The sequence below is a fragment of the Carex rostrata genome, chromosome 1 (genome assembly GCF_964058835.1).
Source record: "Carex rostrata chromosome 1, lpCarRost1.2, whole genome shotgun sequence".
Lineage (NCBI taxonomy): Eukaryota > Viridiplantae > Streptophyta > Magnoliopsida > Poales > Cyperaceae > Carex > Carex rostrata.
The window spans coordinates 1,782,416-1,848,055 of NC_135918.1; the positions used below are offsets into that span (position 1 = coordinate 1,782,416).

General features: G+C 34.1%; 4 protein-coding genes and 1 long non-coding RNA gene across 6 annotated transcripts; 4 read left to right on the forward strand and 1 right to left on the reverse strand.

Moving 5' to 3' along the window:
• The first annotated feature begins 3,066 nt into the window (after positions 1–3,066).
• LOC144551343 (uncharacterized) lies at positions 3,067–12,931 on the forward strand. Of its 2 annotated transcripts, none has more exons than XM_078299289.1 (16): positions 3,067–3,500; positions 4,354–4,734; positions 5,098–5,362; positions 5,663–5,979; positions 6,252–6,428; positions 7,083–7,838; positions 7,933–8,027; positions 8,118–8,180; positions 8,449–8,534; positions 8,828–8,893; positions 9,273–9,713; positions 9,958–10,029; positions 10,322–10,392; positions 10,499–10,556; positions 11,219–11,414; positions 12,058–12,931. In XM_078299289.1, exons 2-16 carry the CDS (start codon positions 4,388–4,390, stop codon positions 12,621–12,623), a joined length of 3,576 nt encoding a protein of 1,191 aa, XP_078155415.1. In that variant the 5' UTR covers positions 3,067–3,500; positions 4,354–4,387; the 3' UTR covers positions 12,624–12,931. The 2 variants fall into 2 exon arrangements, with proteins under 2 accessions (XP_078155415.1, XP_078155422.1); XM_078299296.1 differs by having other exon boundaries at positions 7,936–8,027.
• A 14,450-nt stretch (positions 12,932–27,381) lies between these two features.
• Positions 27,382–27,853, forward strand: LOC144564307 (uncharacterized). The gene is made up of 2 exons (XM_078313909.1): positions 27,382–27,387; positions 27,455–27,853. Exons 1-2 carry the CDS (start codon positions 27,382–27,384, stop codon positions 27,851–27,853), a joined length of 405 nt encoding a protein of 134 aa, XP_078170035.1.
• Positions 27,854–29,004: 1,151 nt separating this feature from the next.
• On the forward strand, positions 29,005–34,408 carry LOC144551356 (ACT domain-containing protein ACR12-like). The gene is made up of 10 exons (XM_078299307.1): positions 29,005–29,271; positions 30,148–30,199; positions 30,607–30,714; positions 31,472–31,566; positions 31,831–31,909; positions 31,998–32,057; positions 32,508–32,563; positions 33,122–33,227; positions 33,467–33,535; positions 34,078–34,408. The coding sequence occupies exons 1-10, from the start codon at positions 29,084–29,086 to the stop codon at positions 34,138–34,140; spliced, it is 876 nt and encodes a 291-aa protein (XP_078155433.1). The 5' UTR covers positions 29,005–29,083; the 3' UTR covers positions 34,141–34,408.
• A 10,884-nt stretch (positions 34,409–45,292) lies between these two features.
• Positions 45,293–49,403, reverse strand: LOC144551366 (uncharacterized). The gene is made up of 4 exons (XM_078299314.1): positions 48,973–49,403; positions 47,855–48,066; positions 46,227–46,494; positions 45,293–45,755 (listed from the first exon to the last, which is right to left on the reverse strand). Exons 1-4 carry the CDS (start codon positions 49,222–49,224, stop codon positions 45,447–45,449), a joined length of 1,041 nt encoding a protein of 346 aa, XP_078155440.1. The 5' UTR covers positions 49,225–49,403; the 3' UTR covers positions 45,293–45,446.
• Positions 49,404–53,027: 3,624 nt separating this feature from the next.
• On the forward strand, positions 53,028–57,139 carry LOC144565017 (uncharacterized). The gene is made up of 3 exons (XR_013514816.1): positions 53,028–53,513; positions 55,331–55,440; positions 56,867–57,139. It is a non-coding gene; the product is annotated as an uncharacterized LOC144565017 (long non-coding RNA).
• The last annotated feature ends 8,501 nt before the right edge of the window (positions 57,140–65,640 follow it).

The window sequence follows — 65,640 nt, forward strand, 5'->3', positions numbered from 1 at the left end:
AGCATCCAATCGAACCAATTCGACCAATTCAATCAATTCAACTAATTACTAACATTTCACCCTAAACATCGAATCAAACAAAACCGAATCACATTACATCATTTAATCACATTTAACCGAAACCCTAAACCCTAATCGAATCGAAAAAAAGAAAACTCACTTGTTCGATCGAGAGAGAAGCGAATCGAGGCGCGAGGCAGTGACGAGCGTGGTGCGAGGCAGAGAGGGGTCGGCTCGGAATGGCTTCTTTCTTCTTCTTTCTTCTTCTTTCTTCTCTTTTTTTCTCTTTTTTTCCTCTTTTTTTCGGCAGAAACAATGGGGGAGAGAGAGGAGGGGCGGCTCACGGGTGGGGTTAGTAGCTGGGCAGTGGGGCGCCAGATGGGGGGGCGCCTCACTTGCCTTATGGGGCGCCAGATGGGGGGGCGCCTTACTGGTGTTGTGGGCCGCCATTTGGGCCGGCGCCTCACAGGCTTTTTTGGGCCGCCCGAAGCCCAGGCGGTCAGGGCATTTTTTTAAAAAAATTGGGAGCAGGGGCATTTTTAAAATTTTGATTTGTTTTAGGGATATTAATAAAAATCGCCGAATTTACTTGGTCAGAGGCATTGCAATTTATATCTGTCAGGGAAGCTCAATTAGCCAGGTAATACAGGTTATCTAATTAAGAAAAAGGTAGTCGGCGCATGTTAGTCATTTTGTACCAGTGCACTACAATTAATAAATTAAATTTTGTGGGTGCATAAGAAAAAGAAAAATTTATTGATTGATTCATACATTTGTTTACATGTTTGTTTTGAGTATTGTGAGTTTGTGACAGACAAATTTCGGGGTACACACAACTGGAATTCGAATCCTCTGAGATATCTCAAACTTTGCGACTTTATGGAAAATCCAAACCGTTTAGTTGCGTTATACACGAATCTCAAAGCACATATATACGGCCCCCTACATCACCCCCGAATAGGCACCGGACACGTGGGTCACGCAAAAGTTGAGATATCTCAGAGGATACACACTCCACACAACTGATAGCAAATATAAAGGCACAGATCAAATTGGCACGCTGCTCAACTTGATGTTTACTGTTTTCTTTTTGACCTTTTTGTTGTTGTGTAGGCTTTAACCCTTAACCAAATAAATTCAGATCTGATGGTCTATTTAACCTGCTTTTTCAATTCACCCTTAAAATACTGTTATTTGCCAGTTTTTGTGACAAATTTTTTTTTTTTTTTTAGTTGATTATAGTTTCGCTTAATTTTGAAAAAACCAAATATATAGTTGTAACTTGTACATGCATAGTATTATTTCAAAAAATCGAAAATAATGTCTGAATTATTTTAAAAATATAATAATTAGTGCTCAATTTCAATCGATTTATGCTCTAAATCCTTCATGTTTTGCATTTCCCTACAAATTATGAAAGTAACCATAATCTCGCTGAAATATCAATTTAAACTAAGATTTTTGGCCTTTAGCTAAAGGGGAGTGCTATACTGAGAGCATTTATTATGATTTTGAGAGCTAAGAGAATTTTTATTCTCTTAATATCTGTTTTGTCCTTCCACTTTTCTCTCTAATCAATTAATAAGATCAATTAATAAAAGAACTAATGAAGGAAAGAAGTAATAAAGGAAAGGAGAAAGAAGAGTTTCCTTTCCGTGAGAAAAATTGCACTAAAAAAATCCTTCACAAAAGATGTTATTAAGAGTCTATAGTGTTATTACCAAGAAGATATAATAATGGAAAATATGAGGTTAGTTTCCAGAATTTCACATGATGTTACTAATTTGTAGCATATGCAATTTATTACCATGAGTTCGTTTTAAAGGGTAATAGTCTAATAAAGGAACTGCCCAATATTAACTGGGCACATAAAGAAAAGAGAGAGAGTTACCAAAGTTGTAATCTTTCTATTTCTGTCAAAGTGACTTTATTTGTTATTTTTTTCATTATTGACTTTTGTATTAATTATAACAGAATTAATTGTGACAGATATGAGAGAGAGAACAAAATGACAAAATCGGTATTTAAAGAGAAAATTTTCTCTTAGCTCTCAAAATTTCAAATGGTGCCTTCAGTATAGCACTCCCCTTAGCTAAATCCTAGTCGTTTTTTGTACTATTTTTACAGTTATCAGTTCCTCCATGCATTAGCGGATTCATAATTTCAGTCAAAAAAAGACACAAATTACTGATAATAGAGCAACTTTTTTTTCTTGACGAATAATAGTAGAGTAGCAGATGAGAATTTTAAAAAGTCATGACGTGACTAGATACGTCACAGCACGGTACGTTTTCGTCATGTGTGCCGATCACGTATTGCGACTCCCATGTCTCGTGCTGTAACCATTCGTGTCATGTGAAAGATTTAATCGCAGCATGTCATGTGGTCACGTGAATCACGCGTAATTATGACCATTAAATCTTAATCAAATAGTGAATCTTGAATAAATTAACACAAATTATGAAAAAAGAGTTAAATATGACCAAACGTGACAAATCAGTCACGTGTGATCAAAGCGTAACTAACGTGCCGTGATCATTCTTCCAAATTTGATCACAGCACAGCATAACACGTAAAAATCTGACTTGATACAACATGTGATCCAGAAGTAGGCACAAGTCCATCCAGAGATATACACAAGTTTAATTTACCACTAAGTCTTACAAAATTTCAAATGCAGAGTTTCTATCTCTGAGTCTCTAGATCCACTGTTGCCTCCATAGTAATTAAGCGTGAAGTATATAGGAAGATGAAGAAAATTAAAGGGCATGGAACCTATATTTAAAATTAAAGGGTTTATTGGTTAATTTAGTTTTTAAAATAATTAAATAAAATGTTAAATAATTAATAAGATAATTTTATTATTATTTTGTGGAGATATTAGATATTATGGTTGTTTTTTTTTTGAAAAAAATGACTATTTCAAAGTTTATATGGACACATTATAATTTATATTTTTTGTAGTTGCTACGAATAAAAATGTCCTCAATTGGGGACGTGATAATACCATTTTCCAATTATTAGAAGGATGTATACGAAAAACCGCCTGTCTCTACATTCGGGCACAGTCAAGTCGAGCCTGAGCCCACCAATCCCAAAACAGCCGATCCATTGACACTTCCTCGCAAGCAAAAATAATAATTTTATTTTCTCCGACAAATATTATTTTTCTCCTGATTTTCTCAAATTTATTCCGAATTTCCGATTCAACAATTAGCTCCAAATTCTATTTTCTCTCTCCTATTTTTTGGAATTGCGCCTGCATTGGCCAAATTTCTTTGTGATCGTTCTCAATTGGGTAATGCAGTGGTTTGACTACTGGCGAAACCCTAGAATTTGGGGAAATTGGGTCTAAGGTGGTCGTCAGGGGTCGAAAGCCGTTGATCGAGCTAGGGTTTGATCTGGTTCGACTTCTTTAACGCTCGAGCTTGGAGTTCCGTAGCGGCACTGCAATTCGATGCTGTGCTCTTTCACGTAGTGGAATTTCAGTTGGAAATAAGGTCTGTTCAATTCAATAATTTGACCCGCTTTAATGCCTTTTATTTTAATAGTACTTCAGAATTTCGATTGTTTGTTTTATGATGCTTGTTTTGGCTACAGCTTTGAAATGCGGATACGTGTAGCTCTTATTGCTACTATTGTTGGTTCAATGGTGGTTGATGTTTTCTCGATTATTAGTGAAGCAATTTAAATTTCATAAACTGTTTTTTCTTTTTCTTTTTTCTTTTCTGTTCGTTTGTCTTCAAGTTTAATGGTAATATCGTGTTGTCCAGTAGCTCGCTAGAATGTTTTTGTAGGTTCCAATTCTAGTTCTTTCTACAGGTGCTAAATTTCCTGTCTGATTTGCGTTTTTTAGTTTACAGTGAATACCCATTGTCTACTTTTCAGATAAGGCACATTAGTTTTCAAATTTGAGTTGTGCCATTTTACAGTTCAATTGAAATGCTAGTATCTTTCTCTGTGATCCACTCCTTTGTTTAATTCTGTTGCATCAATTAGATTTGCATGTTCAATGGCAACATTTTGTCGGTGTTTTTGAATTTCAAATTTTCTATTCAATTTATCCTTTTTTGCTCTTAGTTCTAATGCATATTTATTTATTATTTTGTTTGTGAAGTAACATCACTTATTATTAATACAAATTTTTTGATATTGGTTATTCTAGGCTGACTATTTAGTAAAATAAAGTAACGTAAACAGCTAACTATTACAACCTTTTAACATAAAAAAGTGGGAATCTTAAATAAGTTACTATTTGATCCAATTATAAGGACACTTAGGGGAGCCAATTTCAGTTTACTGAAGTTACTTTGCTAAATCTATCCCTAACATTAATTTACAATTTTGTATCAGGTATCAATGTTACATACTTGAGATACGAAGAGGTATGGCACGGAATTCAAATAACCTAGAGGGTCCCTTGTTTTCTGCCCAATACACAAAAATGGAGAGGTCCAGTAGCTTTCGTGAGGGCCTCGAAGGCCGGGGGGCAGGTACATCGAGGAATATGCAGCACCCTACTGAGATCCCTCCCTTGACACAGTACCTAAATCTTGAACTACCTATGAGGGAACAGCAGCAGAAGTCTAGGTCAGCTGAATTGAGACGAATTCTTGGTCCTGGCTTAGATGACCATGGGTTTGGGTCGGTACAGTCCAAGGCTTCACCGGCAATTATTCCGGAAGAGCTAAAGAAATTTAAAGCTGGTCTTTTGGAGTCTTCATCAAGGGCTGGGTAACCTTTTGTTTCTTAACTTGTATATCGGTCAGTCTTGCATGATACACACTTGCCTTACTGTTCATCTCCTCAATTTTACTTTTTTTTTTTTTAGTTTAAAGAAGTGAGGTTGAAGTATAAACTTTTTTTTATAGCTTGACATAATAGTTAAATCTAGTGCACCTTTTGAGGAACCACGTAGTTGTATGCATCTCAATCCATCTACTATAAATGGTCTCTGCTAGAGTGCTAATTGAACTTTTTTTTTCCCCTTTTCTATTGCCAATACTATTCTAGATAGTAAGCTCTTTTTTATTAGTTTTCTTGCTGATCCTGATCCTGATCCTGATTATTATGCTAATATCATCTTTTGGTCAACAGGGATAATGCCAAGTTTTTTCAGGAAGAGGCGACAAAGGTAGACAAATACAAAAACATAGTGGCAAAGAGACGGCAGAGGAGCTCCTCTGACATCTCTGGGGACAAACCTGGGGGCTCTAGCTTTTCTAAAATTGGGGGATCTCATTCGAACAACCCAGCCCATCAGATCTCTCCAGGCGAGCATTTGGGCCAGAGGCAGGAGGATAGGCCCAAGAATCTGATTCCCAACAAGCGGGCCCGCTCGTCATTGGGTGGTGAACCACGGGTCTGTATCTATTTTTATCTTCTTTTTAGTTTTTGATATTTCATTCTTAGTCTTTGTTTTAGCTGTCAGGAAGTTCTTTGTATCGATTCTCTCTATATAGTGTGGCTCATCCAATGAAAATGCAAAAAAGGACATGCACATTAATGGCACCTGGTCCTGTTTGCAAATTGGCTCATGAATTACACCGTACACATGATCTTTAGAACTTGAACTAATTCTATACTACTTTTTATCGATTTCTTAATATGTTGATATATTTTAAGGTGTAGATTAGCTCATGATTTTATTTGTTTGATGCAGTCTGAAGGGCGCGGCCTAAGCTCTATGAGGCAAGCTCCAACCAATGCTGAGAAGGAAAAGGGCATTTTCGAAAAGGAAAAGAACAACACTAGTAGACTTTCTGGCAATGAGGGGTCCACACCTTCACAAGAAAAACCACGTGGGCTCACCCCTGGTGGCGATGGGTGGGAGAAAAGGATAAAAAGGAGGCGATCTATGGGGTCAATGGTAAACCGGGCCAACGATGGGGCTCATGCGGACTCGAAACAGTCAGCCCCACCAAGGCCAAATATTAACACTGAAAATAGACGGTCGAATGATAATGGTCTTAGTTTCAGGTTTAAATTTATTTTCTTATTTCTTTTATATTTGTATGTAACTATGTATACCTCTTCGAATTAATTCCTTTATATATGTATGCTGTATGTTTTGGTTTACCATATATACTAAATGTCATTCAGCTGTAATTTATATTCTTTTGTTTTTTCTTTTGAGAAACAATAGGAGTAAAAAATGTATATTCTGTAGGTATGCTTCCTGTTTTGTTGTCCTGTACTTCTTTGTGATGAAGTCTTAGATCTTTTTGCATGATCTTATATTGACTTTGCAGATCAGGACTCCCGAGTGGGACTGTAGCCGGTAACAAGACAGATGCAAGTTCCCAGCAGAGCAGTGGCAATGGAACCCGCAGTACAGTCAAAGCTGACAATGATAACAATCCTAATGAGAGAAGAGAGCAGCGCTCCTCTGGCTTAGAGAAGGATCGGAATATTCCAAAAGGAAACAAGTATACTTATATCCCTTCTCTTTCAACAGCTGTTCCTTTTATCATCTCCATAATATCTCTTTTGGAAGTTAATCCTTCTTGATGCTTTATCTGGATGTGAAATTTGGTTGGCTGGCTGAGCATGAAGCATGTGTACCTATTGTTGGATTTTACTAAACTTTTAATTTCCCTTTTGGGAGCCATTAAAATTCTCTGCTTCCTGTCTGTCAAATAAACAACTGAATAACACTTCTCTTTACTTCTCTCCTTCCTACTTCTCCATGGCTTGCTACTTCTTTATATCTCCTTCTTTCTTGTCCATTCTTGCCTCTCTTTCTGACCTCATGGCATTTTCCATTACGGTTGAAAGAGAGGATCCATGATGGTGATGGAGATGGGGCAGGGAAATAGGGAATTGGAATGAAGTGATCGTTCCATCCCCTTTGGTTGATATTGACGGAGTGACCTGATTGGTACAAAATTAAGCTCAGTGGTGATGGGATATAGTTTAGCGACCTTCGGTCATGAATGGAAAAGTTACTCAAATACAATATGCCAAGGACTTAGTCCAAGCATCAACTATTATTAATTAAGTATCATATTTGAAATGCTTTTGTGTCATGTTGTTGTGGGCTTAATATTCTATTATATTCTCTCTCTCTAAATTAATTTTAGGTTGGTTTCAAGGGAGGAATCTCAAGGAGGTGCCCTAAATCCAACGACCAAGGCAAAAGCTTCCAGGGCACCAAGGACCAACTCATTTGTGGTCATGAACTCATCTCCCAGCTTTCCGCGATTTCCGGGCTCGTCAACTGACGGATGGGATCCTCCTGCTACTTCTAATAAAATACAGAATGCTACTCCACTGGGGCCTACTGCCTCTAATGCACCTGCCACAACAAATCGCAAGCGCCCCCTGCCATCTGGCCCTCCGTCACCTTCCCCTCCAGTCACGCAGTGGGTTGGGACACGGCCACAGAAGATTCAGCGCACTAGGCGTGCCAATGTTGTTTCTCCTGTGTCTAATTTCGATGAAATGCAAGCCCCTAATGATGGATCGGTGCCTTCGCCTTCGGCAAGCAATCAGAACAATACAGGTAGTAGCACCATGTTGCAACAGAAGTGCAGAGGCGATGTTGCCACGTCATCTCCTGCTGGTTTATCAGAGAGTGAGGAGTCAAAGGGAAAAGGGGTTGAAAATGGAGAGATGGTGGATAACAAGGCTTCTATTTCAACCAATAAGAAAGCTAATAGGGTTTTGTTGAAAGAAGAATTGGGAGATGGAGTAAGGAGGCAAGGGCGTTCCGGAAGAGGCAGCGGGCCTGGTCAGGGAAGGTCCCTACTGCCATTGCCAAAAGAGAAGATTGATGGTAATGACAGTACCACGAAGCCGCCTAAGAGTGGACGGCCCGCATCTGATAGGAATGACAGGTGCTAGGGCCTCTTCTTTTTTGTACTTATGTTTATCTTGTTTGTTAAATATGAAATCTAGAATTTGATATTGTGTTTTTATTGTTTGATGCAGTAGGATAGGTAGGCCTCCATTGAAGAAGACAGTTGATCGCAAGTCTCAAGGTCGGCCAGGGCAAAATCCACATATTGTCCCCTCAGATATGATGGGTCTCTCCCTCTCTCCCTCCCTCCCTCCCTTCCTCCCCTTCCTTTTTATTTGGTCATATGATTGCTGATACCTAGAAGTTACTTCTGTAGGTGAAATGGACGATGACAAAGAAGAATTAATGGCAGCTATTAATGCTGCTCGCATTGCTTGCTGTGAGAAACTTTATATCCTTTTGAAAACTATGTTAACTAAGGAATTGCTTTTCACCTGTATGCCCATGAAAAATTGATAGGAGTAAATTTTGTCAGTTTTCAAATATTCTCCTTGAAAACCTTTGGGATTTTAGGACACGTTGTGCTAATGTTGGCACAGAATTCAAATGTACAAGGGTTAATAAGGGTCACATGAGAAATATGCAGTTCCTTTATTTACTCAATTTGTAATGTGTGTCATCTCTTTTAATTTCTTTGCTTGTGATAGTTGATGCATGCACTGGTCCTTTCTGGAAGAAGATGGAACCTTTGTTTTCTTCTGCATCCAATGACCTAACCTTTTTGAAAAATCAGGCAAGCTCCCTTTTTTTTTTTTAACTATAGCCTTCATTTATCCTTTCCCCTTATATTTTTACTAGCTATAGCAATGCAGTGGATACTATTAATTTATTGAAAAAGTTACCAATGTAATCAACAAAAATAACCAGTCACTGATAAGAAATCTTAGATGTTAGCAACCAAGAAAAAAAAAACAATAAATAATAATCAGATAATAGTTGAATTTTTAAAAGCATTTCTTTTTATTCATCGTAACATGTAAGGAACATATTTTTTCTTACAAACAACCATCTTTTATTTGTGGGCAGATTGCTTTTGGGGAAGCTCTTGATAGAAGTGCATCTGAAGTTCTTGTTGATGGTTATGACCATGAGGTAGCATCTCATTTTGTACTTCATAACCATCTGAAATTCTTTAAGTTAAACTATTTTTCCCAGGAGCACATTTTATATACCTACTTTTTACTCTTGTGGGGTTAAAAACTTCCAGTAGAGATGTATGTGTAAAGTTTGGTCCGAGTTGCAATTCTGGCCTTATTCCAAGTGCATCATTATTCTGGATTGCTTCAATGGCTCCACTGTGGACCTGTAACACCCAGCCCAGAACTAGAGTTCTAAACCTGGATTCTGGATTGCTTCAATGGCTCCACTATGGACCTGCAACACCTAGTCCAGCTATTCCAGATCAATGCATAAAATATATATCTATATTTTTTATCATGTTGTTAATCTTTGAAAAAACTTAAACCTCCAGGAAAAGGATCCTAGTCAGTTGCTACCCTCATCTCATAAATCAAGCATCGTCGGCCCCACATTTGTAGGTTCCTTGGGGAGAGCCAAAACTGATGATTGGTTTGAGCAAGCAGTTCCCTTATCTCAGATGCTGCTCTCAGCCTTCATTTCAATTGATGACTCTGAACTACTCCTAGACTCCAGCACTTGTACTGCAAATGGTAACGGCGATCACTACACCTTTGAAAAAGTTGGTAAGGGGCAGTGTAATGGGTTCTTGGATGCGAGTCTCCTCACTTCTCACTGTCAGAATGGACCCTACTCGCAGAGTATCTCACAGAACCATGATATGGTTTTGACTTCAGCCCGTCCTGCTCTTTACGAGTGCCAGTATGAGGATATGTCGCTTGATGATAGGATCTTGTTGGAATTGCATAGCATCGGCATTTACCCTGATGCTACGGTATGCGTAAAACTAACTTCCATTATTGCTTAATTTGTTAATTCTAGGGTCTATATGTGGGTGTTTCGGCAGAGTGATAATTTGGTAGTTTTTCTGGAGTTTGATCTTGTTGAGGTTTTGACAAATAGAGATGAACCAAAATGCATTTTGTGTGTGTGTGATATTTATACATGGTCAAAAAGGGTTGATTTTTCAGGTTATTTTTGATTAATTTCTGTTTGATGTTTGATATATTAACTTGTAGCCTGAGCTTGATGAGGGAGAGGGGGCGGATGATATGTCTGCATCTGAGTTACAGAAGGAGCTTGCAGAAAAGGTGTTTATTTTATGTATTCATTAATTTGTTGCTGTTATTATTTTTAGTTAGTATGGCTCTAATTATTGCTACTAATGTGGGTTCTTGATAGTACTAATGATATATTATTATATATTATTATTGGTGCTGCCTTCTCTATTACCATGACTGTCGTCCCTGCCACTATCATTATGGTCATTATCTTTATATTCAGTTTCTATGGTCATTGTTCTTGATGCTGTGCTATGTCTATGCATATTTGTTCACATAAATTCATGCATATACATTTTGATGTGTGTGAATTTTGACACAGGTTAAGGAGAGGAAAAGCACCATGCAAATATTGGAGACAGCCTTCAATGATGCCAAAAAAACTGAAGAGAGGTACTTTGTTATACATCTGGTGTATATCTGGTGCAATGAATTGTAGAATTCATGCTTTGTTAACTTCTGACAGTGGATTTGTATTGATTAAAAAATTGGTTTGCAGGCACATCGAGCAACTTGCCATGGATAAGCTACTTGAACGGGCATGCAAAAAGCTTTCGGTACTATCCCTTACCTTTGATCTTGAACTGTTAGGCTAACCTTACCCAACCTTTACCTTTGCAAAAAGTAGGTCAGACCTGCCATAAATTCTGGCTCCAATCGTTTTGACCTTGACTATGGTATTGGTAGTGTACTGTCTCGGCTGTTATATTAACTGAAACATTTTATGTTTGGGTAGGTTTTATTCTCTTTAGTGTCATGTAGAGCTAATTGAAAGCCCAATCAAACACCAAACTAACTAAACATTATATAACTGAACAAATAAATGAAATCTTGTCTGCTATGAGCTTTGTCATTACTGAACTTATCTTGCTTCATTACTTAAATTCTAGATGAATACATGGCCTCAATTCCACCTTTTTGGCAACTCATGTATATATAACATGGATAGATGGTTTGGTTGGGGCGTAATCTACTCCTGATAAGTTTGTAGGGCTATACCTATCAAACTTCATATTTTCAATGATAACCTGCAACGCTCATTAAACGTTGGAGATACAATAGTTTTTTTTAAAAAAAAATCCAAGTACCCCGGCCTTCCTCTTGATTATCTAATGATATGAAGAGTTAATCTTGCTCATCTTTTAGTTAAATGAAATTGCCTTTCTTGTATTCTTTTTCCAGATAATAAGTCCTAACAAATGATATTTCTGTTCAACAGAGTGGTAGGGGAGGATCAAGCCACAAGGGTGGAGTAAGCAAGTTGTCAAAGCAGCTGGCTCAAGCATTTGGAAAGCGTGCCCTTGACAGATATCACAAATTTAAAGAATCCGGTCGCAGCTGCTTCTCCTCTGACCCTGCATTGTGTGATACTCTTTTCGCACCACTTCAACACCCTGATTCCAAGCAACCTGATGGTACATCATTTTTTTTAATTTATATTATGCTGTCCAACTTCTAGTAGAATGGATTGCAAGCTCTGTTCAATTAATATTGGGTGTAGGCACTGGTTTCTTGGGACCAGTTTAAATTTATTTTAGATGTGTAGGTCATTGACATCATATCACCTATCCTGCAAAACAATCAATTTTGATGGTCAAGCTTTTTGGAAGCAATCACTCTATCTTAATTTAGTTCAGGGCTTAAAATTGCATTCCTAACTTTTGCTGAGTTGTGTAATCACAATTCGAATATGACTTAAATCCACTCTAAAGGTGGAACTATTGAAAAATACGAACCGAATTACACCAATCATTATCAATGATAAAATTGATTAGACGTGGCAGTTATGCTTTCCAGGAACAAGTGGAGTTTCGTTTTTGACGTTAGGTGATTATCCTCTGTTCCCTACTTTTACTTGTTATTCTCCCGGCTACACTTTATTATCCTCTTGTGAAGAAACCTGTTAATTCTTTTTCAAAGTACTATTGAGTGCCCATTTAAAAAAAAAATGAAAATGTCAAGTATGCCCATGGAAACAGAATATTCTACCTAAATTGCTCTTTTTTTCTTTGTTTCCCCTTCCAATATTGAAATTTTTGGTTCCTTTTATCCTTGTAGGTGTCAGCGAGCGCCGGAAGCTTGACAGAGGCCCATCAGATCTGTTTGAGCAGGCTCAAGTGAAAACTGATCAGATCTCAATCAGAGGGAAAAAGAGAGAGGTTCTACTTGACGAGGTGTCCCGGGGTACCACATCAGCATTTGGGCAAAAATGGAAGAAGGACCAGACCAAAGATGGTTTAAACAAGAATTCTAGTCCTAATACTAATGCTAAAGGAGGCAGAGGCGAGAGGAAAAACAAGACAAAACCCAAACAAAAGATGGGCCACCTGTCATCCTCTCAAAATGGTGTTGACAAGGTAACTGACTTGGGCCATTTGGATGCGGGTAGTGGATCAAGTAACAAGCCGGATCAACATAAGGCTGAGCTGCCGGGCCCTACAAACGACGCGAATGATGGATTGTTTGTGGGTTTGCCAATTCCCTTTGATGACCTCGATACAGTGACAGGGGATGCCAATGATTTGGGCTCGTGGCTGAATGTTGATGACGAGTCGTTACAAGATACCGATTTGGTAGGCCTGCAGATTCCCATGGATGACCTTGCAGACCTAACCTTCACCTGAAATTTGGGTGCAAATGTTTCATGGGGTGTGTTGTGTGTTAATGTGCATACCATTTATGAGCTTCTAGGTCCGGTGTCTGTTGTAGGTTTTAAGGTTTTACTGGATAGTCGGCCGTTTAGTTTATATCTAACTGGGTAGGATCTGGGGAGATTGGATCAGGCCATGTGCATTCTTTTGTACATACCTTTCATTTTATTTGTTTTGTCGTAGTTTTCATGTCTTTTAGGTTATTGACAGATCGAAATTGGCCTCTGTCATTAGGAAAATAATTTATTTCTTTTACTAAAATGTTAATTAAGCTTTGTTCTTCTTTTGTTTTATGAAAATGTTCGCATAATTCTTGTCCTTCGGGCAATCTCAACATTCAACAGCTTAGGAACTTTTACTCGTCACATAAAAAAAGACAGCTTAGGAATAATTTTAAAGAATGTACTATTATCAATTTTACCTTTTAAAATTGGTTGTGGTTTTTTTTTCCCGTTGGTTTACAAACAGTAGGTAGAAATTGTGACATTTTTGGCTGGAGGATAGGATAGGGACGCAACTTATTTTTAAGATAGTGGTAAAATTTTACTGTTATTTGTGGATCAACACCTTCAATTTCAAAGATCAACGTCTTCAATTTCAAAATTCCAATAGTTGACATGAACGGCGCAATATGATATTCATACAAAAATGTATTTGCAGACTAAATTAAAAAAAAAAATTAGAAACTTTTATTATTATTTGTCTAGATAGATAAAAGATCACTACATTTGAATGGTCTACAATTTTTAGATCAATTAATTTTTTATCTATCTAAAAAAATATTAAAATTCTAAAAAAATTAAAAATTGATCCACATGTATATTTCATATAGAGATCATATTAAACGATTCATATTTGACTCGTTACACTTTAAAAAAGAAAATATTAATTCATAGTATATACATATGTACTTATGCATAGTACCATAGACTTACTCTTGTTGAAATATAAACGAAAATAAATAAGTTATGAAGAATTGGCCACATAAAATCCATTGACCACATTCAAAAAATCAAAATGGAGTTCTATCCGCATATCACAGAGTGAAGAAAATCATTTACGTCATTACTAGTTTCATTATTAATATGGTACATCACATCATCTTAGGGGTGTAAACGGTCGGATACAGATCGGATAATGGTCTTAATGTATCCGTATCTGTTATAATTTTTCGAATACGAATATGAATACAGATAGTCTCGGATACAGATACGGATTAGATAATAAATATTACAGATATGGATTAGATATCAGACAGATACAGATATTTTCATAATTAGCTTGTTGATTACAAAACATATATTATATTATTAAAATATTAGTCACTACTTATGTCATAGTGTTATATTGTTCATCAAAATATATATTTATATGCAATTTAAAAAATTATTGGTACAATATGCAATTTAATAAATCAATATAAAAACATATAACACATTTGTTGTGGTTTAAAAGTGTAAATTGTCGGACACGAATAGTTAAAAGTCTTACCGTATCATTATCCGTTATAATTTTTCGGATACGGATGCAGATAAAGATAGTATCGGATACGGATACAGATCGGATAATTTAGATAATTTTCCGATTTCGGATCCGGACGAAATCGAATAATATCCGATCCGTTTACACCCCTACATCATTTTTTTTTTTTTTGAAGGTTCACCCCTACATCATTTTACGCATGTCATTTATGTGACGTGATTTACTTACGTGTTCATTTATTTGATGTGTCACTCTTCAATAAAAATGACACATTAGATCACGTCATGCAAACTAATTTGGTTACGTCACATAATTAGATTTTTTGAACACTATTTCTTTATTAATTCTGAGGTGGTGGATACAGGAACACAACAGCGGCGAGCAAACTGGTTGCCTCGAGAGATGGATAGCATTCCTCTGCAAGAATGGGATCTCAACAATAAAGAATAAGTGATGGCTCTCTGAGGAAGAGAATGGCGTGCAGTAGTTGGAAATGATATCCTCTGCGGAGTTTTTCCGTGCGGAGTTTTTAATCTGGTCCGTTCGTTTCGGATCGGACGGACTGGATTAAAAGTTCCGCAAATTTTGAGTTTTTTTAAAATTCAAACAAGATTTGATCTGGTTTGTCTAATTCGAAACGAACGGACCAGATTAAAAGCGCTGTGTGGCTGCTTACCTTATGATATAGTTTTTACCAGTACTAGACTATTGCAGTGTTTGTGCTTATTTTGCTGTTTTTGTGGATGGATTTTCGATTGTGAGTGTAACTTATCAGGTTTCTATATGAAACTGGCCTCCTATCTTTTTTTTTTTTTCAACGAACCAGTTTAAAATTCGAAAATATAGTTAAATTTACTAATTTTATGACATGATTATTTACGCAAAGTGACCGTCTTTTATTATTTAAAATTTTTAGTTATGTCGAGAAAAAAAAATTGTCATGCGAATAGGCTGCACACGTATTGTCTTTCCCAATGCATCACTTCAGGTTTGGGACTAAATTGCCCCTCATTAGCATCATGTCCCTCTATTATGTGAATTCGGATCTCTAAAGTAATCTTATTTTTTAGTTTGAATACGGACTTTTCAATCTGTTTTGACATAAATACTAAAAATGCCTTGTGCATTCAATCTCGAACCAATTCAGATCGGATGATTCAAATACGAACTCAAAATTTGAATTACAGGACAATAGCGTAGTCATAATTTTCATCAAGAGTAGAATTTTAAAAAAAATTGTTATTATTAATATTTGAGTGATGTTTCTATGGACATAAGGACCTATTTGTAAAATAAACACTCTTTTTATTTTCAAAGTTCAAACAGTCGATCCGAACCATTCATCTTGTTCTCCATATTAATATGTGCTTGGAGACCAAATTTTACATTTTTCTGAATTTTTTTTACTATTTATTAAGATGGGTATAAAAAATATCAAATTTGGACTAGATATACAATTTTTTTACTATTTATTAGAATCAGTATCATTCTAGATAACTGAGATGCAAGTGGTAAATTTGGACTATTCTTTTAACTTTGCACAAATCTCAAAACAGACCCTACAGTCACAATAGGTACCGGATTAAGTTTAATCCGGTTGAAACTAATTTGGACCGTCCATTTTTTGAAATTGTATATCAAGTAGCTGGGGAACACTGACTTGATTAATTACGTATACTCCTTGTTTTGATGTATTTAAAATGAAAAAAAAAAAAAATAAGGAAAAAGGGAATAAAAAGAAAAGACAAATCAGAAAACATGAAAAACAAATGAAATGAAGATGTTCAGAGTACTTAGCAATGGAGAAAACGGAAAAAAAATATGAGAAAAAAGTTTTGGAATTAGAGAGGAGAGCTCTCCTTATATTTCATTAAACATTACAAGTGATTCCATCTCTTTATACGTTTTTTTTTTTTTTTTTTTTTGTACAAGCATAGTTCACAAAGCTTCTTTTACATCTCTTTTTATGGAGAGCAGATCACCTGCCCCCTGGGGTGCAGGAAAATTCCGCCCCCTCTATTTCTGTAACTGGGACTGATCACTCTTAAAGGGGGCCGGTCACTGTTCATTTTTGAATTTAGGGTCCACTAACAGTGACTCTGGGGGCAGGAATTTTCTGCCCCCAGGAGGCAGAGGATTTGATCTCCTTTTTATGGTCTATATATGCCAGTCTTAAATACTCTTTTCTTTTTATCTAATATATCTTGGAAAACGACATAACATGAAAAGAAAAGCTAAAAGAAAAAAATGGCGAAAGAAAAGAAATCAAAATTTTCTAAAGATATCTCGATCCAAATTAGGAGTAGGCAGAGGCCAAGTCAGGAGTAGAAAAAATCTTGATCCAAATCAACTATATACACGTTAGTGATGTTTTTTCAAAATACGGTTGCCTATCTCTGCATGGTTGTGGCTCCGCCTCTGCTTCCAGAAGACCTAGACTTCTATAATCTTGTGCATGAGTATAATTAGTATATCATTTTGATAATATTTTGTTGACATCACTTGCATCCAATGTTTTAAATTGCGCGCAATAGCAACGTTATAGCGTTTTTAGATCTTAGACGCTAAGCTATGGAATAAAAGTGCGCTATTTCAGCTACGATCACTATAACGGTAATAGTTGTCCGTTATTTGCGCTACACACTATGCTCTATAGCCCACGCTATGCTACATAAGTTTTTATTTAAATGCCCAAACTGGTTATTTATTTTAAGGATCAATGTTTTTTAAGATCTAGATTGCTTTTGTTTTTAAATAGAAAAAAAAACAAATAGTTTATGCCATGATGCTTAGTTTTTTTTTTAAAATAGAAAATGATATATAGTTTCTGCTATGATGCTTAGGTTTTTTTTTATATAGAAAAAGATAGATAGTTAATGATATTATAGAGATATTTCGAATAACAATTCGGACTTTGTACTGGTTCAATATGAATATTCTAATTTCTTAATCAATTTTGTGTTACTTTTCACTCTACGAGACTTTAAATAATGTTGATATTTAGTAGACATATAAAATATAATTTTTTAACAAAAAAATACTATTTATGTACGATAGTTTTCGTTATAGTTATACTATTCGCGATAGTTTTTTTTTTAGGCTACGATGATGCGATAATCGCTATTTAGAACTTTGCTTGCATTCATTGCACCTTGCTACTGGATGCTGTTTTCTACAAACTTGTAAGCTCTATTTAAACTTTATAGATCCGCCACAGACGTTCTATCCCTCACCTGATAAAAGTTACGTTTGGATTGTGCAATAATTTAACTTTTCGGAATAAGTATATGAAAATGAAGAGAAAAATAATAAGTTTTAGGCTAGTGTGAAATATTAATAGAGAAAAGGTAATGTCTCCCGGGATACAGTCCTTCAAAAATCTCCGTGTATAAAAACCTTTCATTTTTAGCTTAGTTCTGACGCGTTTTTAACTGCCACAACTGCCATAATTTTAACTGCTATAATTTCAAATACAATATGTATGTTTACAGAATTATATGTGTATGTTTATAGGATAATATGTGTATGTTTACAGGATATTATGTGTATGTTCACAGAAGGTGGTTCCCAACAGCTGTCACGCGTTTTCAACAGCTGTCACGCGTTTTTAACAGTTTTCACGCGTTTTTAACAGCTTTCACGCGTTTTTAACAACTTTCACGCGTTTTTATGTTTACAGGATTTGTTGAATTAGTTTACATGATTTAGTATTGATGTTTACAGGATTTAGTATTGATGTTTACAGAATTAGTTGAAAATATCCGGGAATTTTTGGGGGACTGTTAGTTGCTTCCATATTAATATTATGTTATTCGGATTAGTATAAATATTATTTGAATCGTATATTTAGAATAGTAATTTTTTGCAACTCTTTTTATGAACAAGATTGTGAAGAGTTAAAGGAAGAAAAATAAAGATAAGTGAAGTCTCAAACGAATCGTTACGATGTGGAGCTGACACAAACAATATCAACTTAGTCAGATCAAAACTGTTTAGCGAGAATATGAGAAAGAAGAACCAATTTTGAGCTGTTCCTGATTTGAGCTATTATGCTATTCAATGTTTCATCTAGAATAGCAAATACAATACTATTCTTGAACTGTTTTAAATAGCAATTCGTTATTTGAATATTGTGCTCGTTCGGAAATAATAATGTTAATTTCGAAACAGTGCTATTCTTGCACGATCTAATTCGCATATTAAACGAATAAGTCACTAATTGCCAGATAAACCGTTAATTCATTTATCTAAAATGTAAACCGAATTATTCAAAATAAACTGAAAATGATAAAAAGCCAAGGATTAATTAATTCATCCAGTGGTCTGACGCTACAAAAATGAACTGCTAAAGCTTGTTGTATGATGGTACCGAAGAGGGACCGAAATTCGCTAACGAGGAACCATGAGTTCATAACCGGCTTTTATTAATTTTAATTTTAATTTTTTCTAAGAGAAAATGTAATGTCCCCCGGGCTACAGTCTCTCAAAAATCTTCGTGTATAAAAGTCTTTCATTTTTAGCTTAGTTTTGACGCGTTTTTAACTGCCACAACTGTCATAATTTCAACTGTTATAATTTCAAATACAATATGTATGTTTACAGAATTATATGTGTATGTTTATAGGATAATATGTGTATGTTTACAGGATAATATGTGTATGTTTACAGGATATTATGTGTATGTTCACAGAAGGTGGTCCCCAACAGCTGTCACGCGTTTTTAACAGTTTTCACGCGTTTTTATGTTTACAGGATTTAGTATTGATGTTTACATGATTTAGTATTGATGTTTACAGAATTAGTTGAAAATATCCGGAGATTTTTGAAAGACTGGAGTTGGGGAACTGTTAGCTGCTTCCTTTTTCTAAAGCCTATCAAATTCTAATCGCGATTCGTATTTCCCCTTGCCACCAGTCTCTTTTCTTTTCCTTTTCATGAAGTATGCAACTATATATATTAGGGGTGAAAACGGTCTAGATAATATCGGATCCGTATTTAATTCGTATTCGAAAATTTAGATATAGATATCTTATATTTGAATATCTGTGTGGATAAAAATACTAATATGGTTTCACGTTTCAATAATCCGTATCCGAATAGTACATATATACTATGAAAAAATTATGTTATTCACCATTATAATTGAATAAATATTACGAACTTTTATATTTTTTATATTATTTTAATAATTATTCAATCTGATCCGAAACCATATCCATATCTATTTAATATCTATTCTGTATTCATATCTGAAAAATTAAAAAAAAAATATGAATATAATTTTACCACTGTCCACTCCGTTTTCATCCCTAAGCTATTCACGCTTTTGCTTCTCATTATTCCTTTACTTTTCTGGCCTGGAATGTGGTTCACCATGAAGAATTCAAGCAAAAAATTGCTCACAAGTAGATTGGTATGTTCAATTGATTTACGAGCACAAAATGTTATATTTCGTGGTTTTTTTTGGTTAATTTGACGAACAAATTACATCGAATTAGAGAGAGCAATGAGAGAAATTAGAAAATAGTCGATTCATTTCATTATATTTAATTATTTATTATGCGCCTCATAAATTGAAAATCAATTTGCGATAGAGTTTCTTTTTCTGATTATACACATAGCATTATCAAGAGAAAATAAAAACAAATTTAGATATATACACATTGTAACTTTATCATTTCGATATTTAACGATAAAAAAATCAAAATTAATTAAATTCCCATATAAATTCTCTAATTTCATAATATCTTCATTTTTAGTTTAATCATTTCAAAATAAATAAAAATTTGTATTAATAAAGATATAGAACAATTTTTGCCCTTCAAAATAATGCCGAATTTTTTATAAATATAAAAAAAATAATTAAATTTCAAAAGCTAACCAGAGTTATGCAGGATTTCAAAATCTACCCAAACCGCAAATTTTTTTTATGGTAATTCAGTCTAAAACCGCAAATTTTTTTTGCGGTTTTACAATTTCAAAACCACATTAAAAAAAAAACAAAAATCGCAAATTTTTTTTTTCATTTTTCAGAGTTTTTTTATTTAAACAGAAATATTTATAATTTTTTTTTGTATTGAAATATTATAAATATTTAATATATTTCTTTGAAAATAGATGAAATACTATATAATTTGATTTATTAGAAAAACTACTACAAATAGCCTGGATCAACATTTTTCATGCCGAATTTTTTGCGGCTGTAAGAAAAATTAATATATTTCTTTATGAGTAATTGGAAAAAGGTAAAAATGCTTGGATTCTGAGTTATTGATCCCGGTTTAAAAATCACTTCAAGGTAATATATAAAATATTGTGATCATTCTAGTACATTTAATTTATAAAAAATTGTATCTATTTTGAGAATTCTTTTTAATAACAATCATTAAATAACTTAAATTTTTTGTTTTTTTTAAATAAATACAATTTTTTAGAAATTAAATGGGTAAATTTCACTGGAGGTCACTCAACTTTGTTATTTGTCTCGAATTGGTCACTCAAGTTTGATTTGTCAATTTTTAGTCACTCAACTTTGTTATTTGTTCCAATCAAGTCACTCTATAATTTTCCATCCAAAATCTTAATTGAATATTCCCATTCCATCCAAAATATTAACGGAATATACTCATTCCATCCAAAATATTAACATAATGAGCATATTCCATTCAAAATGCTAACGGAATAGACATATTCCGTTAGCATTTTGGATGAAAAAGTATAGAGAGACTTGATTGGGACAAATAACAAAGTTGAGTGACTAAAAATGAACAAATCAAACTTGAGTGACCAATTCGTGACAAATAACAAAATTTAGTGACTTATGGCAAAATTTACCCAAATTAAATGCACTAGAAGGATGACAATATAATATGTATTTACTTAGAAGTGACTTTTGAACCGGGATCAATAACTGATAATCCAAGCATTTTTATTTTTATTTTTCAATAACACATAAAAAAATATATTAATTTTTCTTACAGCTGCAAAATATCCGGCATGAAAATTTTTGATCTAGGTTATTTGTAGCAGCCTTTCTAATAAATCAAATTATATAGTATTGCATATATTTTCAAAGAAATATATTAAATATTTCTAATATTTCAATACAAAAAATAAATAAATTATAAATATTTTTATTTAAATAAAAAAATCTGAAAAATGAAAAAAAATTGAAACTGCAAAATTTTTTTGCGGCTTTTTTTTAAAAAAAAAAACGTTTTTTTTATTCTAAAACCGCAAATTTTTTTTACAGTTTGAGTAGATTTCGAAATTTTGCACAACTTTAATTAGTTTTTAAAATTAAATTATTTTTTTAGATATTTATAAAAAATTCGGAAATACTGTATGGGTGGGCCCTTTCTCTTTTGTTCTCGCGATGTCCTTTCTCTCCGGTCCTTCCTATGCTAAAAATATCTAAAGCTGATGGAGATGCTCTTAGACTATTGGGTCTTGACACTTCATTGAAATTAATTCTTGCCAAATACCTCTACTTTTCACGCGGGTTTCGCTGATTGAATTTTTCCTTTCCTAATCCTGACGAATCGTTTTTTATTGTATTTGATATTCACTTTCGATCACGAACACAACACAAATTCTTTTTCCATTTTTCTCATTTGAGAAATTGCGTCATCATTCCGATCAAAGCGTATTTGCCAAAAATTTACCCAAAGTTGAAGAAATTAAATCAAGTCCTTTTAGTTCGATATGCTATGAAGCCTTACAAGTTTCATCAACTAATGGGTTGGTTGAACCTTAAAAAAAAAAAAAAAAAACTGATGGGTTGGTTGTAGGGGTGTCAACGGGTACGGTAAGGGTCGGGTGGAAACATTTTCATATCCGTACCCGTCACAAATTATCCTTACCCGTACCCTACTCTTACCCGTTACAAATTGCCTTACCCGTACCCTACCCTTACCCGTTATAGTTGTCGGATAACGAAACGGTAGCGGGTAAATAACGGTTAATACTTGAAATATATTTAGAAGTAAACTGAAAACATCTTTGTATCATTTTTGTTCTATACCAATCGGTACCAAAGGAAAACCTTAAACAACCAATAAAATAAAAAAACAAAGAAACATCATAATTCATAAAGAGACAAAAACAACCAAACCAAAAACTCAAACAGAAGTTGAATAGTGCCCATAAAAACTAGGGCCTCTCGTACCAATGGTATGCTGCCCCTGATTTTTCTAAAAACTCCCCTGTAGTTTATTGAAATTATAACTTATCCCAAAAAAGTTCTAAATAATAAGGAATCTCATCACTTTCTCATCTTATCAATTTCACCATCATGAAAAATTGATTCTGACATTGATGAAAGCGCTCCATCAGCTTCTCCATAAGATGCGTCTGTTTAGAAGACAATTAAGTTAGAAATAATAAAATATATATAAATAGTAGTTGTTTAGAATTCTATTTCAATATATATAAATAGTAAATTTTTTTACTAGTTCAGAGCTAATTAATGAGTTTATGTAAGTCCGGTTTTATTTTTGTTTTTGTTTTCTTCCTAAAGCAGCAACAGTTGTATACTTTGTATTATCTCTTTAAAATAGAGTGAAGTGCCTACAGGCTTGTTTGCAACAAGAAAAAAAAAAGTAATTTAGAATTTTTGATATGTACCAGTAGCAATGGCTCTTAGCCAATCTTGAGTGCAAATCAAAGCTTCTACTACCACCGGATTTAGAGAAGTTCTATAATCATCAAGAATTCTTCCTGCTGTGCTAAATGTAGACTCCGATGCAACCGTAGAGATGGGAGTACCAAGAATATCCCGCACTAAAGCGGACAAAATGGGATACTTTGGAGCATTACACTTCCACCACGCTAAGATGTCGAAGCTATCATCATCTATGCCTGGAACATTACGTTCTTCTAGATACAAATCTAGCTCAGATTTTGCGGGTTCACTAATAAGCGATTCCTGGATATACATCACCAGACCATGACGATGATTGCTCACGAGCCCCTTTGAAGATTGATCAGCAGATGAACTAGCATTTTGTGCTTTGGATGAATTAGACCCATGTGGTCCATTTTGGTTTCTTGAACCTAGAACTAGATATTCAGTGAACAACTTGCGCAAGCAAGCCACCACATTTGTCAGATTACATTCTGCTTCACTGAGTGTAGTGTAAATTTGTCGAAAATAAAACTCAACTGACTTCAACTTGTATCTAGGATCTAAAATAGATGCAATAGCCAATAATACACAACTCTTACACCAATATTTCTGAAATTTCTCAAACATGCGACTCGCCATTTTAACAACAAAAGCATGGTCACTGGTGTGCCAACTTCGTAAGCTCAAGTAAACCTCACAGAATTCATTAAAGAAGAGGTTGATTGTGGGGTATTTGGTTCCGGAAATTTTCATGGTGGCATCATAAAAAATCTGCAAGCACTCGACTATGGCAGCCACATTATCCCAGTCTTTGTCTGATGGGGCATGCTTATAGTCACGGTCAAGTTCAGCAAAGCGAGAAAAAGCCTCGCGGAACTTTAGAGAATCTACAAGCATCAAAAAGGTTGAATTCTATCTAGTTGGTACATCATAAAATAACTTGGTTTGCGGAGCATGTACCTGTTTTGACACCTTCTCAAATATTTCTATTCTAGATTGGGAATGACGTACATATTTTACTGTCTCACGAATATTACGAATCACATCCCTCAAAGCCTCCAAACCTTCTTGTACAATGAGATTCAAGATATGGGCACCGCAACGCACATGAAACAGTTCACCACCAACAGGAAGTGCATTTTTGGGTTTCAAAATATACAACATCTCCCTAACTAAAGCATCATTAGTGGTACAATTATCCAAAACAATGCCAAAGATTTTTTTCTCAATATTCCAATCAAGTAGCTTTTCAATTATCACTTCACAGAGACGTTCGCTAGTGTGTGGAGATGGGACCCGAACAAAGTTTAGAATTCTCTTTTGAAGTCTCCAATTGTCATCAATATAATGACATGTTAAGCAAAGAAAACCTTGAACATTAGCCGAGGTCCACATATCTGTGGTAAGGCTAACTCTACAATTAATCTTATCAAGAGTATTGTACAAATTTGTCTTTTCTTCTTGATACAGTTGCATACAATCACTTCTAATTGTGTTTCTTTTGTTCAATTTAAATTGGGGTTGAAGGTTCTTGAGAAAAACACGAAAATAGTGGTGATTTTCCATGGTAAATGGGTACTCGTGAGCCACAACCATCCTTGCATAATCTTTTCGACTTCTTTCTTGTTTAAACTCGAAACATTCGACTTTTGTTGTACCATCTTCCTTAATTTCGTTCAATTTTAGAAGTTGCTGACCTACATCAGTTTTCTGACGCTTTGATCTTTTGAATTGATCACAACTATTGTCTAAATGATATCTCAAATGACTTGTACCTTTTTTACCACCGGCTGATAATACTGACTTGCAGTGCTGACACTTAGCAGTATATGATCCATCAGGTTTTTCTTGCTTTTCGAAATCATCCCACACTTTAGATCTCAGCTTCTTGGATGATCTGGTTTTTGCTGAATTGGAAACTCAATTTGTTGCATCAACGTTGTTTTGTATGTGTTCTACTTGCTCTCGTGACTCTCCATCCATTCCAAGAGGCATTCTATATTAAAGTAAAAATAATTTAATGACCAACAAGTAACTATGTATGAATTCTGATTATGCTAGGTACAAGTATTTTTTATTTTTATTTTGTAGCTCTCTAATCTTGCTACTGGTAAAATTTAAAAACAAATTCTAGAGTTTTACCCTTTTGCCCCTAGGCTGATACTGGTAAGTGGTAATCCAATTTTTCTTCTTTTATTTTTTGAGTCTATTCTTATACTGACGTTGCATACTTGCATTTTTTGCAAATACCAGTATCGTAGAAATACTAACAACTATATATATAAATGGAAATTTTCAAAAAAAGAAAAAAGAAATTGAAATATACAGAAGATTTTCATTCTTACTCGTCATCATGATCTATGCTATTGTATGACTCTGTATCTTGCTCGGCAATGTTAGAATCTTTTGTAGATGCCATCTTTCTAATAAACTTTAAGGGAGGTATTGTTTTGTGTTTGGAGAGATAATATCTTTCTTCTAAACTATTAAGAAATATTGGTGTAACAGTAAGCTTTTAAACTTATTAGAAATTTGGAATTACTGGAAAGCGTGGAATGCTTTAATGGTTAATTATGTCTAACTTTGTTTTCCAAGATAAAGAGTTGGCAGAATGGCAGTTGGACTGTTGGAGGATAATAAATCAATGCTAATTAAGAATTTAAGATATATAATATATATAATTACCCAATCGGGTAATGGGTACGGAATATGATTTACCCGTACCCTTATCCGTTTTGATAACGAAAAAAAATATTTATCTGTACCCGATAAGTTTACAAAAAAAAAATCTTACCCATACCCGTCTTATTGGATACGGTACGGGTCGGGTAAACGGATAAAAGGGTGCCATTGACACCCCTAGTTGGTTGGCCGCAAAAAAAATGAAAATAAAAGATACCGAGGCGCTCAACTGCTCAAGTGACTTGAAGATGAAGCGCGAATGAAAGTGACAATTAACATGATGATTTGTAGGAGTTAACACAAATCCAAGGAGACGGTTAGTTTGGTAAGACAAAACAAACAAGGGGCGTTCATCAGTGTTTTCAAAGAGGCCGGTATGTCATCTCGGGGGCAAGGCAGACGAAAATAATACGTGATCGGCGATCATCTCGGGTTCTCGTACAAAATTGAGTTGTTGGAGATGGGAAACATTGAAGAGAAATAAGCACACCGTAACAATATAAATATCATACTGAACACAAGTATGAGGTGAAAACAAGCAGTGCCAAAACTTATATTTATAGTATTAAAATGAATAAAAAGTTAAATTGATAGCGTTATCTTTTCAAATTTTTTTACAGTAACATGATTGTACTGAAAGAGGTGTGCTGCAATGATTTTATTTTTCAGATTTGTTTATATTTTCATGTTTCTCTTTATTTTTCAACGTCGTTGAACAAATAAACACATTTGAGATGCAATTATTCATTGAGGCCATGTTTGGTTGTGGAGTAAGAGGTGGAGTAAACCTCTTACTCCACGCTTAAGGAGCCAAACGAGAAGTAACATAAGCGGTTTAAGATGAAGTAAGATTTGAGTTAAACCGGAGTAACTTACACCACTTAGAGAGGTGGTTTAGTTTACTCCACCAAACATGATTAACTTACTCCGGTTTAGCTTGGAGTAAGAAATTTAATCCGGTTTAACTTTACTTCACAATCAAACATGACCTGAGAGTCTGCTCCACAAGGAGGTATGTGAGGGGAAGGGGGATCAAAATCTAAGCACCCTCCTATTCTTCTATCTAGATAGTTCAAAATCGATTATACGGCTTCAATTATATTTGATTTGTTTTAATAGATTATATTGATATAAAAGAAAAATGAGCAAAGGGAAACTGAGTTCTAATCGGACCTGTTCAGAGTCGTTTACTTGTTCCAGTTAATTTTGGAGATGAACGGATGGGAGAGAAGGAAAGAGGAGGTGAAATATGTATAAAACTTGAATAAAATTTTGAAGATTTTGTGAATTTCAATTTGAAATGTAGAGGAGATGAAATGACTACCTATTATCTTTCCCTTCCATCCTTTACTGCTAATTGTGATTCTTATTCCTTGTGATTCATAATAATTCTTTGCTGCTCACCTCAAAAGGCGCAATGATTTAATTTATTAATTTATAAAATTAAAAAAAATATTACCAATTTAGTTTATTATTTTTTTAGGCTACAAATAAAGAGTGAGATAATGGTACTATGCATAATGCGGATTGATCCGTGCTACGAATTAATATTTTTGTTTTTAAAGTTTGAAAAATCATTCGAAATTATTCAACATGATTATGAGTTTTGAATTCAGATGGAATAAATTATTTATCATAATAATAAAGATATTAAATGGTTGAGTGGTTTCTGACTTGACCTCTAATTTTACTCAAAAAAATAAAAAATAAATTCACAGTACAAACCAATCCGGTAGTCTCATTCCAAAGGCCTATTAAGCAGACTATTTCTTTGAATGAAATGCTCACACGATGGCCTATTATATTATCACATGCCATAGATGATATCCCTTCTTTAAGCGAATCAGGTGATGTGGATGTATTGACTTGGAGATGGAATGCATGTGGTCGGTACACATCTGCATCAGTCTACAAAATTCTCCTAACAAGAGGCCGTGAGCAATGAAGGTATGCACAAATATGGCGCGCTTATACCCCTTCAAAGGTGAAATTTTTTACTTGCCTCTTGTTACAGGATAGAATTCTTACTCATAAGGTTATGGTGAAAAGGTGTTTCAATTGTGATCCTGAGTGTGTTATGTGTCCTACAAATCTGATGGAAACGACATTCCATTTGTTCTTTCAATGCTCCTATGTTAGACAAGTGTGGCAATGCATGGGTCAACTGGTCCAATTAGATGTATCGGCAGAGAGGCTGTGGGAGGTCTCTTGGAGCCAGTATAAGATGTCGATTGGCGGGTCTAAACGGGTATGGTTGACCCGAATTATGGCTGTTCTCTGGGGAGTGTGGAAGCAACGAAATTCACGTATCTTTGGTCGTCCGTGGAAACCCGCTTGGTTGCTGGCACGAGATATTAAGGAAGAGACTGAAATGTGGTTGAAGTGTTGTCGAAGTTCAGTTGGAATTGGTTGAGAGAAGGGTTTGATGTTTTATTTTATTTTAGTTTTTTGAAGTGGTAAACACATTTATTTTTCTGTACCCTGGTAGTCGCTACCTGGTTATTAAAAAAAATAAAAAAGACGTCGAATATAGATTGCATGTGATACATGACTCCTTTTTACAGTGCATGTGATACATGACTCCTTTTAACATGTATGCCCTTTGGTAATCCTCAAAAATGATTGACCCACCGGCCACCGTAAATGTGACTATCAGCATTGGGTCCAATTTTATTTTTAAAGAATAGAATAGAATAGTGACTCTTGAGATCACTTAAATGACCCTTGAGATCGCTTAAAGAATAATGTTTTGTCATCAGCTGTCTATACATCTATATGTTATTTAATTTTATGATGTCTACCAATATATTATTATTACTATTGTCTGTTTCAGAGGCTGAATCAGAGTTTCAAAATATAGGAGTCAAACGTGATTAAATGAAGATAAATTCCCATATTCCCTTACTAAAACTGCATCTGTCTGTTTATTGCTTTTATATATACTTGTATATATCTTATATAACTTTAATCTTTATAATTATATATTTTCATTTTTTAAAGAACTATTATATATTTCGAGTAGAACTAGGGTGTTCTTAAATTTACCAACACTCTTTGTAAACTTAATTCTAGAACCTAGCTGATTGATTTCAAATGATGAATCCGAACCGTTAAAATCTGTCTACTTTATAAGTGATATATCTACATGTAAAAAATTTAAAATTTAAAATTAATTTTGTATAGAGTCAAGTAGTAAAAAATCATTCAATAAATGAATGCATTAAAATTAATTTATAAACTTTTTAATTTTGACCGCTTGATTTTATACTAAATTAATTTGAAAATTTAAATTTTTTTGTATGTAGACACATCACTCGTAAGATAGACATATTTCAATAGTTCGAACTTATTATTTAAAATCAATCCGATAAATTTTAGAATTGAGTAATAATTTGTTTTTTTTTTTTTTTTTTAACTTAGCAGGTAGCAATGTCCTAATTCTACTCATATATTTCACTATAAATTACTTGGGAGGACGGGACAGGTGGAATCGTACACGCGATCAAACTGGGGAGTGGAGACATGCCGTAGCTCTCTAAATCAGAGAGCTTTAAAATAGCCGTCCTGGTCGGACAGTCGGACCCATCATCTTTCTCCAAGTCCGCGTCAGAAAAACCAACCCCCTCTTCTCTTTCTGAACTGGATGTACTTACTAGTGACTATGGCTATGGCAAGCTTCTGCGTTTCCTGCCCCACTTACGCTTCTCCGACACATTCTTTGAGGGTTAATCGCCACTTGGCGTATCTCCGACCTCTATCGCTTCGGATCGACCTCACTTTGACCTCCCCTCTCTCCCCTCTCCGCCATGGATTCCCGAAAGATAGCATCAGGTTAGCTCAAATTTTTCTTTGCTTCTTCAATCGATTACTGTGGAATTGGATTAGAGCTATTCAGGGGTATGGATGGGGTGATCACATCTAATTCTGATTGACAGGTGGTTAATTTGATTTTTTTTTAAGGGTAGGCGAAGGGCCTAGTTGCATTTTATTAAATTATTTTTGCATCAACTGGGAATTAGTTGATTTTAATCTGAATTATCTTGACAAGTTACCATCAACTTGTGATCTCGATTTTAAGAGCATCTCTTGGGGAGATGAACTTGTTAACTGTATTGATGCTTCTTGGGTGAAAATTTTGTTCCTTTGGCAAGCATGAGCGATTTTTTTTATTGAGAGACTGTGCTCGGTTGACTATTTGCTCGAATTTTAGTTTCAAAGACTTTTTTTTTTATGAGAATTTTCAAAGACTTATAACAACAACAGGTGCTTCTTGGTTGAAATTTTTTCTTCCGTCAATCATTAGCAATTTTTTTTTTTAATTGAGAGACTGTAGTCCACTAACAATTTTCTCTGTTTACTTCCAAAAACATATAACAGCAACAGATTTTAGTTGATTATAGTTTGAGAATAGCATCTTTTATTCAGCCTTAGCAGCTTGAAGTTGCATGTGAATCTTCTGCTCTAATGACAAGCTTTTATTTTATTGATTTTCACTTCTGAATGAGATGGCCATGTAGCTATGCAGTATTGATTTTTTTTTATTCAATCGTGTTCATATCTTTGATTCCTCAGACTAGATATGAATTTGAATAGATATAAGAGAGGATCACACATTTATACTAAACTTCTGTTTCCTACTTCTACATAAGACAGCAACATGGAATTGCAGTCTATTTTTTCTTGATATTCTTATTAACTTTTTTGTAGGATTTATTCTAAACCCATTGATTCTGCTGACTTGCTAGCATCTGTTTCCACGGTAAATGATATGAATAACTTCCTATTTTTCTCTGTATTTATAAGTAGGTCATTGCTGATGATAACTTCAATGCATAAAAAAATTATATATAATGATGCTTATGTTTATAGTGGTAATTTTGGAATGCTTATGCTTGTGTTCCCAAATGTTCTGTTTAAAGTTAATTTCGTCCAATTTGGTTTTGATTAGGCTTCAAGTTTGCAACTGAGCTTCAAGTTATCCATTGTTTAACGAAGTTCAGTTTAGTCTGAAATCTGAGCCTTTATTTGCAGTTGAACTTTAGTCAAGGCACCAATAACAAAATGAGTTGCTAAACTGTACTTTGTACATGCTGGTTTATATCAATACTGAACCTGACCTGTCTGCTTTTAACGTCTAAATCATTACTCTTTGTAAATTTTTGGCAGGAGGATTCTGTACCGGAGCCAGTATTACTAATTGACCAAGATTCAGATCCAGATGCAACAATTGTTCAACTCAGTTTTGGGGACCGATTGGGTGCTCTACTTGACACGGTAAAATTTTATCCACTTGAAATCTTGCATACAGTCATATTTACAAATAGGTTGATATACATTCACTTTTCCAATAAATAGGAAGTATTTTCAGGTAATAATTTTGCAGGCATCACCTATTATTGTTTGGTATGTTGGAAGGGTTATGGTATATTAAATGTTGACAATTTGCCCCTCTTAACTTGTTGCAACTGTTAAAATATCTTGTTCTTTGCAAATGCCATATAAAAATATATTATAATGTCGAGTATTAATTTGATAGCATATAGAGTATTAGGTGGCATTGCAAGAAACAACCCGGTCCTCTTTTTCCTTGACTATTTGACACAAGTATAAGAGCAAAAAGAAAAGAAATTTTTTCCACAAATTTCATGGTAGTTCCATTAATTCAGATTCTGGGTGATCTTTTAGTGTCTTTTAAATGACGGAGCAACAAGTTTTTCTTCACAGGAAGCCAATACTCAGACAGTAATTTATGATTTTATTAAAGCATCAGCATTAGTTACGAACTCTACTCTTCATAAAATTTATGATTTTATTAAAGCATCAGCATTAGTTACGAACTCTACTCTTCAAATTTATGATGTAACAAAAAATTAATATATTTTCTACCCATTTTATAAATTAAAATTTGCTGTAAAGTTACAGCGTTTTGTTTGATCTTTACCTAAAAAGTGTAAATTATTGATTTGGGTTCATTTTACATGTGATGTACCTCCAAGGGTTATATTAAATCTTTGGTTTCTGCTACATGCAGATGAAGGCACTTAAAGACCTGGGACTTGATGTGACCAAAGGAAGTGTCACTACTGAGTCAGCTGTTATTAAAACCAAGTTCTACATCATGCGAATGTTAGTTCCTTCTTGCCTTTGTGGGAAGCACTCTTTTTGTTAACATTTATTATATAATAAACTTCATATTTTCATACATATAACGGAAAACTAATTGTAAAGTTATAAATGTGCCAAACTGTCAACTCATGTCAATCGACTGTGAAAATGTACAAAATGACTTATTCAGTTATAAAGCTAGATCTTCTGTATATGTTGTATCTTGTATTTAGTCACATCTCTGATATTCTTGCTGAATAATATTTTACTTGTGACCTTTCGTAGGGGGAGAAAGGTTGAGGATCCAGATATGCTAGAGAAAATTAGACTCACAATAATTAACAATCTTCTCGAGTACCATCCTGTACGTTCTCAGCTTCTCTAGTGGTCTATAAAGTTTTATATGAGCTACCCATTTCTGATGGTCTAACAAATCATATTTTGCCATATAGGAATCAAGTGAAAAGCTTGCAATGGGGGAGTTCTTTGGAATTAAACCTCCTGAGAAGAAAGTAAACCTTGTTCATGCTTCATTTGTGCCATTGGCACTTCTATGATGATGCAACATTCCAAATGCAATTACAAATTGTAAAATTTTGCCTCAGTTATGAGGCCTAAGACGAGTAACTCATTACTAAGTATAGTCTCAATTCCTATTATGCTACTAAACAAGTAGCAAGCGACTCAATTCAAGCAAAAGTAAGAAATCAAATAGAAGTTGGTAGCCAACTGTTACAGATATCTCATGTTGTATGTCTGATGATAGTGAAGTCAAAATAATACCAGAGACAAACCTGTGCTGGAATTATTTTATATCTAGACTCCTTAGTCGTTTGAAGCATCTTATTCCTGCAAAATATAGCTCATAGTGTATATTCTGAGCATCATGACCGTATTAGACTAATTATTGTAGTTTCTCAACCTTCATATTTTTTTTTTTATATTATTATTATCTTGGGCAGGTTGATGTGAATGTTGCAACCCATGTACATGTTGAAGCTGATGGACCTAAGAAAAGGTCTGTTGCCCTTCATGTAGCTTTTACCTGTACATTTGGTATATAGTCCATACTGCTGTTGGTCCTACCTGTGAAATATTATGATACTAAATTTAATAAACTTATGCAAAACCTATACATGGAGGAAATTTCTCTAAGGTTCCAGCTGGTGCTGCCCAAAATTTTGGTCAGTGCATGCTGGTTTCTGTATGGCCACTGTTCATACAGGCCTTACCAATCAATGCGACCTTGTATATTTTATTTCTTTGTAAGATGTCCTCATTGTCCTCTTTCTTAGTTTTATGTGCATAAAAGTTTGAAAAAGGAGGGGGAGTTTGAATATTTCTTGAAGAAATTATAAGTGGAAATATTATAGTTGATGCTTCCTATATCTATATTTTGGGATTTCCCTGTTCAGGGGAATCGTTAATTGAGGTTTTGTTGGGCAGTCCCCATGATATGTTCTTCGTTATTATTTCAACATCTAAGTTCCTCCGTGATATGTTCTCTTTGTTATTTCAACATCTACGTTCCTCAAACCAATACTCTCTCTCTATCTCTCTCTCTCTCTCTCTCCAGCTTGTTGTACATAGAGACAGCCGATCGACCTGGACTCCTACTGGAGATTTACAAGATTATCACTGACACCAACATTGATGTTGAATCTGCAGAGATAGATACAGAGGTATATTGAACACTATTTTACAGAGTGAGCATACTTGGCTATTTAGACCCAGCACTTTCGTGGTATACGTTAGGCAAATGTGAAAAATGTAGTGTAATGTTGTGTGTAAATTTGCAATTTTGAGGTAATGCTGAGTGCAAGATTCAAAACCTTTAATCTTTCAACTTCTGAAAAATGAGATGCATTTTCCTTTTTTAAAGGTTTCTTCGCTGTTCTTAATGTATTATGATATATCTTAGGGGTTGATAGCAAAAGATAAATTTCATGTGAGCTACGGAGGTGCTGCTCTAAACAGCTCATTATCCCAGGTGTGCTTATCCTCTTTTCTTTGTATAACATGATAGAATCTGATTGATCCATGGGTTTTGTTTCTTTTTGCGGGGTTGATAGGAAGTTGAGAGGTCTTTTGGTGTTTAATTGTACAAACTGAGGTAGGATGAGGTTTCATTTGGTCACAATGAATCAGAATTGCACAACTGAGGGTTGCTTGAGGCAAAGCTAGGTCTGTTTTGCAATACAAGTTTATTTTTTACTTGGGACTGTCTAGTTTTGAAACAGCATGACGTATTAAATCATTCATGCTAGTTCCAGTCTTACCTATTATTTTGCTTTGTTTATTATCTTCTATTCTGTTTAGTTGGAAGAATTTCTTAATTAAGGGTTTTGTCAAAGTTGGGTTCTTATTGAGGCATAGTTAGAGAGCTAAGTGTGGCCTAAAAATGGTGTCTGTTTACTTGGGAACTGTTATCATTTTTTTTAGTAATCTGGAGCATTAGCAGCATTTTTTTCTGTATTAAATAGGACAGTGTCATGATTTTTTTTTGAGGGGCTGTTCTGCATATTGTCACAGGTACTGGTTAACTCCCTGCGTTATTACTTGAGGCGTCCCGAAACAGAGGAAGACAGCTATTGATATTTAAACTCCAATTTAATAATATAAAAGGGGGCCAAAATTTATTTTTACTGGCTCCCATGAATGTGCATTGCATGTATTGGGTAACGGTTGTACTGATGCATTCTGCAATGCATGTGGATGATTACTGATTATATATTCTTGTATACCTTAGGTTGTATCATTGCATCCTTAAATTTGTACTGTGTGCAACTTTAGACCGGAATGCTGTGAAGGATCTTTAAGCAAACTTACATAACAGGATTGTATATTAGTTGGCTTTTCAAAAGGTATTAAGCTCCCGTCACAAGCAAATTGAGGCATGGTGGAATGGAATGATTATTTAAAAGCAGGATACCAAGTAACCTTTTGAGCAGTGTTCTAAATAGTGTGTTATAATGGTGCTATAACGTTTTTGGATATTGAATGCTAAACTATGAGATAAAAGTGCGTTATGTCAGTTACGACTGCTATAGCAATAATAGTGATCAGCTATTTGCGCTAAACGCTAAATACTATGTAGGATAGCGCACGCTATGTTACGTAGGCTTTTATATAAATGTCTAAATTGAAAATTAATTTTAAAGATCAATTTTTTCAAGGTTTAGATTGATTTTGCTTTTAAATAGAAAAAAAAAAGATAGTTTATTCTATGATGTTTAGGTTTTTTTTAATAGAAAAAAAAATATAGTTTTATATCATAATGTTTAAGTTATTTTGATTGAATGAAAAAATATAGATAGTTTATGATATTATTAGAGATATTTTGAATAATAATTTGGACTTTGTACTGGTTCAATATGAGCATTATAATTCTTTAATTAAATATTGTGTTACTTATTACTTTATGAGATTTTAGATAATGTTGATAATTAGTAGAAATATAAAATATATTTTTTTAAACAAAAAACGCACGGTAAGATAGCTTTCGCTACAGCTTTATTTGTGATTTTTTTTTTCAGCCTTTCAGCTGTGACATAGTAATCGAAATTTTTGAGAGATCAAACGAGCCTTATTTTTTCAGGTGTTTACATCGTCCCATTTCTGTTTTTGCATTGACAATTAAAAATAAAATTCCAAATGAAAAATAGGAACATTGGTTCTCTTTTAAAAAATATATATATTCATATAAAAATCATCGAAATTTTTATTTTTACCATATTCACAAAAAAAAAAAAAAAAAAAACACCCATTTTGATAAGAATTCAAAATTTATTCAGGCTGCCAAACTATTTAGCTGCACCAAAGATAGAGGGCCGACAATTGGCCTGCGGCTTCAATCTAGAGGCCTCCAAATGAAATGGTGGTCCTTTTTTTTTACATAAATTTTATTAACAAAACAATAAAAATGATTTGGTTGAGTTGAAGTCAGACCCGCTTGAGATGAGAACAAAAACTTATTAAACCTTCCTTGTTCTCTGTACCAAAAAGCAAAAAACAAAAAAAGGGGCCACAAAATGGTTTGGAGAGGCTGGAGCTGCATGGCCAATTGGTGGCCCCAAGTCTTTGAGGCCGCTAAATAGTTTGGCGGTTTGGATAAAATTCGAATTCCCTTCAAATGGGGATGTTTTGGTTTATTTTTCTTTTGGAAGAAACTAATTGTACCAAGTGAATTGTACATAGTTTTTACCCAAAAAACTGTCATTTGACTTGCGCGAATACTATAAAACTCCATATTCCATACTGTATACTTAAATAACGAATCATATATAATACGTAATTAAAAATTCTAACAACCAGCGACCCTTGCAAGTGGTCCATAGTTTGTTGCTAACAATTTGCAACTTGCACAACTTGCCAAACTGCCTGTACTTTCTAAGGGGCCACTTTCTGTACTTTCAGAGGGACATCTTCTAGAAGATTTTAAAACATGACCACTTTTCAAACTTGCAGTTATTTCCAAATAACACTTGAAAATTATGCAAAATAAATTTTTTTGCATCAGAATAATTTTTTTTATTTTTTTATTTTTAAAAAAATTAATTTTCTTTCATATTTTTTTCCCTTCAACTATTCATATTTATATACGCATATATATCAGGTAAAATAATGCTATATATACTGTAAAATAAATCTATGTATAATATAATCAGAAAATGGATATTGAAAAGTGAAATAAAACATGAATATTGTAAAATAGACACCTGAAACTATAAAACTTTAATACTGTAAAACTGACAGATGTAAACTATAAAACAAATCTATAGCTAGAAAATGGATATTGAAAATTAAAATAAAACATGAATACTGTAAAATTGACACCTGAAACTATAAAACTAATATAGCAAACTATAAAGCTTCAATACTATAAAACTGGCAGATGTAAACCATAAAACTAACATGAGGAGGGTTCTAATGCCTCGCGTCTTTTATACCTCATCATATATCATATTTTATATCTTCATTTTCAAAGTCTAAATTATCGATCCGAACCGTTCAACATGATATCCATACTAAAATATAGTTGGGATGAAATTTTATAATTTTTGGAATTACTATTTTTTAAGATGGGTAGAAATCACTATTTTTTTAATGGTAAAAAAACAGTGATTTTGTACATATCTTAAAAAATAGTAAATTTTTTTTCAAAAATTATAAAATTTCATCCCCAAGCATATTTTAGTATAAATATCATATTGAGTGGTTCGGATCACCAGTTTGGACTTGAAAACGAAGATGTAAAATATGAGGTATGAAAAAAATGAGGTATTGAATCCCTCAACTAACATATGTAAATTATAAAACATCAATACTAGAAAAACACATTGTTCAACAAAAATAATTATTCACAAGCATAAAATGTCACTATTCATAACCACATTGTTCAACAATAGAAAACACAAACAATAACATTCAACAAACAAATACATCTGTTCCACACAAACATACTATTCAATATACAAAGTTTTTTTTTTTTTTTTTTTGAAAAACTTGAATATACAAAGTTTGTTACTTCATGACTCTTTGGTGAACATTATTTGGATGAGTGAGAAGCCTCATCACCATAACAACACGTTCCTTTGAAATATCATCCTGCAAAATAAATAAAATAAACAAGGTTATATTCCAGTATAACAATATGTAATAAAACCATTGTAATTGTATAATTACATCCTGTAAAACATATGTATCTATCTTGTAAAATATTGTCTATATTATGTAAAATTGTTAAACATATCATGTAAAAAAAGAAAATGAAAACAATGCATAAATCATGTAAATGAAGGATTTCATGATGCGGCAAGGTGATAAATTCAAAATTTTGACCCTCTTACAAGCATCTACGGATCTACTTTTTTTTTTTTTTTGAAAAAAGTGGATTACCACCTGTTTCAGTAGAAACATATAGGTCCTTACATCAAAATAGACATAGTTCAGCATGAAAAGTAAAAAAAGAAGCAGCATAACAAAATGGCGTAGGCATAACTAGTACAACAAATGCCGGAAACTAGAGTAGAAAATTTAAGAGAAAAGCATAAAAACTAAGCAAGGTTAAGTGAGCTATCGATAGAAGACGATGAACTAGTAGTAGCTGCAGATTCAGAAGTAGAAGAGAGCTGTACCAAAACACCTTGGTTACCGATGGATTCAAAAGCGGTATCAATGTCATCCATTTCAGCTCGGGTCCTAAGGTAATCAGAAAGATCAGACCCTTCTAAACCACGACCAGGATCTGTGTTTTCTGAATTCAATGGGCTGTTCTGGGTACTTGAATCCGAGCTGATTATCATGAGACCTGCCTGGTTCAAGAATGAGACATCCATAGGTAAAATTAAAGTTAATTTAAAAAAAGTATCATCTAATTTAACTTTACACCAAAAAGATGTTAAGGCAATAATTTGAAGGCCTAATGAAGAACTAGATGGAACTACAGTGTGTTGGAAGCAAACTTTATTTCTAGCTAACCAAATTACCCAAATAGTTGCAGCTCTAATCATTTCAATGAGTAATATGTCTTTCAAGGGAATACATGCATCTAGTTGCCATAAATCAGAAACTGAAGAACAATTAAAGGAAAAGGAATTATGTGATGCAATCCATATCCAAAGAGAATTAGCTATAGGGCAGGTTACAAAAAGGTGATCAATGGTTTCAAATGCACCACAGAAAGGGCAAGAAATGTCACCCTGCCAGCCTTTATTAAGCAAATTTTCCTTAGTTAAAATTTTATCTTGCATAACCAACCACATAAACACCTTAATTTTGAGAGGAATATTGGAGTTCCAAAGTGTATCATAGATTTTATTAGGGATACCTCTATTCACTATCCACAAATATAGAGAGTGGACTGTAAATTTTCCACAAGGACCCCATCTCCAAGAGATATAGTCAGGTTTGGACAGATCAGAAAAAACTTTATCATAAGTAATGGTAGAATATAAAGACAGCCATTCATTAAGATAAACACCAGTTAATTACCTATTAAATGATAGGGTTAGAGTAGAGTTATGAAATGCATCAAAAACAGAGATAGAAGGATCAGAAACTATACTAAATAATTGAGGAAAAGAACAATACAGTGCACAATCACCAAACCATCTATCAAGCCAAAAATAAGTATCCTTACCAGTACCTATACTTCTACGGATCTACTTTATTATGCTAATTATATTAAAACAATTCAAATGTATGCAAATAGATATCTACTCATTCATTAATCACAAATCTATTTACTAAAAGTGATTTGAATATACCTCTACCAAATGTCAATTTGGTAAATAGAGAGAAGTCGAATTCTCTTCTAGATCTTTTGGATACCTTCGTTTGTCGAAACGGCCTCCTAGTGTTCACCTTGAACTAAACAAGGATTAGAAAGACCTTGCTAGAGATCTTAATCTAATCTAAGCTTAGAACCTAGTTAATAACCCTTCTTGTTCTTCTAATAATTTCTCATTAGAGAAACCAATAATATGAGAGGAATAGGGATGGCAACTAGGAGGGAGAGGAAGAGAAGGAAATAAATTTTTCAGAAAATTTCTTGCTTGCTTACTTATTGAATACCTTCTCTACCTCTCCTTATATACAAATATACTAGGGTTTCCATTGTGTAACCTTCCTAGTATAATTCTCTTTAATAAAAGAGACAACCTTAGCCGCTGCTACAGTGCGCGCTACAGTAACTGCTACAGTGCTCGCTACAGTACCAGCCTCAACTCATATTCATTTTGGATTTTAATAAACTTATGTTATAACAATGTTTTGCACATTATTAATTATGTGTCATGTATATTATACTATAAAATATGCACCATATTATACCAAATAATATACATGCACACTTCTCATAAATTTATCTTCGTTCTAAGCAGTCATGATATTTATTTATCACATATATATTATTTCATGTCATATGAAACAATATACATCATATAAATAAAATATCCTTCTTGTTTCTCGTTCAGTTGGTGTGACCTATATGGAGGATTTGTGTTATGTTGGCAATGGCATAAAATATTTTATTACCATAAACTATAAGCGGTATTCTAGCTATACATTATAGTTACCCAAATAACATAGATGTAAAGTATACCTTTTACAATACATGATCCTTTAAAGTAACGTTACAAATAACATTACTTGTGTCTATTCCTTGCCACATGATATTATGAATAATATACAAAGTCGGACCGTGTCATCTTTGTATTATATTCGTTTCTTGGTCTCTTAAGTAAATTATATAAATATATAACTGCACTTCAGTTATATTACATGCATTATAATTCTACTTTACCAAGGGGCAATGATACTATTGACATATAACTTTCTCCCGCACAAGTTATATACAAGGAACTAATATTTTTATCACCACTTATGATAAGCAGCTTTTAATACTAATTACATTATATATTTCTCATGTGAAAAAGAAATACATCTCATATCTTAGAATTCTGAGACATAATGAAAATATTAATGACACTAACATAACCCATATAATATTTTCATTCGTTAGGTCTGTTCAATATATGAAACCTTTCATATACTCATGTTATTAAACGATAAGCCTTTATCAACATTTATAGAACTACAATGTACTTTAATCAACATGACAAACTTATCATGGTATATTAGTGTTCCATGCTAATAACCAAGTCTGTGAACATTTTAGAGATTTATGTTTGTCATCATATAGAGTTCTATGGTTCAAGACCAAGAGCATCTTCTTGAACACTTCTATAGATAAACATAAATTTCATGGAACAAAATGCATGTAGCATCCAATTCATAAACATAACATGTAAAAGTGATCAACATAAGATAACTTTTAGAACACATATCTAACAGTAAACTGTTGCATATATCATGTAAAACAGTTAAATATATCATATAAAATACTCTACACAACCTTTAAACCTGATTAATATATCATGTAAAACACCGTATATATCCTGTAAACCTATTAAATAAATACGTGAATTTAAATTAGTAAAATGGTTAAATAGAACCTATAAAACACTGTATATATCATGTAAACCTATTAGATAAATACTAGAAATTTAAATTTGTAACATTGTTCAACAGATCCTGTAACTATTGCATATATGTTGTGAGATATTACATATATATACCAGAAAGCTGTTAAACACAGTAAAATAATGAAAAGAAGTAAAACACATAGATCATGTAAAATATTTGATATATGCTGTAAACTGTAAAATAAATCCTAAAAAATAGTATATGGAACCTTTTAACCTAACAGATAGAACCTGTAAAATAATGACTAAAACCTTTGAACCTATTAGATGAATCTTGTAAATTAAAATCCGTAAATAATTCATTGAATTTAGATTTCGCTACTAGCCTTCAATCTAAATCGAAAATGATGAATATCGTTAGTCCAAATTCAGTCGTGTTCTTCTTTCGAAAGTGAAATCGAATACTGTGTACTGTGCATAATTTGATATATTCGAAGGATATTATTATACAGTGGTTTTATTACAGGAAGCTTATGATAACAATTCTGAAGACAATTCAAACCAACGATATTAAGAAATGCTTATGATAACAATTCAGATACAGTGCATAATTTACCAAACAACAATTTCAGCCAACAAGTACCGACTTGTGATTTTTGCCAACAATTTCATCCAAATTCAGTCAGCGCGATTTCAGCAACAATGCAACGCCGCATCCACTCCCAGATGACTTCACCTTGGGTCTGATGGCCATTGGACCCAAAGTGGTTCTAATGGGTTCGTTCACCATCGGATCTGTTTTAGAATTTGTGCGCACGAATTTTAAAGCATATGCAAAAGTGCGGATGTGAATCCTAAAGCAGATCCGATGGTGAGTGAACCCATTGGACCCAAGCTGTTCTCCTCCCATATACGTCGCGGCCTCACAAAAAGCACACACCGCTTGAGCAGGCTCACGTGCGTGCCACGTGTCTCGCCATAGCCTCTGAGTCTCGATTTGAACATCGCAGATTTGAGACTAATAGAAGTGGCCCCACATTGGCATCATAGCCACCGGTCGATACATTAAATCGTACACCACGGAGATGTTCCTCGAGATCAGGATTGGATACGAGATGATGAGATCAAAATTTAAAAAAGAAGAAAAGGGTTGTGGTAATTATCCGGGAGAAAGATTGTTATTTGTTAAATAAGAAAGTTGGAGGCGGACCATTAAAAAGGAAGTTAATGACAATTTAAACCTGTTGAGTTTCAATAAGCTCTGATATCAATTATTGAGTACAAAATACTCTAATACAACTTGTTAGGTACACAAAATAGAAGTAAATAAACGAAGAATCACATAAGAAATCAAGACAACAAGTAAGCAAGTATAAGAAATTAGAGATGATATAAGATTTTACATGAAAATTTTTTTGAAAAAAAAATCAAGGAAGTACACGTCACAAATTCACTAAATGAAATAGTCTCAAGTACAAGGAAATTATAATTCTCAATAGCACTCTCTCACACATTCTCTTACAAATTTTAAGAAGAAGAGAACAAATTCTAGACAAGGCTAAGTGAAAAGACAACAAAAGCAGCTCTAACTCAACTCAATGATCCAACTCGTCTCTGGAAGTTACGGCTGACCCTTTTAATTAAAGCGAACCAAAACCAATCACCATCGGTTACATGAGTTGTCTGATATAAAATATATCAAACAGATGCTTTAATTAAACAAGCAAAATCATTGCCAACGGTTCGGCAGCAGCTTCAATTGGAGCTCAAATAAACAGGCACCATCGGTGCTGTATTTTATACCGATAGAAAAGGATCAAGCTTTGCCAACGCTTTGACTTTTCTTCCGATGGTAAAAACATCCAAGTCAACGGTTTGAGTTTTCTGCCGATACTGGACCCGTTAATTGTCTTCAAACCAACAAAACCTGATCCGATTAGTGCTGGGTAAAAAGCGGGAACAAAAGTGTAGGTACTGAAACCTTTTCTCATATAAAATATCTCAAGTACAAAAAAACCTTCGTTTCTGAATACATTTATAACTGCATGACTTGAAAAAGGTAGCAAATCATTTATTTAAAATTTAAATTCATAATGTTTGCTACACAAGGTATCAAGTTCGTTCCCGTACGCACTGGTATATTATTTTGCCAGAGTATCACATGTAGCGTCGCACAGAACAAAAATGTTTTGATAATGTTAACAACCTATTTGATCAGGTTTCGGAGTAGATCTGTCATGCCCTTAACCTGACTTTGCAAAAGTAAACAAAATTTGAACAAAGAATCGAAGGATTGAATCAATTTTCAAAGAAATCGAGAAACTGGATAATTAGAGAGTTCAAAGCATTTATAGCGAAAATCAAAACCCAAAGCCTAATCAACGAAATCAAACAGACAAATCAAGAAGCAATTTAAAAAAAATGAATTAGAAAGTAGAAATGCTGAAATAGAGAAAGAGAGAGAGTTCACCACCCAGTGAAGATTGTCCAATTGTAAATAGCTAGATAGATCCGCTTGAGAATTAATTGATTCTCCACATTCAATTTGATTTTTTAAGAATTCTTTACACGCAAAAACAAAGGTGAATTTGATTTCTCTTATAATCAGTAGCGAAGTTTTGATGAATAAAATAAAAAAATGAGAAAGGAGATATCCATCTGATAAACGAGAAGAGATCGATCGGAAAAATTGAGAAGAGAAAAGAGAATGAAGAGAGAAATTGGAAAAGCTATTAAATAAGACAGTTAAGATAGTTTGGAAACATTGTTAGTTGTTGGAAGACTGATTGAAACGACGTGGGTAAAAATTGAATACAAAAAGTTGGGTATGAAAACATTCTCTTTTCTTTTTATTATGATATAAATAAAATTTTTAGTAAAAATCATAAAAAATAAAGTTCATGTACTTTTCTTTTGTCTCGACTAATCCGTAATGTCAATGTATATCTGTTTGTTTGTGTTGATATATATGGGCATATTGTTTGGATGCATACTCGTCTATTTTAGTTAAGATATAATTGTTAACAATTATCACGTGTTTTTGATCGATTAAAATTAAAATACATTATGACAGTTACCAACAATTATTTTGATCTCTTAGGCTCATATTTTGGTGTTCTAACTTTTGTTGCTCTATAGCTCTCTTGACTCTTAATTTTTGTATTCCACGCTTGTTTCTCCATTTTATTTGCTCACTACTAAAGTACATTGATTGCAAGTATGAATATGTAGAGTATAATCGTATCAATAAATTTCTAATTGTACTAATTGTACCAATTTACTATTAACAACACAGACATCAAAACTCAAATTGTACACTTTTGACTCCTTGAAAACATTCCACATCTTCCAATGCTGCCCTTCTAACGACTGCCGTTGAAATTTTATATAAATTTGATGACACATCCACAAAACAACACAAAATATTAATGTCATTCTCGAATGATGTGCACTAGAAACCTTTTCTTGTGCCTTGAAAATACCGATTCGCTAAAACATGAATCCGTATTCTCTAGACAATTACCTACTGGGATGTAAGTAAGTTAACCGTTTATTTTCGTAATGAAAATGGGCTTGCAGCCTTTTTAATCAAAAAAAAAAAAAAATCCGTATTCTCTCATGTTATATCATTATCATATATGTGAAGGAAATACAGACGGTTCTTTTAAATCTAGCACAACTCTCAAAACAGATTATCTAAATCTGCAATAGGGACAAACTTTTTTTTTGAACCCACTAAAACTAAATGCAAACCCTTTTTTTCTAATTGTATTTTCAGATACCTAAGGGTATACGGATCCTTTAAACATACCACAATGTATTTTTCAAAAACATATAATCTCGGTGAACCAAAGACTCTACCTTTGTACAGTAGAAAGTTTCTAAAAGAACAAAATGATTATATTTTAATCTAAATTCATGCTATCTCCAATTTATGAAATTAAATTAAGATTCTTCATTTCAAATAAATGAATGGAGAAGAAGTTCACTTTCCATATAGTAAAAATCATAGATAAAATTAAACTCAACAATATAATTACATTACATGATACATGATGGAATATTAGAAGAAAGAATGTAACAAGTAATAAAATTAATACACATTCATCAAAACTTCTTCTCCATCCAAATTCAATTAAATTTAATATTTTACTCCACTGTCAATGACTGTGCTAGAGGTCCCTTTTCATTTTATGAAACAGACGAATCTCGATATAAGTTGTTTATATGCACAAATCTCAAAACAAATAAAAGGTTAAATTTGGAATAGCAAAATCCCTGCAATTCCTACGGATCACAGCAGATTTATTTCCATTTTTTAGAAGGTTGGTAAGCTATTTTTTTCGATGATACTGATGTAGCTCGTTTAAATGGTATTACAAAGTCGGCTGATGTGGTCCTCTAAATTTCTACTAATAATACAAACTGTAAAAGAGGAAAAGGACTGATCTCGGGTCCCTCGAGTACTTCATCTCACCTTGATCTTCTCCCTCTTACATCTCACCTTGACCTTCTCCCTCTTACATCTCTCGAGTCAGACCCTCATTTAGCATTTTGCTTCTTTTTCTGGGCCGAGCGGCAATCTTCATTCTACCGCTCGGCCCCAACATTCTTTGCTATTTTAATAATCCTCTTTGAATCTGGCCAGAATTACGCTGCCTCCTGGGTCATTAATCGAGCGCTTGATCTTGGTTTTCATGATTTAGTCGATATATCCATTGGCCAGAGTGAAGCAATTCAACCATATTATCAAATTTAAATTTGAAATATGAAGCTTTGTCACAAAATACATTGACAATTTTTATCAGCAAGACCTAAGGCAAAGAATAAGAATATTACTTTCCCTTGAATATATGTCCAATTTTCTCATACAAATTTTCCACTCAGACAATTAATAAATTTCATTTATAAAATTTACACATCAGAGATCTTGTCTCCTAACAAAAGCGACTTAACAATCCTATCTCCAAATCCATCAGCAAAAATAAACATGTGCCCCCCATCAGATACCTCATGGTATCTAATCCAGGGTAACTTCTCCGAGAGGAATCGTTGCAACTCGACCCGTACCAGTCTATCGTGGTATCCCTGCCAGAGATGTACTGACCCCTCGTTTTGAGGAAATGGATTGGTGATGTTCATTGGGTCGAACTCCCAGTTGCCAAACATTACAAGCAAATCTCTGTGGATTGATTCATAGATGCCTTGCTGCCTGGATTTGTTCTAAAATAGAGAATAAGAAAGATTTATGTATTAATTAATTTATTCTTTAATTTGCTACCAAAAAGAAAATTTTGTATAAATGTGGGATTCAGCCATCTAGTTGTAAATGATTAGATATAATCATTAGTAACTAAACTATTGAGCAGTATTTATGGTTATGTGCACTTCCAAATACACCATTTTGGATTATTTATTTATCCCCTATACATAAATTTGAAAATTTGACCACCAATTAAGTGATGACACCTTCCTACCCAGTACCCTCAGTTCAAAGCTGTGCTAGCATTGTACCAACATCTGATTGATCCATTATTATAAAGCCTCATGAGAACAAAATTTGAACTTAGCCTCAATCTATCATTAGCTAAGCCTCCATTGTGCAACATCAAGAAAAACAAAATGAATGAGAAACTGAGAGCCCAAAGCCCAAAACCAAAATCATACATCTAATTATTCAAATCCCTCTCATACCTCAGTGAATGAGTGGGAGGACAGGAGTTTTTGAAGCACCTCCAAATCTGATTTGCAGAAGATCCCTTGGTCACGGGATGCGGCTGCTGCAGAAGCGAACAATTTCTGAGTCATCCATGCATACAACAAAGAGGGAGCATAATGTGCCACCAAAAGCGTACGTTGCTCAGCAGGCACCACCTTTTTCATTGCTTCTTTTGATAACTCCCTTGGAAATGATGGCCACCAGTAGTTTATCACTGGCACCACCAGTGTGACCCCTGCCAACCTGTTTGTTTACAAAAAGGACATAATTTGCATCGGCAAATTAAAAATTGGGCAAAGAATCTCATAATTTATTTTTAAAAACACCTACGTCTTTGTCAAGAGATAAACAATGAGTGCTAATGTGACCATATTATGAAGCAAATGGGAAAGAGATACTGCTATGATTTTTCATTTCTAATGCTTCCTGTAATTTGTCGGGATCTGCATGAGTGATCCCTTTACAGGGTTATACAAACATCTTGGTAATTTAAAAAGGTTATACCAACATTTCGTTCTATTTCCATTTCCATTCATATAAACGTTAGACTCACCAGGAATATTCCTTATTACAGTTTTCTTATGGTGGTGCTTGGAAAGAGTGGAACTGTTAATAGGAATAGAGACCTTTTCCACTTTATTCTATACGTGTATGGCAAAGTGGAATAGGTCCAATTCTAAGGACGGTTAAATATCACTCGTTGTAACCCAATATTCCTATAGAATATAATTTTTCAACCCCCTCCCCTCCTTCCCATAGAATATCATATTCAATCCTGTTGGAATAGGGAGGGGTCTAATTGCAATATTTTTCCTCTACTCTACCTTAGCTATTCCACATAATTACACCCTATTCCACTCAATTCCAAACATGTTCAGCACCTATCCACCCCTTCCATTAAATTCCACTCTCTTCCATCCTTTTCCAACCCTGCCGGATATGCACTATTGGATTGTTCTTTGTCATCAATTCTCTACTCAAATTCTATTTGAAATTTGATATATGAAATAGAGACCTTTTCCACTTTATTCTATTTGAAGAAGGATGCCGTTATCGTCAATTCTCTACTCAAATTCACCCTAAATGATTTAGGTTTGTCAAAACCATACCCCCAAGCACAGTTTTCCTTAGAATTAAATGAAAATTTCAAGTTTTTACCAGGGAATCTCTAAAGTAACTTGAACCCTATTGGAAGAAGTACTACAAAACTTTTTTCCATTTTACAACTAGCACAGAACATATTTTGAAGTTCTTTTAAAAAAATAACTGCCGAACTTCAAATGAACCAAGCAAAAAAAGACTCCACTGCCCCCTTACATATTTAAATTCCAGTTCACTCTATTTGATGTAAATTTGTACCCCAGCTCTGGGTTTCCATATCTTAATTTTGCTCAGATTCCTCTTCAGGGACAGGAGCTCAGTGATGTTAGGGGCACAAATGTCAATGATATGTAGTATGCAACTTTTCAATTAATCAAATAATTTGTTAATAATTGAATATCTGAAAAAATTGCTGCTTGGTGGACTAGAAACACTACAAATACTGAGTCGTGACACAAAAAGAAACTGATAAAAGATAAAATAGACCCTTGGAGCAACTTACCTGTGAGGTATGTATTTGAGGCAGCCCCAAGCAGAGTAGCCCCCCATTGAGACCCCCATAACATAGAATTTTGGACCCAAATGTAAGTTGTCAGCCAGCTCCTCTATATCCAGAGCCTCACTTTTAACAGATCGATTTGGATTTGGGTCACTCTCTCCATACCCTGCCCGGTCATATGACAACATGTATATGCCTAGCTCCTCGACCAGCTCCTAAAAACTCAAAAGAAAGTGACAAAAGAGAAATATTATTGTAATTGAATTGCATACTTGTCTCATTAACTAAGAATGAGAATTTTGAATACCACTAGGGCTCCAAGCTGTGTTTCTTGGAAATGAAAGTGCATAATATCTTAATACAATACAGATACAGCAATATGACAATCTCATGTTCCATTCTTATTAAATATTGCAACCACTAGCAAATGGGAATTTCTGCAATTGTAAAAAAATATATATATCCTGCTTAGGAAAAATGCAACGTTCATCATCAAATATTGCATAGCACAGTATATTAGTATGTAAAAATGCTGTAAACTTAGCATTGCAGTATCAATCCTTATCAGTATTGAAATTTCTTAACATATCTATATTACTTTGTGGAGTACTTGTTAGATTATTTACTATACACAGGCTTAATATGCAGGTAAGCTAAATTCTAAATTCATCAATCAATGGCCAAAAAATTTGTCATTGTAAAAGCACCCTTGTTCCCCTTACCTAAATACTCCCCCCCCCCCCCCCCCCCCCACACACACACACACATGCAGTTATTTCCAAATTAATGGATCAGATATCCAGATGTACAGCCAGGGATTCAGATGTAGGTATAACAGTACATACTAAAAGTTTAGAACTACCAAGTTTCAATATCCTACAAATAAATTAATTGAAATAGGATCACTTGACAATGGAATAGTTTCACCACCTAAATAGTTCTAGGCTTCCCGTATTAATAAAAGGACCTAAGCAATTATTACTTACAATAATGGGACATTTCAGGGCCTTATATGAAAAAACCCTACAACGAAGAACAAAAAAGCAATATAGTACCTTTTAAAAATTCTTTTCATGTCAAGAAATAACAAATAACAAAAAAGATAAAGTGTACAAATTTACTTGAGAGACTGGTAACGGGATATCCTTTGTGGAATCAAAAGCGTGGCAAAGGATGAGCTTATATCTGGCATTTTCCTTTGGCACACCCCACTCTTTGTACGCGAGGAAACGGCCGTCTCTCAGCTGGCTCCTTGGAGATGTCACTGGGGGTCCGTTTGGGGAGCCGCATATATTTGGAGGGGGAGGCTGAATTGCTTTGTATAACCAGCCGAGGAGTGCGATGAGCACTACAATGGCTACCCTTGATATCATGCTCAATTCAACTGTCGATCGAGCTCTTTTCTAGATCTAATGACCTATGGGTCTTTGTATATTTTTGGCTCCCTTTGTTGGATCTTTTTAGATCTCGAATTCCTAATGGAAATGGTAGTATGAGAAAGATAGAGTGGAGAGAGAGGGGGGGAGAGACTTTCAAGCTAGTAATGGGTCCCATGTGGAGTTGAGCGTGCTTTGTTTTTTTCCATGTGTTTGTTGAATGTTGATGGTAGGCATGGTGATTAGAATCCGTATCCTCTCCGGTATTGCAGAGGATCACCCTCACTTTACGGTTTGAGATTAAATTTTAACCGGTTTGATATTTATAGGAAGTATTTTTGGGCTTTGAGATTAGTGCCAATTTAAAAAGAACGGTTCAGATCTAGTAATTGTAAAAGATTCCCTTATCAGGTATTGGAGAGGATGTGAATTCTGGTGGGGATTAGGTTGGTGATGAATAAATTTCGTGATTTTATATATATATTATTGATATAATTTAATTTTTTTTTTACTATAAAAATAATATATCAAAATGTCGATAATTTTTTAGTAAAATCTCACAAAAAAAAACAAATTTAAAACTTTGTTAAGGTTTAATTTACATAATAATATTACTGGTAAAAAGGTTTATTAATATTTTAGTTTTCTATTAATATATTCGAGAATGTAAACATGAGTAGTATGTACTTTCTACGATGTTTCATTCAAACAAAAAGAAACGTGAGTTTTACAAACTTACATCAAATACAATTAAAGAGAACTAAATAAAGTTTACAAGCAAGTTGTTACAAATGATGTGTGGGTGATCATATGAGATTAACGAGTATGTATGTAAAAGTTTGTATTATTTTCCAACAGACAAAACAGAACAGTGATTTCTGATTCAACACTGCACGAGGTTCGTAATCAGAAATCACTGAAATCATTCCGGGCTTAAATCACTGTTCTATTGTGTCCGGTTGGAAAATAATGTAAACTTTTACATACATACTCATTTAATCTCTTATGATCAGGGGTGTAAATTACATACATACTTATTTAATCTCTTATGAATTCATGGGTGTAAACGGAGCGGATTCAGAGTGAATAATGCTAATACCAAATCCGTATCCACCTTTTAATGAGCGGATACTGATACGGATAGTAAATGGATATTAAAATTTAAAATTATATCCGCCTTAAACGGATATTGATAGAAAGCGGATAAAATACGGAACACATAATTGTCGAATATTGAGTAATTACTCAATTTCATAATTGTAAGTTGCCTAATTTGAATTGACCGTAAATTTCCTTGAATTTCATAACTGTGCTTCCTATTGCTTCTGTCTCTACTAAGCAAGTATGGTTTTCCCTGTTTTCTTCTTATTCAATGCCAGCAAGATCTCAGGCAAAAAAAATAGCCTATATTTTTTTTTTCCAGTAACGGCTCCTACTCTAGTCAGCATATTAGCCTCGCCCCTTCAGTCAGACTAGCCCTTAAATTAGATACCAACAATAAATCAACAATAAAAAGCTATATCCAAACCAATAGACATAATTGTATTAAAAAAAATACTGGACTTAAAAAAGTTCTAGAACTATACAATAATATAAAAATTACAAACGAAACCTAACTATTAAACTATTTAATGCATTCTAGAACCAATACCTAGAAATTCATACCAGTATTGCTGAAAATAGATCGCTGGCTTTACTGGCAACCACAAATACAATCATTTCAAGTCCAGTACCTTTTACTACCCATTTCTCATGATACCAACTTATAATCAAATGTTAACCGAAACAAGAAAATGAACTATATTGTTTTGCATTAGAAAAACGAAATACTAAAGTTAATTCTCACATAATCAAATGACAATCAAACTAACCAATCAATTAATTAGCAAGTTAATAGACACAAATTATATTTATTAACATCAAATTTTGAAAAAAGAAAAACACTTGGGAAGCTCTGGGAATGGAGTTACGAAGTACTGGAGTATTGGACCCTTGATAAACAAAAAAAATAATGTCAAAGAAAATAGAAAAAAATAATAATCAAAACATACCTGATAAGTGCGAGTAGGGGTGTCAATGGGTACGGTACGGGTCGGGTGGAGACATTTTCATACCCATACCCATTAAAATTGACCTTACCCATACCCTACCCATACCCATTAAAAATTGATCTTACCCTACCCTACCCTTACCCGTTAATCTTATCGGGTAACGAAACGGTAGCGGGTGAATAACGGATAATACTAGTATAATAATTAGTTTTATTATATTTTACAAATTAAACATCAAAAACTCATTCATTTTAACACATATATAATTGCATTTCTAATAAAAAATAAAATAAATGTGCAATCAATTCCAACTAAATTATTTTTTATAAAGAATAAAAATTCAAAAACACGAATAAACATTTAAGTGGGTTAGAAATTGAATTAAATATACATTTAAGTGGGTTGGAAATTGAATTGAATACATATTTGAATTTTATAATTATCCTATAGGGTAACGGGTACGAAATAGTCATTATCCATACCCTTACCCATTTATTTAACGAAAAAAAATTCTTACCCATACCCATACCCAATAAGCTAACGAAAAGAAAACCTTACCCATACCCGCCTTATCGAATACGATACGGGTCGGGTAAACGGCTAAAAAGGTACCATTGACACCCCTAAGTGCGAGCGACAGGTAGAGTGTAAGTGCATTAATCTCTTCTTAGTTGGAGAGCGAGATAAGGAGGGTTTAGGGCATGAAAGGCGTAGCCCCGCTCAAGAGAGAGACATAGCATAGATGCTGTGGGCCGGTGGTAGTAGGCGGCAGGCGTGCGCAAAGTGAGAGAGAGAAGGGTGTGCGCGAAGTGGTAGGCGGCAGGTATTATGACAACTTAGCGTGAATAGAAACAGGGTGAGAAAACTAAGAAATGAGAATGGTCCGGACTGAGCTTGTTATATTCTAAATTTTAAAACGTGATTAAGATCATTAAAATGATATTTACACTAAATAAAAATTTCTAACTAAATTAATCATCGATCGCACGTCTGATTTAAAATTAAAACAAATATGAAATTTTAAAATATAAATGAATATAAAACTTGTGATAGATCCTAAAATAAATTTATAATTTTCCGCGAAAATTCGTTACCAGTCGTGAGATTTAGAAAAGAAAGATAAGACAAAATAAAATTTTATTATATGAATAAATAATTATAGTGAGCGTTAAATTGTAGAATACTTGTACCAAATTTTCATACAAACAAATTTTATGAGAGTTACAATTCTCGTTTAATTGAGAATTATAAGGATTTGATTTGATAATCATACATATATATATATATATATATATACACTCTAATCAATATTAAATTATTGAATTATGAAATCACATTATAAATACTTGAGAATTTTACGAAAAATTCGATTCACATCCTTATAATCGTAACAAAATTTTGAAACAATAAATTGAAACCAAGTTAGAACTGCTGGAATTGTCTATGCCATTGATCCTTAATATTACACGAATCTTGAAGATATCATGCCCTTTGATTTTTGAATGAATTAGAAATTGGGAATTAACCCAATTTGATGTGGGGTTCGGGTCCATCACCTCTTCCTCTCCAGTCTCTCTTTCTCTCTCGCTTACATGCAGACCCCCCCCCGCTCCCTCTTTTTCTTCTCTTTTCCGCCTCCTTCACCTCTCCCGTGAAAACCTAAACCCGGCTCTCCTCTCTCTCTCTGAACTACGGCCCCACCCGAGAACTCCTCTCCCTCCCTCTCTCGTTTCCTTCCTATAGAAGGAAACTAATTTCCCGCTCTCGTGCAGTCCCGTCGATTGTCAGAAAACCCCTCCCCCGTACTTGACTTGTGCGCAATTTCACCTGCCCAGTGCGACTTGTGCTGTACTCGTGCCTACCCTCTGACAAGGGGGCTTGGCCGTGCTTCCTGCTCCGTACCTGCTGCCTTGTGTGAACCCGGGTAATATATATACCCCCTCTATGTTTCTTGTGGGGTTTTGCCTCTCCTCTTTCTCTCATGTGTTGAGAAAAATCTGTTCCCTCTCTCTCGTTGCATTGTTTCCTGTTTTATTTGAGATTGTAAGAATCCGAAAACCCTAGACAGTTTAGAGGTTTTCTTTGCTTGCTTGTGAGTATTTTCGGCGTCTCTCGGTGCTAATTTGGTGCTTGGAGATGCTTAAATCTGGTGGTGGTGTTGATTTCTTTCCGACGGCTGTGAGGCGACGTGACCGGCCGTTTTTGCCATCTCCATCTTGTGCTAGCTCTAATCGGGTAAATTTCGATTTACCTTGTATATTTGATGTGTTGCTTTGTCGGATTTTGAGTAGATAATTTGTCTTGCCGGGTTGTTGATTTTCCCGGAAGCAATGAGGTTTCCTTGTTCCTTGTTGCGGCATGACCTCCCTGTTTTGACCATTGATACCGTGTGCTGTTCTGTTTCGAGTCAGTACCTAGGTGCTGCCTTGTTCTGATCTGAATTGAGTTATTCCTCTTATTTTTCTGGTGCCTTGTTGAGGTGTTGTATGATGCTAATTACTCAAAATTTGAGATTTGATTTTGGGGTTTGATGCCATGCTGACATGGTGCAAATTTCCTCTTTGATCTGCCGTGTTGTGGTTGTTTGATACTATATCGGGTCTGGTTTTGTATACTTACCAGAATATTGAACTGGCAGGGACCGTATTGCAAAAATTATTTCTTAGGGATCCGAATGTAAAATGCATGCCCTTGTGTGAAATTTTATTGATTAAGGGCCAATCTGAAAAATGTGAATTTATATAGTATAAAGGGGCCGTGACCTTACTGTTGTGCTATGCATAAATAAATTAAATGTTGATTGTTTTGGGCCTTAAGGAATTGGGCTTGTTTATGAATTTGATTAATAGATTGGGCCTTTGAATTGATTGGATTATGACATGATATGATATGTATATATGAATAAATGGGCCCAATCTTAGAATAGGAAAAAGGAATTGAAATTGGACATTGGTATTGGAAATGAAAATTTTGGAATTTGGAATATTCAAAATGCGTAATTGTCGGATAAAAGACGGCTTTTAACACTTAGGTTATAATTAAGAATCGAATAAAATTGGACGCTTAAGTAAACCTAAATAGCTCGGGAGATGATTATACCGTCCAGGGTCTTGATGCCTCGATGATAGCTCATAACATAATTTGAGCAGATACTATAATAACCCGATTGGACACCTGTATGATCCCGAAACAAACCTAATGAAAACACCCAACACATTAAACTAAAATAAAAGTTTTTAAAGTTAAAATAATTATTTTAAACATTTTTCGAACTTGTACAAAAATTCGTTGTTAATTATTAAAGGACCAATTTATTTAGCAACAGAAAGTATTTATTGGACATAGATTCGAAACGACTAATTAAACGTAGAAATTAATTTAGTTATAAAAATAACGAATTGCGCGACTTAGGAATAAATTAATTAGAAAACTCGTACAATAATTAAAGGTTCTGTTTTTAAAATTTTATAAAAGAATTATACATCTAGAATATAAAATAACTAAACTATATTAAAACGGATTATAAAATTTGCAATGACCATACAATCAATATATTTTTATTAAAATATTCGCATTAGAGATTTTTGATTATGAATTTACTTTCGAAACCGAATTTTGATCAATTAAAATTAATTGTAGTCCGTTTAAAATAAATCAAAGTAGATAGGCAATTAGAATATATTAGTTAAGTAAAACCCGTTAATTTACCATAGCTCTTGAACAATTATTTTATTTACGAATAATTCGACATTTGAATTTCTACAAGCAAATATCTTCAAATTAAATTATTAATTATATAAATTAATTTAGGATTAAATTAGATCAAAGTGAATGATCAATATCTGACAAACTTATAAAGAAATTAAGATTAACGCTAAGCTCGATGACATGAAATTAAATAATTAATATATGCCTAACCGGATCAGTCGGACTGACTGAATCGGTAATTTTATAAAATCGAACTAATCGAGAAATTGAATTGCACATTAACTGGGACGAGGGTTATAATAAATTATTATAGATTTTAATTAGTTTAAATTACGTGATCACAGATCAGTCGACTCCATACGAATCCGACCCGTGGGCTGATCCGACTGACCCGCAGATCGGAGCATACGTGGAGCACGCTGATTATTAGCGACTGAGACTCCAGCCCCCTCAGGTGTGGGATATCTGAATTATTCTTTTCGTGGGCGTACTCTTACCAGTCGATCCATCTGACCTGACATCCGCACTTTATTTTTAAGTAGTTGCATTAAAACTTTAGAGCATGATTATCCTTTTCTGCACTATAGGTAGAATTGCACAAGCCCCGAAAAACCTGAATTTACTGTATTGTAGGAGTAGAGTAATTAAATAATACTATGTTTATATTATTAGAATATTAGGATACTAGTTTGTCTTCTTCTCGTGGAGACAATATATTATTATTATATTACGTGCATACGCATGCATTGGTGAGAGCTGAGCAGAGCCGAGTGACTTCGTTCCGTCTTGGTGTCATTTGGCATGGGACGGCCCGACAGCCACTGAGCTGAGGGTCACTTGATCCTTGGATGGCTTTAGGATTTATATTATATGTATAAACTTGATTATGTATCATTTTCGATCATTTTACTATTTGACGTGAGCAGTTCCGGACTCGAGTTCTGTGGCACGGACGATTCGGGATGTTTCCCACGCCTACATTAGGAGCTACATGCCTAGAACGGGTTACCCCACCACGGTTCCTATCTCGAGTTCCGTGGTGGCATTTTTATTACTTGCGACTGCACAGTTCCGATCTCGAGTTCTGTGTAGGTCTGTTTTACGCTACCGCATGGTTCCGATCTCGAGTTCCATGGCGGATTTGGTGATTTGGTGTGGCGGGTGTTGGTGTGGCGGGTGAGGGCACAGTTCCGATCTCGAGTTCTGTGGCCCTGGTGATGATATTCTTACGACTTGCATTGTATGATTTCTCCTATTGGATATGTTTGGCTTATGAATCGTCTAGGCGAGATGACACACCGGATTTGATATAACCATCGGCTAGTGTGCAGTTCTTGTGGGCAATGCGCGATGTCATTAGGCAACGTGTATCATTGTTCCCTGATCACAGTCCTTGGATTATATTATTCAGATTCTTTTGGTAAAGGTATAACCATCGGCTAGTGTGCAGTTCTTGTGGAGCAATGCTCGATGTCACTAGGCAACGTGTATCATTGCACTCTGATCACAGTCCTTGGATTATATTATTCGATTCTTTTGATACTATTGGCACGGCACGGGGTGATTTGCTTTATCCATATTATGATTATGATTATTATTGTATTTGGACAGACAGTGCAATGAGTACTGGATTCCGATTTGATTTATATCCGATATTACACCTTGATTTTATTTTGGGTTTATTTCGCATGTTGGCATAATAGAATAATCGCATCATGACATCATTCAAAAGTATTATAAGTTTACACATGTGCATATTTTAATTGTATTCATTTTATAAAATAAAAGTGCTTTGACTGTAGAGGATCCCTGAGGGGATAATTCTGGGTCACATACTGGGCGATTCGTCGCTCACCCACAAGTTGTTTCGTGGGTTTTAGGTACAGGTTCTGGCGGTCCGCAGCAGGAGATGTCAGGAGCTGTCCCCGAGGGCCACACCACTTGACCTAGTTAGGATTAGGCTTTTGATTAGGTTTACGAGTCCCGTATTTTCTGTGTTATATATACGGGCTCGATAGATCATGTATCCCCTTCTATAGATGGTGTGATTTGGATCCGAGACGGATCGAATTATATGTTATGTATGTGTATGTTTATTTATTTGCTATGTGACTGATGCTTGATATTTATATTATTTTGCTTCCGCTGCTGTTTGATTTATTATTGATGATTAGCCTTGCGTGCTTAATGATTAATTAAGCACGAGGCGAGGTTGATCACACCTTAATCCAGAATTCCTGGTTTGGGGTATGACAGAGCTAAACATTAGTCCCACAAGAGGAAAAAAAATGAAAAAACTTTGTGTATGTATCAATTTCTTTTGGACTCGTCTACAAGAACTTATTTGTTGCACATACATGAGGATATCCACTTTGTTTACAGATAAGAGGGAAATTATCCGTTTTTGTTTACACACTCTATCACGGACATATCATTTGCCAATTTTTTTTATTAATATCCAACGTTAAATAGAAAATTACACAAATATCCACATATTTTGAAATTTTTTTTTTATAAATGTTCAAACCGTCGAGATTTTCAATGGTCTACTTTTTTTTTTCAGAACCGGGGTTTCTGACGGTTCAGAAAGAAAGTTGCCTCATTTGAAAACAAAAAAAAATTGCATATACTCGAGTTGGAACAAGAAACCTCTTATTATGAGGTAAAGGTTCCAACCACCTAAACACCAAGAATTACTTGTTTCATTTGGACATTTACAAAACAAATATAGCAAAGCTAGGGTGTGATGTGCAAACTTATTTTTTTCTTGATCTTAAACAGATTATTAAATATGATTACTCTTGTAATCATACCGCATGCAAATAACCTTATTCTATCAAGGGGCCCAGTGATATTATTACTCGTATAGTAATACGAGGGACAATAGTACTCTTGGTGAACATCTCTTCCTCCGCATAAGTCATGTATACTGAAATGTTACCGTTATAGCTACCTTTTACGGACAGTGTTAGACAACACTCACGAATATATACATTCCTACCTTACGATTATTTGGATATCATGTGACAAGGAATTGATACAACAACATTTTTAATGTTACAGGGATCGTGATTTTGCATTGTTCCACATTATTTGGGTAATCAATATACCGTGGCTAGTTGTATCATTGATTTATGGAATTAAAATGTTTAATTTCATTGCCATAATGATAGGATCCCAGGTCACACCATATGAAAGATTAAAAGAAAATATATTAATAAAGCATATGTGATATGTATATAATATGTGCTATGTTAATTATAAGAAGTTATAATTAATTTGTACAAATTATATGTTATTAATATATGAACAATTTTATGACATTGAGATGTTATAAAATAATCCTAGTAATATTTAAAGTATGTGTGACATATTTTAAATGATTTTTGACACATGAGAAATGCATATAAATTAACATAGAATATTAATTTATATGTTGGCCTTTTTAATGTATGGGATTGTGGACTTAATGAAATATTAATATGATTAGTATGTTTAAGCTCAAAGCCCAAATATATGTTATTTCAGCAGGGGAGAATTGATTAGTGATGGCATGATTTAAGGAATATTTAAATATATCATTAAACCTAATCAATTTCATTAATGATGAGAGAAATTTCTGGACAGTTTTAAGATAACTTTGAACTGGAATTTGAAAGGGCAAATATTAACCATTTTGGACGTATGACCTATGTAATATGTAGCCCTTGGAGTTTAAAATCCAAGGTGAAGGTTTGAAGTCGTTTGGAGTTATTTAGATAGAGATATAAGAGTTTTAGTACCGAAAGGTCAGAAATTCTGTGAATTATCTCCTCTAAGAATTTTTCAGAAATTAACAACAGATTTAAACTAGGATTAAAGTTCTACTTATTAATCTCTTACTAATCTTAGAGATACAAATATTTTCTTTAATCTTTCGGTGGATACCTAAGGAGGCTCGTCATTTGAAGGGCTAAAGCACAACCACCGTTGAGAGAGAAAGGGAATAGAAGTTGCTATGTCACCCTTCTTGATTTGATTTGGAGATCAAACCCAAGGTATTATGTTATTTTATTCTTGATTAGTCTAATTAAGATTGTTTCTTGTACTTACAATAACTAGATCATTTGTTTTGAGTCGAATAAATTTTTTGTTTTATTCCTTGCTATCTAAGCATCAAAACTTTCAGAATGAACCTCCATAAATGGAAGAGAATCCGGTTCAAGACAATGTTGATGCTGAAGAGGAACCTATACCACCTCAAGAACTTCAAGAAACAGTGCCTTTAAGGCGGTCCATCAGAGAGAGAAGTACAATATCTAAGGATTATGTTGCATTTCTTCAAGAACATGAATTCGACATTGGCATGATGGAGGATGACCCTCTTAGTCTCTGTCAGGATTTGGAAAGTGTCAATTCTCAGAAATAAAGTCAATATATGATAACAAAGTCTGGGATATCGTCCCATTACTTGAAGGTGTGAATCATGTTGGTTGCAAATGGATATTTAAGACCAAGAGGGATTCAGGAGGTAATGGGATGTTAAGACACATTTATCTATGAAAGATTCAGAATTATCATGGCTTTAGTGACACATTTTAATCTTAAGTTGCACCAGATAGATGTTAAGACTGCGTTTCTCAATGGCGACATTGATGAATCTATTTATATGGTGCAACCACTTAACTTTGAGTCAGATGACCCAAAGAAAATGGTTTGCAAATTAAAGAAATTCATCTATGGACTCAAGCAAGCGTCTCGATAGTGATATTTCAAATTTCATCAAGTAATTGTCTCATTTGGATTTGAGCCTAATTTGGTGGACGAATACATATATCACAAGTTCAGTAGGAGCAAGACTGTTCTTTAACTTTGCACGAATTTCAAAACACAAATAATACTGATCTCCTATGTCATTCCAAATAGGTCCTGTTTTTTAGTTAATCTGAAACCGAAAAGTAATGACCTACCACTAGGGGTGTCAACGAGCTGGCTCGGTCCAAGCTAGACCTTAGTTCAATTTGTTATTCTAGATCGAGCTACAGCTGAGCGAGCTGGACCTAGGGCATCCGGACTAAAACCTCAGCTTGAACTCGTGACAAGCCAGCTCGAGCTAGCTTGCGAGCTGACGAGCTAGCTCGCTGGGTCTGGATGGATCTTATTTTAAGAAGAAAATAAATTCTACAAACTTTTTGGATTGAGTGAACTGAGCTAGATAGTATAAAATGAACACAAATTCATACAAATTCACAAATTGATGCCTAACCAAGCTAGCTAGGTCCCAGTTTGAACTCGTTAATTCTAGACCGAGCTAGTGGCAAGCTGGCTCGTTAACAGCTCAATTCAGTAACGAACGAGCTGTTAGCGAACGAATCAGGTGCGAGTCACCAGCTACAAGCTTTCTTGCCACCCGTACCCACCACTGTCAATTGACGAGAGGATCGTTGTCCTGCATTAGAGTCCGTATGGATACTTAAAATTCTGAATTTGTCCGACTACATTTTCAAGCCCATCTGATATTTTATGATGGAAGAATAGAATGTCATTCCTGACCACCGAAAAAGCTCATTTTGCATTTTTGAGCCCATTTATGTCCAAAATCAAAGCTTAGCCCATTTATGTATAATAAATTATCAAACACAACGGGTGAATAGCAATTATTTGCTTTTGTATTAACTGTGGTTCGGGTGCGAATATTGAAAGCATAAATTAAGCTTGCCCCAGCCCACAGCGAACAAGTCGAATGACCCGCACATTTGAACATAGTTACCCTTGCTTCGAGGAAGTAAAGAAATCTTTAACATGGGGTTGAAATATATATAGGATAATAATATAAAAAAGGATAATAGACAATAGTGCGTATACCCACCGATTTCCAATAGAAATAAGCAGATGCAGAAGGTAGTGGAGTACAGAGGTGGTTGAGTAAACTCCATGATTTTCATAATTTGTTATTATATACTTAGAAATTTAATTATTTTTTAAATTTATATGTATTAGCCCCCTCTATTATAATCAGGGGCGGAACCAGGATTTGAATTTGGGAGGGCCGAGCCGCCGAAATACAAAATAACAACTGCATAGGGGTGCCAATCGGTATACATCTGTAAAAAATCATATGAAAATAACCACCCCAATAAGCAACTTCCGATAAATTGGCGGGTGCCTGGCCCCCCTTTGCTTGTACATAGTTCCGCCACTGATTATAACACAATAAATTTAAAGAGCTTATATATAAGATAACAAGCCTTTTGGATTTCTAACTTATCAGACTTGACAACGTAAAAAAAGTAAATAAAATCATCTTTGACTTGAAAAGTTGTTGAAATATAGAAATGTAAAAATGATAATAAGAAAATAATGAATTCTTATCCTCTGAGGTAACATAATATTTATGTTTGGATCACGGTCGTCCGATTGGAATCCAGACCAAATTGGTTTGAAGTAGAGCGCACGAAGCTGCTTTCATAGTCGTATAGATTATGATTGGAGATCCAGATCTAAACATAAATATTTGTTATCTTAGGTGATATGAATTCAAAAAGAATAGAAGTGAACTACGTACGGTTACTAAAAAAATAGAAGTTATTGAAATTTAGAAGGCATAGCCGTACGATTAGCTAGAATAGAAGTTACTAGAAAGCGAAAAAAGAAAAACGATTAAAAAGCAATAAACATTTTTCTAAAAATAGAAAATTTTAAAATTAGCGCTCTCATTGACAGTATTTTCATATATTTTGATGCATCTATCTTTGTTTCTTCACTAGAACTTAATTAATTAATCTTTTCTCAAAGTCAGAAGAGCCAATCTAACTTTTGTGATAAAGGTTAATTTTAATATTTTACTATCATATTAAATCGCTAATATGATATTATTTTTTGTATTTGCAGATGTCTGTTAAATTTTAGATTTTTTTCATAAAAATTTAAATTATGTCAAAAATTATTATTGTATGGAATAATAGAAAAGATTTTTTGTATAATTTGAACACAAATAAATTTATATATAAGAGAAAGATTACATATTTTTTTATATCGAGAAAAAAATAGCTAATAAGATTAGCTCAAATGAGATTATTGTAGAATTTGATCTTTTAGCAAATTATAGGTCTAAATTTTATGATAAAAGAAAAAAAATATGAATATAAATATGTTATTTTTTATTTTGATAAACATGATGTTAGTTATTTATTGTAATTTTTATAAAATTAAATAGTGAAGAATCATATTTTTGTATTCCATAGATTGTCTTTTATTAAAAAAAAAAAAATATATGATATTTAGTAGTTTAACCTCCTTATCCTCAAAACCGAGTTCCGCCCCTGAAAATAAGGAGTCAAAGTGGAAATATGACACCAAGCTGGAACCACACCGCAGTACAAAAACTTACAGTTCACAGACCATAAAGCAACAGTCACCATCAACCTCAGTAACTGACTATTGCTAATATTACAAAAGCACCCAAAGTTTCTAAGAAATCCCTTAAGAAGAAACAAAAAGTAGACACTGCAGACTTGATCATCCTGAAAATCCTTTGCTGTTCTACTCCTATTGGTCCACGGTAACCTCCTCTGCCTCCTGCTCCTGTTCCTGACCTATCACCTATACTTGTCAGAATATTCTTTAAATCATGAGGTATTGAATCACTATTACACTTGCCTCCAGCTCCTGTTCCTGTCTTCCTGACCTACACATGTCGGAATATCCTTTTAATCGTGGAATTCTTATCCTCTGCATTAGCTCAAAAAGGAATCTGAGTTTATATATCTGAGCTTTAAAAATCATGAGAATTAGATCTACATTAATATTAAAGACTTTTGTGTTATAAGCCGAAGTCCGATAGACTCCGTTTACAATCAGACGATCGAGACATATTAACTCAAAATATTCACTTTTGAGTACTAATGCAGACGATGTGAACTCCAAATCGTGAGGTATTGAATCACTTCTGCACTTGCACAAAAAATTACTCTTTTGTTGTATTGGTCGAATAACAGTATTGTTAAAACACAAACTATTCCTCTCTTACCAAAAAATCCATAACATTGCAGCTCTAAGGCTCTAATAATTTCTACCAACAGTTTGTCTTGTAATGGAATATATGCATTTAAAATCCATAAATCTTGTATCAAATTACGATTAAATGAAAAACCATTTAAGTTAGCAATCCATTGCCATTAACAAAAATTGAACGGGTGAATAACAAATAAGTGATCGACTGACTCTAAATCACCACAAAATGAGCAAGTAGCTGTGCCTTGTCAACCTCTCTTAAATAAATTATCTTTAGTTAAAATTTTGTTTTTCCTATATATAACATGAAGTTGATTTATCTGCAGTTTTTTTTTACGGTAATTCTCAAAAACGTCTAACAACACATCAGCTATAAATAATAAGTTTTTCGCAATTGCAAAATTATAAAAAAATGTATCAGCATCCCCGCGCCTGCTCGAATTCGTATCCTCTGAGATATCTCAAACTTTGCGTGACTTTATGGAAAATCTCAACCGTTTAAATACGTTCTGCACGAATCTCAAAGCATACATAATACTGACCCCCAACATCACCCCTGAATAGACACCGGACACGTCGGTCACACAAAAGTTGAGATATCTCAAAGGATACGCACTCCGCCTGCTCAACTTGCAAATGCACGCATTCAATTTGTGCATAAGTATGACGCTCTCTGTCTATAAAACTATATATACATAAATATATATATTTTTGGTTGAAAGTCTTGATCAAAATTGTTACAAACTAGTTGTTACATAAGATTAGATAACAAGTGTCTACGAAAACATACAACTGTAAACAAGTAAAAACGCAAAGGGTTATGTGCATCTTGTAGATACACAATTGGATTATCCTTGCTTAATTGGAGTGATAGGAGCCTAGTGATTGTTGCCTCTGTACGCATATCACAACCGAGAAGGTACTTAATCCAAACCGGACCGGAACAATCACCAATCAGCCGAGAAGGCACTGGATCAAACCGAACTGGGAACTGAATCAACCAGTCCAGGACAGTCACCTCTAAGTAGAAAGAGAAGAGAAGAGGCAAAAGAAGAGAAGGCAGAAAACAACACAAAACATCACACAAACATACAAACTAAAAACATAAGGTATACCTACTGTACACAGACAGAAGATCACTCGCCCTTCCGTCACTGAAGAGGAGAAAACACCGGTGACTAATCCGTTACTTAATACCGACACTTAGCACGATGGACGAGCTCAGGCACTATGCATTTTTTTCCTGGTAATTTCGCCTCTGTTCGGCTGACAAGTTGCACCGCTCAAACTGCCGCTTTTTATTTCTTATTCAATATACATAAATATTTATACCTACATTGTCCATCATAGATATACATTTATTATTAATTATTTCTACATAGTATGTCCTACACAAATACTTGACCATTGAAAAACTAAATACTAATGATTGCATAGCTAGTTTATACTCATTGTATGAGAGTACAAATATCGTTCAAAATATTAAAAGTTGTAATTAATAGTATTCTTTTACAACACAAAACAATAAATGTAGTAGTATCTAACTAGTCAAAGTCAAGTTGATGATAAACCGAAACTGCTACTACAAGCCTTCATATTTTAAAATTTTTACATTTTTTTTTCAGTATCAACATCACTAAACAAATCATTTTATTTCAATATAAGTAACCAAACAAATTATTCTCAATATAAGTGAACAAATCATTCAGACTTCAAAGATTGATATATTCTCTTAAATTTACTTTGGTTGGTGTGATTAATTTTGGTTGCTATCTGTCTAAGTTATTATAATTAAGTCACTCTATCTAAATAAAACTATAATAACGTAAATATATGGTGCTGACATGAACATATCTTATAGTTACGTGGACAGCACTTATGATGTGGACAAACATTTTTTCATGTCGATGTACATTTTAGCATGTGAACATGACTTTTCATTAGCGTGGATGTCGACAACAACACTCCATTAAAAGAAATTAAAATTGAGTCGTTTGAGACAAAATAATCTTAATAATTTGTAGCAAAGGACAAAAGAAGAAATTCCGAAACTTTTAAAAATACCATTTTACAAAAAATAATAAATAAAAAACCATCGTTTATGTACAATTTCAAAAATACCATGGCCACATGCATTTATGGGATGCAGCTCCTTTTCCTAGGGGCCACATCTAGGGGATGCGGTCCTTGGGAAATTTTTCTATATCTGCAGTATGGAGAGAGAATTTCATTTTTCACACTGAACAACTCTCTCTCTTAGACCAGAGCTTCTGAATTGTAAGTTTTTTCTTTCTTTTTTAATTTTTCATTTTTTTAGTAGTTTAGTAATTAATTTAGTTAATTTTCAATTTTAGGTTTTTGTTTATACTCAAACCAAAATGGCTCTTATGATATATGTTTACACTGGTGGTGACGTTTTAATAGGCCATAATGGAGTTTATTACAGTATCAGGCCTATTTCTGTAATTCTAGTAATGTCGGGTACTGATTATATGGCCCTTAAATTGATTATTGGTCAGAACTTGGGATTGGATCAGGGTTGCTATGACCTTAATATTCAAGCCAAAATTAGAATGCACACTGGTTCAGCACAAACCTGGTTTCAACTCTTTCCCGTTCATAATAATAGAGTCTGGCAGGTACTGTACAACCGACCATGAGT

Excerpts from the sequence above, each read along its gene's own strand:
- LOC144551343 (XM_078299289.1), top strand. The coding sequence starts at position 4,388 with ATGGCACGGAATTCAAATAACCTAGAGGGTCCCTTGTTTTCTGCCCAA. Across the intron at positions 7,839-7,932 it reads GCATCTGATAGGAATGACAG|TAGGATAGGTAGGCCTCCAT; the intron begins GTGCTAGGGCCT and ends TGTTTGATGCAG. Across the intron at positions 8,028-8,117 it reads TGTCCCCTCAGATATGATGG|GTGAAATGGACGATGACAAA; the intron begins GTCTCTCCCTCT and ends TTACTTCTGTAG.
- LOC144551356 (XM_078299307.1), top strand. The coding sequence starts at position 29,084 with ATGTACTTACTAGTGACTATGGCTATGGCAAGCTTCTGCGTTTCCTGC. Across the intron at positions 31,910-31,997 it reads ATCTTCTCGAGTACCATCCT|GAATCAAGTGAAAAGCTTGC; the intron begins GTACGTTCTCAG and ends TTTGCCATATAG. Across the intron at positions 32,058-32,507 it reads TTAAACCTCCTGAGAAGAAA|GTTGATGTGAATGTTGCAAC; the intron begins GTAAACCTTGTT and ends TATCTTGGGCAG.
- LOC144551366 (XM_078299314.1), bottom strand. The coding sequence starts at position 49,224 with ATGATATCAAGGGTAGCCATTGTAGTGCTCATCGCACTCCTCGGCTGG. Across the intron at positions 46,495-47,854 it reads CTCAAATACATACCTCACAG|GTTGGCAGGGGTCACACTGG; the intron begins GTAAGTTGCTCC and ends GTAAACAAACAG. Across the intron at positions 45,756-46,226 it reads CCTCCCACTCATTCACTGAG|AACAAATCCAGGCAGCAAGG; the intron begins GTATGAGAGGGA and ends TCTCTATTTTAG.